At 36.2% G+C, this 72,089-nt stretch overlaps 6 protein-coding genes across 6 annotated transcripts; 3 read left to right on the top strand and 3 right to left on the bottom strand.

Moving 5' to 3' along the window:
* Positions 1-8,937: 8,937 nt before the first annotated feature.
* Positions 8,938-21,281, bottom strand: LOC144452931 (uncharacterized). Its single transcript, XM_078144146.1, has 3 exons — positions 20,908-21,281; positions 15,691-15,777; positions 8,938-14,611 (listed from the first exon to the last, which is right to left on the bottom strand). The coding sequence occupies exons 1-3, from the start codon at positions 21,197-21,199 to the stop codon at positions 11,637-11,639; spliced, it is 3,354 nt and encodes a 1,117-aa protein (XP_078000272.1). The 5' UTR covers positions 21,200-21,281; the 3' UTR covers positions 8,938-11,636.
* Positions 21,282-35,118: 13,837 nt separating this feature from the next.
* Positions 35,119-36,735, top strand: LOC144452774 (beta-1,4 N-acetylgalactosaminyltransferase 1-like). The gene has a single exon (XM_078143926.1). It carries the CDS (start codon positions 35,119-35,121, stop codon positions 36,733-36,735), a length of 1,617 nt encoding a protein of 538 aa, XP_078000052.1.
* A 2,474-nt stretch (positions 36,736-39,209) lies between these two features.
* Positions 39,210-40,577, top strand: LOC144452773 (beta-1,4 N-acetylgalactosaminyltransferase 1-like). Its single transcript, XM_078143925.1, has one exon. It carries the CDS (start codon positions 39,210-39,212, stop codon positions 40,575-40,577), a length of 1,368 nt encoding a protein of 455 aa, XP_078000051.1.
* A 9,750-nt stretch (positions 40,578-50,327) lies between these two features.
* LOC144452772 (uncharacterized) lies at positions 50,328-53,614 on the bottom strand. The gene is made up of 2 exons (XM_078143924.1): positions 52,078-53,614; positions 50,328-50,407 (listed from the first exon to the last, which is right to left on the bottom strand). Exons 1-2 carry the CDS (start codon positions 53,612-53,614, stop codon positions 50,328-50,330), a joined length of 1,617 nt encoding a protein of 538 aa, XP_078000050.1.
* A 1,115-nt stretch (positions 53,615-54,729) lies between these two features.
* On the bottom strand, positions 54,730-61,982 carry LOC144452960 (uncharacterized). The gene is made up of 4 exons (XM_078144195.1): positions 61,743-61,982; positions 58,427-58,483; positions 57,722-57,901; positions 54,730-56,542 (listed from the first exon to the last, which is right to left on the bottom strand). The coding sequence occupies exons 1-4, from the start codon at positions 61,974-61,976 to the stop codon at positions 56,174-56,176; spliced, it is 840 nt and encodes a 279-aa protein (XP_078000321.1). The 5' UTR covers positions 61,977-61,982; the 3' UTR covers positions 54,730-56,173.
* A 3,172-nt stretch (positions 61,983-65,154) lies between these two features.
* Positions 65,155-69,809, top strand: LOC144452825 (uncharacterized). The gene is made up of 6 exons (XM_078143989.1): positions 65,155-65,179; positions 66,327-66,558; positions 66,892-66,948; positions 68,030-68,182; positions 68,472-68,706; positions 68,952-69,809. The coding sequence occupies exons 2-6, from the start codon at positions 66,334-66,336 to the stop codon at positions 69,344-69,346; spliced, it is 1,065 nt and encodes a 354-aa protein (XP_078000115.1). The 5' UTR covers positions 65,155-65,179; positions 66,327-66,333; the 3' UTR covers positions 69,347-69,809.
* Positions 69,810-72,089: the final 2,280 nt, after the last annotated feature.

Here is a 72,089-nt window from a genome sequence, read left to right as displayed (position 1 = left end):
TTTATAATTATTGTTATTATTATCAACATAACTTTCCTTCTGGAGACTTTCATAACATTTTTTCATTCATTTTTCTTGCAGCAGCAGTAAACAACAACGTAGGTATGAAAGAAAACGATCCCAACCAAACCAAACTGTTAAATCGATACAAACAACGTCCGTTTCAAAGACACGCCTCCTTCCAGTCAATGTGTGAAGTTGTAGAAAGAGAACATAGCAAGTTATGTTCATCAGCTCCAAGTACACCTACTAAAGAGAACAATGAATTCAGTAAGTATATAAGTAAAGTATTATTCTTGATACCCACAATAGGATTTTATCTCATGCTAGGGGGTCAAAATAGAACAAGAAGGTTGGCTTATTCTCAGTACCTGTAATAGCATTTTACTTCATGCTAGAGGGTCAAAATAGAACAAGAAGGTTGACTTATTCTCAGTACCTGTAATAGCATTTTATCTAATGCTAGGAGGTCAAAATAGAACAAGAAGGTTGACTTATTCTCAGTACCTGCAATAGCATTTTACTTCATGCTAGGGGGTCGAAATAGGACAAGAAGGTTGGCTTATTCTCAGTACCTGCAATAACATTTTACTTCATGCTAGCAGGTCAAAATAGAACAAGAAGGTTGACTTATTCTCAGTACCTGTAATAGCATTTTATGTCATGCTAGAGGGTCAAAATAGAACAAGAAGGTTGACTTATTCTCAGTACCTGTAATAGCATTTTACTTCATGCTGGGGGGTCAAAATAGGACAAGAAGGTTGGCTTATTCGCAGTACCTGTAATAGCATTTTACCTCATGCTAGGGGGTCAAATAGAACAAGAAGGTTGGCTTATTCTCAGTACCTGTAATAGCATTTTATCTCATGCTAGAGAGTCAAAATAGAACAAGAAGGTTGACTTATTCTCAGTACCTGTAATAGCATTTTACTTCATGCTAGAGGGTCAAAATAGAACAAGAAGGGTGACTTATTCTCAGTACCTGTAATAGCATTTTACCTCATGCTAGAGGGTCAAAATAGAACAAGAAGGTTGACTTATTCTCAGTACCTGTAATAGCATTTTACCTCATGCTAGGGGGTAAAAATAGAACAAGAAGGGTTGACTTATTCGCAGTACCTGTAATAGCATTTTACTTCATGCTAGGGGGTCAAAATAGGACAAGAAGGTTGGCTTATTCTCAGTACCTGTAATAGCATTTTACCTCATGCTAGAGGGTCGAAATAGAACAAGAAGGTTAACTTATTCTCAGTACCTGTAATAGCATTTTATCTCATGCTAGGTGGTCAAAATAGAACAAGAAGGTCAAGTACTTCTTACACATGTCTATAGTAATGCATGTAGAGCAGAAGTTATGGTGTCGACCAAGAAACCAATGTTTGTTATTTTTATGATATGCCTAGGCAGTAATATTCTGTTTCAGGTATCGAGAATTAGTCAGAAAATTTATTCGTAATTGCTCTTTTAGAATAAATTTATTTGCACTTAAAATTAACCAAACTCCAATGAACAGTTAAAGATTCACAAAAATGCCAAATTAGTAAATACTTTGATGTTCTTCCCCAATATTTTTCTTCCTTTAGCTAAGGAAATTGATATTCACTGTTACTTATTTTACAGATGTGAAGCTTAGAACAGAGTTTGAAACTTTGAAGAAATCTTATCCTGTCCGTACTTCACAGTTGTTTGCCATTTGTAAAGTAGAACAGGAACGTCAAGAACAAGAAGCTAAACAGTCACAGCAGAAGGATACGTCATTGTTGAAAAATGAGGGAAGTGTGCAATCTATGCAGCAGGCAATTGTCCAACCGATCTACTTACAAGGTTTAGCACCTAATCACTTTGTTGGAAATATCGTAAACACCAACGTTGGTACACTACAGACCGTTACTGTACCAGTGACAGGAGTTACTTCCAGTGTTAGTCTTCCAAAACAACAAACAATTGTAACTGTCAACGGACTGCAAGGTCTACAACAACAACAACAACAACAGCAAAGTTCTCTAATGAACACTTTGAACATGACAGTAGATTCATTGCATGTTGCTCTTCGAGACGGAAACATGCCAATGAGACGAAGTAAACGTACAGTTAAACAGATCCTAGACGAAGAGTTTGAGTATCAACCAGTCGTTAAACGGAGTAAAATTGAAATGCAAGCGCTAGCAGCGTTACAAGGTGCTGCTGGAAATGTTACGTCTGATGTTGATCTTGAATGTAATGAAGAAGGTGTCCATGATGAAATCGACGGATGTGTTCAAATGAATGAAACATTTGAAAAGAATGTACCAATAAGTGAGCCTAAAACCAAGAGTGATGATTCAATAGATATGATACAACCTCCATCAGCAATACAGAACATCAGACGCAAATCTCTGTCCTGTTTCAACAAGCCATCACCATCACGAGCTTTGCATCATGAGCCAGAATTCAGAAGCTCACCGGTTAGTGAGATTTCATCAACGAACGAGAGCAAGACACCATCACCTGTGGATGGCAAATTTGATGCCAATGATTTGGAGCTAGCTTTTCCTCTACAAGATGAGGACAGCAAGGAACGAAAGAAGACAAAACCAGAGGCAGCTAAAGAGAAAAATGAACGTGTTCCAAGTGAGGTAAATAAGACAAGGGAATCAACCGTTCTTCGGGAGAATTGTTCAACCGAACAGGTCAATCCTTCGAAACTAATTGTGACAGAAGAAGCCAAGAAAGAAAACCAAACATCAGCAGAAAGCTCACAAAGCTTTACTCAATCTCAATCCCCTTTCCAGCTACTCTTAAATAATCGTAGTTCCACTAACTCACCAGCAAGATTCAAAAGTCGCCCAAGCTCTCTAAGTAGCATTGCAGAGTTGGAGCGTGTGTTTGGCAACAGTGCATCGCCTGTCCCTCCTATAATATCACCTAATGTCCTTTATCAGGGAAAGATCCGCAGTAAAAGTATATCACCCAGTCATTTTCAGTCACTCTCTACTGGCCGTATCCAACAGGTCCCGTCACCTTTGGTTACTTCACAACAACAAAGCAGTTATGTACAGCAAGTAGCATCACCATTGATGGTGTCACCACAGCAGTTACTTCAATCACAGCAGTCATCATTAGGTCTCGGCAGCCCCGCTGTCCTTTCCCCACTTGGCTCCAACTTACCAACTCCAACTTTACTTAGCAACAGTAGCAGTCCAGTGAGTATGTCATCTAGTTTGAACAGTAGTGGGAACTCAGTATTCACCTTTAACCTGAATCAACTTCTAAGTAATGCAAGCAGCATGTCACAAACTTCAGGAGTTTCAACCCATTCACCAATCGACAGCAATCCATCACTGACCATGTCACAACCTGGTGTCCAATTACAAATGCAGACATCCATAGCACAGACGCAGTCACAATCCAGTATTCAAATGCAGACACAAACATCGATGGCTCAGATACCAATACATACAGCCCCAATTGCCATGACGCAAACACAAATGCCAGGTGTAACATTTGCATCACTACCACCAACTTCGATGTTCCTACAAACAAGTTCAGCTTTCCTGCAGTCACCATTTACACAATGGTCAACCCCGATTATGAATCGTACTGGGTCTGCTCTCCTACCTGGAATGAGTCCCATTATTCCATCAGAGACATTTAGTCCAAAGACATTAACACCAGGCAATACATCGTACCAAAACATAGCATCAGTGCTTACACCAGGCACTACATCTTCATTCTCAAGTCCAAATATCGTCACACCAGGAACAAACTCTGAAATGAACAACAGTAGCTTCTTTCACACTCCTAATGTCTTTCCCATAATGAACACTGGCAACTTGGTACAGCCGTCACAACCAAATGCCCCGGTTGAGCCGTCAGCGTTTCAACAAGTACGTACCAATCTTCCACCTATGAATAGCGGGGCCATACGAAAACTAACGCTGCCAGAGAGTTTCAGCAACCAATCATAAGTATGTATATTTAGAAAGTTAGCAATATTAGAAATAGGTAGAAATATTTAAAAGTTGTCAGTTCTAAAGAGTAAAAAAAATAACTATCTGTACATCTTTATCAAAGATAAGAGACTGAAGTTTGTACAGTGAATAATATTAATGAACGTTGTGTTTTTTGTCAGTGCCAAGATTTCAGTGGAAAAATACTACTTAAACTTTTGATAGTTGCACTTGATGCGTTTTGATTGGTCGTTACCAGTGATCCAGATGTCTTTCATCATAACGATAGCCAATAGATTTGAATATCAGTACTGAAATATACATTATAACATAACTGAACATTGTTGCCATGGCGTTATCAAAACATAACTGAACATTGTTGCCATGGTGTTGTCAAAACATAGGTACATGTCATGCATTAATTTTGTTCCAAACCACCTGTAGTGTTACACCATCTGGTTAACTCTTATCCTGATTGGCCAATAACCCTAGCCAATTAACATATTATGTGGTTAAACCACCTAACACCTATCTTTTAATTTGCCTATAATTATCTACAAAGTAGCAGACACTCATTATATTAACTTGTCTACAAATTTAACCAATCAGAAACTTGTCTAACACACAGTATTATGACAATTAGTTTAAAACTACCCAATCAGCAAGAAGCATTATTTCACCTGTCTACAAATTTAACCAATCAGAAACTTGTTTTACTGTCTAACATGCAGTATTATGGTAATTAGTTTACAACTAACCAATCAGCACCGATTAATAACATAAACATTGAAATCTGATTGGTTGATACTCAGATAATTGATAAACTTGTTAATTATTCAAATTCCCGTTAGGTTTTTCTAGTTACATCAAAGTACATTTTGTCTGCAATAATGCTGCACTTCAACTTTTTTATGACGTAAAGTCTAAAAATACAGTGTCCTCATTTCACCAGTAATATGTCTGAAATATTTCATATTTTCAAAGAAATCGCAAGATTTCACCCAAAATCCATAACTTTAATAATTCATTTTACTTCATTCTAGAGTAGTGTGTTCATTTTGTATATATGGATTTGAATTTTTTTTTTGACAAAAAAAACCCACTGGTCCAAAGTTTCATTTTTAGTACATGCATCTAGTAAACTTTGTTGAGTTGCATGTATATTGTGTATAGTATGATCTGTACATACAATGTAAGTTAGGAATGAGATATTGTGAATGGAGGATGTTATCATAAAATTTAAGATTACGACTTTTGCATAAAGTTTACAGTTATATACACCGAGTATGATGGGGGGGGGGGTACATGGCATGGAAATGATTTTGACTAACACATACATACCAGGAATCTTGTCATTGTAGGGAGAGGGGGCAACATTTTTTTGGTAAGTGAGGGGGGGGGGGTCTGATAAAACTTACCTTGGTGCATTTGGATCATTCCTATATCTTACACTATAAATTTGGTGAGAAACCTCAAAAGAGGACCTGAAGAATTCTGGCAACTTTACCTCCATGCTTCCATGCAAGAACACTTAAAGTGGTGAGTAATTTAGATGAGTCAATAATTGGGGGGGGGGGGGGGGGGTCCATCCTTAGTGTACTAACTTAGTGTTTAACAATTTAAAGATTTATATTTTACTTGCTTTTGTACAAAGATCACAAAAAAGTGTGACCTTTGACCTATGGCCTGCATTGATTTGATGTATGTATGGATAGAGGTATCAAGTATTAGGGTTATCAACACATGTACACATCTGAAGCAATGTAATCAAAATATCTGTACCAAAAGTGAGGTGAAAGTCAAAAATCAGATTGTCGTAAACTATCTGATTGACAATAGGTGAACTGTATTTAGTAAATTAAGATGTATCTGCTTGTAGATGAGAATGTTTCTGAGTTGTTACAGTTCTTTCTAAATATTTACTGAATGTAGTATATTTTATGGTGCTATGTAACATAGACATGAAACTAGTCGGGTACAAGGTGCTAATGTCGTACTTAAGAGAAAAAGAAAAAAAAATATTACAAAGTTTATTTTTGTGAGATTTCACTTATGAGTTACCTAAGAGCCATTTTAGTTAGAATATTTGGAAGTAAAAAGTCATTGATTTGTGGTCTTGCAATTTCAGTATTTTTCTCATTTGGAAACTTTTTGTTGCATTTTTTCATTTTTCATAAGAATTATTGTATTCTGAGGATATTTCAAATCAGCATTTTTGTGTCATTTGTGTAAATTTTATTTTGAAGAGAAAAGGATTTTGAAAAAATTTAGTAAGAATGCATATGAAGGTTTCATCATTTGTCATTTTGCAAGTGTTATAGGGTTTATTTCAAAACGTTTTGAACAGATTTTCAGTTTCAGACATTTTTTCGAGAGAAACATTTCAGTAAAATCCACTCGTACAAGGCCAAAAAAAATAAAAAAATTGTTTCTGGTCAGGAGAGTTTGTCTAAAGTTATGGAAGACCTGTGAGGACAGCGACCACTAAAGTGGTGCAATGACATGAAATTTTTTTTTTTAATTCTCAACAAACCTGTCACTCAGTCTACTATTTATGGCAGTTACTGTTTTTTTATCTAGTACTTTAGAGCAAGTGTGTATGTGGTGCAGATGTCATTTGCTTGTTCACGATTGGCTCTACAGTTGTCTTCTGAAGTAGGGAGGGTTATTTTTGTGTTTTCCCATGGATATACATGGGCTGGACAAACAGGAAAAAAAGACTGGCAGAAGGGTAATTAAGTGATAAACACACTGACCAGAAACAATTCTTTTTTTCTTTCTTTTTTGCCTTAAGAGTGGTTTGAGTGCATTTTTATTTTTTTGATACATTTGATCAAATTTTGTTTGAGAATAGAATAAAAATAAGATTTCATTTTTCTCTATTTACCATTACAATTTTGTTGCCATGGTTTCATAATTTCAATATTATTTCAAAGAAGTCAGCAACAAAGTACAAATGCTACTTAAGAAATACTTTTTTAAGGAAATACTTCATAGTAAACTTTCAGACTAGTTTTTGTCACTTTTGTTATTTTTACTGACTTTAAAAGAAGTGGTTTCTTTTCAAAATGAACATTTCTTTATTGTTAACATTCTTTCAGTCACTTCATTTAAATATTTTTCAAATCAACAACTTTCTATTTACTAACAAATTTCTAAATTGTAAATTCTATATTTGTGATTGAAAATGTCAATTTTTAATATTTTCTAATCGATTGCTAATTAAAATACCAATTGTATTAATTCAAGAAGGTTATGTAAATAAGTCGGCTTTTTTTGAATTTTTTTTTTTTTGAAATTTCTTTTAATATTTGTTGAATTTTCTATTTGAAATATGAATATAGTAATTTGTATTTAAAAGTTATTTTCAATGTGTTGTTTTTTTTGTTACTGAGATAAGTACAGTAAAGATTTTAAAATTGTGTTTTCTTTAAAAGTTTTAGTAAGTTTTGAGTTAAAACTGAAATATGTCATTTGTAGATTTTTTTTTAAAAGGATCTTTCATATAATTTAAAGTGAATTCATTTTTTTTTCAAGGATTTGACGCCACCAAACAGAAGTAGATAAGGGTGACCCTATTTTCTTGGTGGCGTTGGTGGCGCTATTACATATCAGCCCCATACTTGGCAAGTTCAGGATACACAAAAAGAATCTATAGTGGTCTGAGAAGATACAAACCCTTTGTGGTCCGTTAGCTAGACTGTCTATGGCACTGAATCTGTGTCTGCATTAGCTTTGTTCTACTATGAGAGTTAGCATAGTTACAGCTTAGTGCCGTAAACAGGCTAGCGAAACGATCGCAAATATTTTTTATCCAGAACTCACCCATTGTTCCATTACAATTCTGGTCCCAGCACCTATGCTCACAAAACATAGTACTGGGCTGATATTGAAACAAAAGAAGTTACAGAATATAACAATGGTGGCGCTATTACACATAGCAAAATCACAGTCTGTACATTACACATCATCTCTCCCATCTTCAGTCTACTTGTACTTTCACTGTATGTGAATCTGTCCTCACTAAATTTATATAAATACTTCTGTACTTTCAAAACATCTCCACTATAATGACAACATTACTGCATTTTGTCACATAAATTGTACACTGTAATACAACTTGTATTGACAATGTAAACATTGTTTAGTTGATGCCAAGTCATATTTGTGGATACAAGTAGAACTTTATGAAATGTAACGTGGCAGTTTTTAGCCACTAGTTCTGTACTGGATTTTATTGACTATAAAAACAATAAATTTGTGAAATAAAAACTTGTGCCTGTTTCACTTTTTACAAGCTTTAGTAAGATATGCCTTGTTAGGGCGCCCTCACACACTGGTCAACACATCTCAATATGCAGTGTAGGATGTATATTGTGTGTGAAATCTAATCATATTTGTTTTGTCATTGAAATTACTTGTGTAACATCAGTGCTGCTATTGAAATGTGTGTCATCTATTATAATATGTTGAAAGGTATGTACAGGCACAGAAAGACTGATTATATGCATGTATGTATACATACGTACATAATATACACACATAAGTATGTATGGATGGACGTATGTATGTACACACATATATGCACACATACATACATACATACATACATACATGCATGCATACATACATACATACATACATACATACATACATACAAACAAACACATACATACATACACACACATACATACACACACACACATACATACATACATACATACATACACACATGCATACATACATACATACATACATACATCATACATACAAACACACACACATACATATACACATACATACATACATACATACATACATACATACATACATACATACAAACATACATACATACACACACACATACATATATATATACATATATACATACATACATACATACATATACATACACACACACATACATACATACATACATACATACATACATACACAGGTAGGCAAAGAATTAAATTTAAGATTACATAAACATACTTTATTGCTCTGAATAAAATGATAGCACAAAATCTAGTACTAAATCTCAGATCTTACATACTGAATATATTGTAAACACACATCAATATATACTAGTATAAAACCAAAGATTGTTATCACTTTCATGACTTCAAGTCAAAAGTTAATCTTATTTACATGATACTAGTAAACATCCAGTCTAAGGTAGTAGTAAAAAATGTTCCAGCTTACATTTTTTGTCTCTAAAACAACTCAAGTCAAATTACATCAAATCTCAACACTAATAAAAACTTCAGGTCACTTTCCTTGAAGAGGTGACAATTATTTTCACAAAGTTTGACACGGACAATAAAAATCATTATGGTAAAATATAAATGCCAGCTGATTGCATACACATCAAACATCCACAGATTAATTACATATATTTTCTCAATGAAACTTTTTTATGGAATCAAACCACAATACAGCTTCTACAAGTTATTAGTCAGTAAACATAGCCTAATTAATTGGCAGTAAAAACTCTGATAAAGTGAAAATCTCGCCATAATCTTCCAAACACTTTCACTTGTCAATGTGTCACCAGTGTTTAAGTGGCCTTATGGATGAGGAGTGGTTATTTATATAAAATAATTTTATCATGGCTTCCTACTTAAAAATCAATGTGAAACAACATTGATAAGGTCTGTGGCTGTAACTAAATAAATTGCAAAAAGCTAAAAAAAAAATATGTGTAAAATGTTTGCAATTATACATACTATAAGAAAGATTTTACATATTTATTAATGTTTTGCAATTTATTAAGTTACAAACAAGGACTTGGTCTATGTTGTTTCACAATAATTTAAGTAGGAAGCCATGATAAAATTGTTTTATAAATTAAAAATCCAAAATAAATACCCAATCCTCATTCATGTTAGCACACACTGTTTATGTGTTAACTTAAACTGCCCATTGATTAGCTTCACAATCTTAGTATCCTGTATGTTTACCATATAGGCTATCAGGAAGAATCATAACACTAAAAACAAAATAGAATTTGTGGTCTGTAAAAAAACCTGTTTAGTACTGATTACAAGTCAATGGGCAGTAAGTTGACACTGTGTAATAACATAGCACAAAATACTATAACATAAGTAAGTTGTAACTGTGTAAAAGCACTTCAAAATACTACAACATAAGTAAGTTGTAACTGTGTAAAAGCACTTCAAAATACTATAACATAAGTAAGTTGTAACTGTGTAAAAGCACTTCAAAATATTATAACATAAGTAATTTGTAACTGTGTAAAAGCACTTCAAAATACTACAACATAAGTAAGTTGTAACTGTGTAAAAGCACTTCAAAATACTACAACAGAAGTAAGTTTATTAAGTTTCCATTGGGGATTACTAACACAATGTTACTAATAAAAACTGTCTCTTTCCTTGAAGCACAAAAACAAAGTAATTTGTTGCAATACATGGCACAAAATCTGTCTTTCAAATATAGAAAGTGGAGTAAACATAGTCAAAATTTTGACTCTTTAGTCAGTGCTGTTATTATGTCTGTATACTATAAGTGTATAGAACAGAACTAATGTAATGTAATTGCAGTATCTGATATAACCACTGCTACAGTCAATGTGTCAGTCATGGGACTAAAAGACAGACCTTACTAGGCCTGTAATTGATATTAATATAACAACTGACAATAGAATGGACGTCTCTCCTTCTATTGTCTGTTATTAAAACGACATCTTCATCCACCGTCAGGTCAGCTCTGGTTTTTTGAGAATGATATACATCATAAAACCAAGGCTGAAAACTTTTAGTTTCATTTCAAGTTTGTATGTTATCTTATTTCCTTGCCTTGCCACTTTTATTGTCCCCTTCTTGCTTTGTTACTGTATATGACATTTTTAATCTAACAAGTCTTCTGTACTCAAAGACATACTCCCCAACACAATGTGTATCGTACTGTTAATTGATGTCTGATATATGGTCCTACAATCAGAAAATTTACCTCTTATATAATTAGTGTAGACCATTTAAATGGGTCCATATTAACTTTTAAAGTTAATGCGCAAATTCAAATTTGACCTTGAAGATGAAGGGTCAAGGTCAGAAGTCTAACAAAATATTAAGCTTTATGGCTATGTGTGGGTACACATTTTGAATTATGTCTCTCGAGACAAAAACTTCCAAAGTTCCAAGTTACTGAACAATTTGCGATTTAACCTCAAATGTCAAATGCCTATTGTTCAGGTTGATAAATGAAGGTGCTGACATCTGAATGGTGTCTCTAGATAGATATGTTCATAATGTATTGAATGAGTTGTCATGTGACCTTAAAGATGGAGGTCAAGGTTAAAGGTCATGGTATAAACTACAGTGTGCCTATAATAATTTGAGTGTAGACACTTGAATGAACCCTCTGCATATTCAATGTCTTGAGTTTTGGCTGGAAAACAAATTTCGGATATTTGACCTTGAAAATGTGGGTCAAAGTGAATGGTTAAAGTCCCATTAGAAAGCTTAGTACATATAATAATAATATGGGTTAGGTAATTGAATCACAATATGTATTTATATGACAAATACAGATGTCATTTGTCACTTAGGTCAAAGTCACAAAATTAAGTGACAGGCATATGCACTCTATGCTGTTTGATACATGTGCTAGGTTTTAATCAAATTGAGTCATGGATATCATAGGTAGGGCAGGCCAAGGACAGTCAGGTGGACGCACCATGGATCATTTCCATAAGTCATAACCAAAATTCACTTGGGTTATGCTGAGATATATATTTTTACCCCTAAAGTAATATTCAGAAACATTACAAATTGTTGTCACTACCTCTGGTACAAATGGGGTACGTAATGGTCTCATATCAATAACAGTTTTATCTTTATAGCAGTCAATCTTGATATCTAGCTGACTATTTCTGTCTTTGTCTGCATCACAAACACCTGCAATTATTTCACTCTTATTGGTGAGTTTCTTAGAAAATTTCACATAAACATCTTTTAGTGAAGACTTAGAAAATAAGGCCTTCCATGCTGCATAGTCTTGATTATCCCCTTTAATATGCAAATCATTTATTTTGACTCTTGTAAGTTTTGGAATCTGAATGATTTTGTTTATTGTCCGATTGAACAATTCTGAATCTATGCTCTTAGTAACATTAGTTGGATCATTAAATGTGAGATTAACATCACATGTTAGAGACTTCCACTCATTGATGTCTTGCTGACCACGAAAACCAACATTTGTTGAAATCTCTGAAGACAAATGCATCTTAAATTCACTATCGGTGTCACAACGATGGACTTCAAATGTGGTCTTTGCAAGATGTTTCTCTGACATGCCAAGTCTTTTAAAGTCACCCGTAAGCTTTTGACGCTTGTTTAAACATTCGCTAACCCCCTCTACGAATGCCCACACAGTTGACTCTCTCAAATGAATTGTTATTTTCTTTAAGGAGTGGTGAACTTTCAGTTTTGAAAGAACAGAATCTGTGAAATTGTCACTGACAACAGGAAAATTGTTGTAGGTAAAATCGACAATATTCACTGATGCTAGGGAGTCAATTATACTGATAATACGCGGACACAGACCTTGATTTGAGTCTTTGTTAATATCATTAATTTCCAATTTAATTATAATTGAAGAGTCTAGGTTCTTGAATATTTCCTCCTTGATTTCCTTGATATCAGGTAAAGATCCTGAATTATAATTGACAACTATGTTTACTTCTATGTTATCTTCTTCACTTGATTGCCTGCCTCTGACAATTCTGTAAAAATCAATCACACGAAATTTCAGGGTTTCAAGGGCAAGATTGTAGGTTACCCTTCCAAGTTTGGCTTTGATAGTGAGCCCTATAATGTTAGATGTTTGGTGTGTGTTTTCATGGTATTCATGAAATTTGAGTCGAAGACTTCCTTTACTTTCGTAACCTCGTAAAGCCTGACAAATGAGTTTTATGAATGACAAGCTATTGTCATTAAGAGATATATCAATGATGTCACCTGAAATTAATGACAATGCCTTCAGAACTTCGCCAACTTTATACCCATAATCTTCAGCAGATCCAGTGTAGTCAGATTTATCCCTAAATTCAATTTGGCCGAACTTAAACATCATTAAAGAGTCAATTAGGTCTTTACATCTATCATTTAACTTAAAGTCGTACTTAATAATCAATACTTTCTCTATATTTTTATTGTCCTCCACAGCTAATGTTATACGTTCAGCTAACTCTATTTCTCTATCGTCAAATGTGGAAATGACTAGCTTGACTGTAGTGGTATTCACATTGGGACACTTTAGTACTGTAGCAGTGGTTTCTAGCAACTGTCTGTCATAATCAGTGTTTTCCTCATCAATTGAAATTCGTAAGAATTCAGGCATAATACAAGCACAGTACCTGAGTGTGTCGTCGTCAGTTTCACAACCACTTTCAAGTAAACACTGTATCGGTAACAAAGGATGAGTTTGTGAGGGTTCCATTACTTCGAACATTCGACATACGTTGTCTTTCAAAAGCCCAGCAACAAATAACAATGTTTGAGTTTTAGTATATGTCTGTCCTAATGTTCTTATCAAAGACGGACTGCTACTAACATATACCGCTGCAAAAAACTCTAGAAATGTTAAATGGGTAAATTCAACCTTGGTTATCATGAATGATTTTTCTGTTGTGAAAAATCCAAGGTTTGACAAAGTATCACTGAGGGAAATCTTTGATTCTCCTTTCATAAGCATGCGGTAAGCTTTCTCCCCAATGGAAACCAAATCTTCATTTTCTAACATGTCACTCAAATTATCAATTTTCTTTCCTTTAGAACATCTACGGTAAATAGACTTAACAATTTCAAAATACAACTCTGTAATTGTACTAGGAAATTTGCCTTTTTGTTCTAACCAGATATACCATAACAGTAGAGTATTTAATGGACTCTCCATTAACTTAATCAAATTTTCTCGGTTAGACGAATCGTTTAGTTGTGTAAAGAATTCATCAGGTGACATTTCTGGGGATTTAAATTCTTTGATATGCTTGCAAATCAATTTTTTTGCTCTTTCTTCAGTGAACCCTTTCACTGAGAGTTGTGTATCATATTGCTGATTGGGGTTTTCCTCCCGAATTTTTCGAGATGTCACAATAACAACACTTTTCACCATTTTTCTTAATTCAATAATCTCTTTAAAGTAAGTTGGCAGATTATTAACAAACACCTCGTCTAAACCATCAAAAATAAAACATACTTTAGATTTATGATTATCAATGAAATCTTTCAAAGACTTTCTATCTATTTCATCTTCAAATAAGAAATGACAAATAACATCTACTAAATCAGAACTTTCTGGATGATCCTTATGATACTCTCTTAGCTTTCTTAATTCTAAAAGGAACAATAATTCAAACTGTTTGCTACATTCTCCTTTCCCATTTGCCCACTCATATGCTAGTTGTTTACAAAATGTAGATTTTCCATACCCAGGATCACCTTCAATTAAGATTCGCCGTCTCGTCTTCTTGCGTTCATCACATGTTGTAAAGATCTCATCTCGAGCGAATGGATTACCATCTTCCGTCTGTAACTCTAAATCAGTATAGATATCTTCAAGTAGCTTTGCTTTAGTACCATCCCACCATGGTAACGGATTGATTTGAAAACTGTCATACTTGTCTCTGAGCTGCTCTTGCCATTCAGAAATGGGATCTATGAAATGAACAAACAATTCCACGATAAATGCCCGAGTATTTAATTAAAACAATAAAAAAATAATAATATGAATTTGAATGTTAAGACAGGGAAATAGGTTGACGCTGAGTATAACTACTTTATATTAAGAAAATTTATGCCAAAAGAATCTCATTTATGGGTTCTGAGAAGGAAAAGCAAATGAAATAAACAGACAAGAATATTTGATAAGACTTCCACACAACAGATGTAATTTACAATGAATACTAAACAGTTATGAGTTTATTCTGCATATCAAGTTCATTGTGCAAGCATTAATAGTGATCGGAGCTAAAATGTAATTGTAGGTATTCATTAACTTGATAATCAGAGAGTGCATACGAACTGGGTACAAATTACAGGGAGAGGGGGAGGGGTGTTTATCAGAAGTTCAGTGCATAAAAGAGATTGACCCTCCCCCAATTGCAAGGCCTTGCACAAAAATTACAACCCCTCCCCTCCCCTCCCCCCCATATCATTGGAATAGCTATGATAAAAGATATCACTGCATAAAAAAATAGTTCCCCTCCCAAACACTTACATGAAAACTGGTGACCCTCTCTCAAAAAACACTGGCCCTCCCCACCCCTGTAATTTGTTTTGGTCGCTTAAAATATTTGTTGGTAAACTTTGTATAATATTATATGCACACATCTATTCTTAATCTATACCTCCATAGATATCTATGATACACCTTTATAGTGATGGCAATGCGCCAAATTCTCGGTACCTGCGATAGCATTATACCTCATGCTAGGGGGTCAAAATAGAACAAGGTCGACTTATTCTCATGCTCGCCTAAAACTACTACATGAGAAGTGCATGGAGTAGAAGTTATAGTGTCGACCAAGAATCGATTTGTTCATTATTTTTATGATGTGCTTAGACAGTAATATTCTATTTCAGGTGCCAAGAATTGGAAACTTTATAAATTAGGTTGAATCCATTCTATTATATAGGCCTGTTTAAATTCAAACTTGTTAAAAGAGTTTATTCATACATTTTACACTATATCATGGAATCAGATAGTACCTATAGAACATCAAAGAGAAACTTACAATTTGTTTTAGAGTCTGTAGAACTTGTTGAACCAGCTGCAGGTTTTACAGGACTATCAGTTCTACCATGACTGGCATCTGTGTGACCTACAAGAATAATTAAACATATTTTGTTTAGTGTACATTGACTTATTATGAAATATAGTTATTAAGGATAGTGCAATTAAAATAAGTCTTAATCATTTAATCATTTCTTTCCGATGAGACTAAACATCTCCAGCATGGCATGGAGAAATGGTAAAAGTTGATAAAATATAATCCAGACAACAGTAACAAATCTTTGGACAAGTAGAAAAAAATGAATGGCTAGCAAACTGTAAAGTCAAAAATGAAACTGAGAGATTGATATGAAGAGTTCAAAATCTAGACAGTGAACATTATTAATGGCCTATATAAAAACAATTATGTTGTTAAGGTGACTATATCAATGAGGCTTTGGTATTTAGGTTGGTCAGACATACAGAGTATACTCAACAATTCAAGAATTAAATATCTTGATAGGTTACAGAAAATGAATGGTGATAGATGGACCAAGTTGATTTTCACTGAACTCAACAAGTCTTATGATAGGAACGTAAAGCTAGTATGGAACTGGCCGAACTATGTACATAATATCCTTACGGAGAACGGGCTAGACCATATATATGGATCCACACAACCAACAAATACAAATTGGATAAATAGTTATGTCTATTAGTAACCTCAATGAGATGGTTTCATTTAAACGTAACGTAAACAATTTGAAGTCTCTAGAACACTTTTCTTGGGTGAAAAATGATAACATAAGAGAAAACTATGTAAGTGACTTGGAGGATCATCATGGAACCTCACTTTACTTTAAATTGGACAAATTATAAAGGGGCTGGTGATTGTAAGCTCTGCTCAAGAGGGAGAGAACATATTAATCACTTTCTTTTCATATGTCCTGCTTTTCTTGAAATTAGAAAAACATTTTTTCTGGCATTTAAATGAAGTATTTGTAAATTTTGGTGATGATAATGTATGTAGTAAATTTAATTCAGGGGGTCTTAACTTTAAATTCAATGTTCTTTTCAGTAGGGTTTTATGGGAGGTCAACCATGACCTTGGGGAAATAGTTACAAAGCTAACAAAAACATTTATAAGATTGTTATGGGATAAAAGAAACTGGAAGTTGAGACACTTATAGATATTGGCATATTAAGTAAGCTATTAATAAGACGGGCGTGCCATTTCTGTTTCATGTTGATTTTGTTTGATTTTGTATTGTCATGTCATACTTGTTCGCTGCCTGTATATTTTATTCTATTTAATAGTTCTTTTTGTACCGATGCAAAGGTGAAATAAATAAATTAAATTAAATTAAATTAAATTAAATTAAATTAAATTAAATTAATTTTGGATTTTTATTTGTAAAACAATTTCATCATAAATTCCTACTTGAAAAATCAATGTGAAACAACATCTGAGTTTGTAACACTATACATTGCAAAAAGCTAAATAACGTGTCAAAAGTTTGTTATATGTACAATAACAAAGATTTTACACATAATAAGTGAACCACCATGCCAGCAGTATTGCGCGCAATATTGGGTGGAAAATACTAATCTTGAACTCAAGATTGCTAAGTAATTTGCGGACCAAATAATTCTGGTCTCATATCGCAAAAATAGTGAGACGCTCCGCTATCAGTTCAAGTTGATAAACATAGTCTGGTACACACGTCAACTGAAATGACATTTGGATCACACATTCTCTTATCACAGTACGCTATACAGTTAGTGTGCAATATGTTGACAAAGTAAATTGAAATAAATAACATCACTAGTTCTTTAACACTCACTATTTTTCAATGTTAGTTAGAAATTCTAGAATGCAGATTGAGTGTAAATTGAATTCTGCAACATGACATTGAGATGTTCAATTGAACGCACGGTTTTCACCAATAATGATGTCGGTGACACAGAGAGAACAAGTTCAGACTTCATTCTCACGGTCTAAAATTAGAAATTAGCAGCTAACATAGAGTGTACATCGTGGACATGACGTCAGTCCGAGTTGAAACTTGCGACAAGTATGATTCAATTTCTTGTGAAATACACATACTGTGTCAATAGAAATGTGACGCTTTACACCAATGAAATAAACTACGACACTTTATACTACAATGTACAATCAAGTAAACTGAATCTTTGCAACAACAATAATAACGTTACAAATCGATATTATAGGACAACTGGTTTAGGTTGAAAAAAAAACCTGTCACGAGCCCGTTGTGCTGCTGACGAGGAGCACACAGGCGCCGGTCACGAGACACGCCGTTATTTATATGACATGCATTCCAAGTTTTTTTTTCAAACTAACAAACATCAACAACACTGTAAAAATGTATGTATGGAAAACGATGACCAGTTCAAAAAAGTTTGCACTGGACAGTAGTGTGTATAGTATAGTGCTACACGAAGTAGCCACGATGACGGAAAAAATGGAAAGACATGTACTCGTCGATATTGGCGATAGCTTCATGAATAGCCAGTTCCGTGTAACGTACAACAAATATGTTATCACGTAAGTACCCTTTGCCTTTCAACTGAAGGAAACACATTTCACAAGTGTTAAATTCAGGTGAGTATGGTGGTTGGACTATTAGGTTAACCTTACGATCAGCTAATATCTGACGAAGCACAGGAATGTGGACGAAGTAAGTCCTTCGCACACCTGTTGTGTTGAAATAATAATAATAATAATAATGTTGGTTTCTTATATAGCGCTTTCCCACACCGTGCTCAAAGCGCTTTACAATTATTACCCCTGGCTCAGATCAGAACGGCACAACGGCCCTTTAGTCTTCCTCAACTCCCTGGGGAGCATACTATCCATTGCAGCCATTTCAGCGCATATGATTAAAGCCTTCACATTGCAACCTACATCCTACCAGGTCCCCAATTATACAGCTGGGTTGACTGAAGCACAGTCGTGGTTCAAATCTTGCCCAAGGACTTTAGCCACTCAGAAACAAACAGCAGGCAGCGACAGGGCTCGAACCTGCAACCTGTAGATTCCAAGCCGGTCACGCCAACCATTCACCCATCATGACTCCACAAATCCACAATCATCCATAATAACTCCTGAAAATAAAAGCGGCTGAAAATAATTGTTGTTCAAATGCAGTACTTCCTAGAAATTGAGATTTTCGAGAGCATTTGATGGTCCATTCAGTATGTTGTAGTAGTCAATGCCGGTAACACTAATGGAGCATTTTAACGGTAAAGTGGCATCGCTGGCGGAGCGTTGGACCTCACACGTTCACTCGGTGCACCCCCTCACACTTTGTTCGTAATCTCGATTTACCAGTCGTCTTCTTTACCCCAGCTTCATCAAAGAAATGTAATGTCGCACCATTTAGGCTAGATATGGTATAGATATATTCATAGAGCAATACCATACTTTTTCCCCCCGTCAATTGTTCTTGTGGTATTTTCATGAGTTTCTTGTACGTGTAATTATTAAACATGTTAAAGATCGCGGCGAAATATATGGTAGACACTCCGTGTGAAAGGTAATGAGTTAACATCGCAAACTCCATCTCGAACCAGTGCCTTACCTCGACAGTAGTCACACTTAGTTTCTCCGTCTTCAGAAATTCGACCTACTCGAGCTCGGCCACTGGAGTACTAAATTGTCACTGAGCGTCTCCTCCCAGGCTTTTTGGCGGGACAGATGAAACCAGTACTTCTATACCATCTGACGATACGATGGACAGTCGCCTTTGGCGTGTTTGTGGAGGTTGAAATTTGAGATATACTAAAACCATCAAGCAACACTGACATTACGTCTCTCATCCCTTTAGCGGTAGACATCTTGAAATTTCGTTTTCCACGCAGTTTTCTCTTTGACAAACTTGACACGCGAGCATCTTCTCAGATGCATGAGATGACCGCTCTCGATACAGGCGGCTGTATTTTCCGTGGGGTTAAAGTGCGGGGGAGGCTATGTTAGTACATTACTATCTCTGTGCTAAGAAGTGAAAAATGAAATATTGTCCTGAGAAAAGTGAGGAATGAGACATATAAATTTAATATCAACAACAAGATATATCACATAGTTTAAGTTTGTTTTTATTTGTGTAATATTTTACACTGTAGAGTATATCATAAATAGAATGTCCCATAGCATGAGGACAACGCACATCTGTACTACTACTGTAGTAGTCTAGTGGATACAGTGTAACGACTGTAACACTGATAGCGGAGCGTCTCACTATTTTGGCGATTGGAGACAATTTCATCAGCAAATTCAGCAAGAAAACTTGATTTCAAGATTGGTATTTTCCGCACAATATTGCGCACAATACTGCTTGCTTGGTAGTTCACTTATTATGGCGGCAGCTGTAATACACATTGGATGAGGACATTCACAATAGTATTGAAGGGTACCCGTCACAAGCTGAATTTAAACATTTTGGGGCAAAATTTACCCTGCGTATTTAAAAGTCACTCCTAGTATTCTGAGCAAACGTAACTATCACTTGCAATTGACTATAAACTGAAACCATTAAGAAATAACATATATTAACGATCCGATGACGTAGCTTTTGATATATACCAAAAAATGTTGAGGAAACCATACTAAGCAATCAAGTATTTTCACTTGAGTAAAAAGTTTACAAATTCAGTTTGTGCCGCTTCAATGACCTAGGGCTTGGTGACTTGCATGTCCCAAAAGTGTGTTTTGTACAGGGTTTTGAATATGCTGATATATCACTGCCTTTTGTTATGTTATGTTGTATGGTCAGGGAGTTACAAAAGAATAATGTCACCTATGTGGGTGCGTTTTTCGTAGGGTATAATTATCTTTAGTTTGGGTAATAAATTTAGTGGAATGTCATCTGACTGTATGGTGTGATGTATTCACTGAAACTGCCTGACTTACTCTACATAGAAACTTGTCTGTTTAGGTGTAATCATGGATGTCTAAATATAAAACCCTGTGTACGTGTCGAGGGTTACAAGTAAGAGTTGTTTACGATATAGACCTCATACCATGGACGTATGTACGTGCATACTTTTAGTACGTGGTTCTCTTTGAATAAAATGTACAGCATGAGACGTGCAGTCATAACTACTACTAGTACTAAAACCATTTATAAGTAGTTCTTTAAATTCATGCATGCGTCAATTGGTCTCATCGCGGAAGTTTTCCAGAACTAAAATTGTCTTTTCGAAATTTCATCCTTACCTCGTGTTTTCTCAGTCTCCGGTTTGATCTGTTTCTCAAAGTCTTCGACTTTCTGTACAACACTTATCTGGCCGATTTCCTTTAGTGATTTTTTGAGATATGTGAAATCACCAAACGATATCAATCCCCTGGTTTCCATAGTTGAAAATAATTCCCTGGCGTTCTTCAACGTTTCCAGTGTTTGCTTATCTATCTCGCCCCCCACTATAAATTTAAGTGCGTCGAAGTCCTTATCACCTATATCATTTCCAATGTCAAAGAAGAACTTTCGTAGGTCAATTCCAGACGCCATGATCACAAATAGATGATTTGCTGATCAAGTGACACAAACTGTTGATACTTGACGAACTTTGGCAGGTCTCACTTTCACCCAATCGGCCGGGAACGAACTAGAAACTGATTATATGATGATCCTACTCGTATTAAGTCATCAAAGCCGAATAACCCAACAGTATCATTACGCCATCATGAATATTCATGACTCTAAAGTGCGCGAAATTGACAGGTTTTAACTTTTCAAAGTTCATTTTTAGGGAGCCTTCAGTAATTACAAGGGGGAGGGCTGGGGAATAAGGGTACTGGGATTCACTTTTTACAAATCGATTCTTGGGGAGGGTCATATCTAGAAAATGGTATTAGGGGAGGGTCACATTATACTTTGACTAACTGTATTGTCTAACTTGGCATCCCATCGCTGCCACCATGGGCCAGTTCTAGATTCCATTCCTGTGAAAATCCGTTAGGATCCATCGGGTATTATGTTACCTTGAATGGGCCTTATGTTTAGCATCCTTGTAACCATGGTATTGAATAGCCCAAATTTGCCTCAAATTGTGGCTCAATGCATACACTGCATGCAAACTCCATGCAATATAGCCGGTAGGTGAACACTTAGTGACACCTCAAAATAAATATTGTTTTGATCGTTGACACTGTACTTTGCATTGTTAATAGCTATTAATATGTGGTGCTCAAAACATGTTTCACTTTTACTATAGCACCCTTGTAACCATGGTAATAAACAGTCCAATGTTGCCTTAAAATTATGGCTTAGGGTTTGGGTTAGGTATCATAATATAAGACAATATCATCAAATCGCTGCTGACAACCATGGCATATTCTGAGGAGAGAAGTGGGTCTCACTGGAGTAAAACGGGAACAGTTGGGTAAGGTATTAGGGATAATGTTGTAGAAATGTTGACCTCAGTCGCAACATTGTTGAGAGTGTGCCCATCTAATGTTTGGGAGTTAACGGTCTGGCCTGCAGCTCAGCCGATGAGATCCAAACACATTATACAGATACTTATTAATGCAGTGCCTTCACACAAAATTTTAATAATAATTTACTGTGGTGGTAGTAGTTGGGGAAATAACCAATGCCTAAACGTTCAACGTGGAGGCAGCAGTGCAGTGGGATTAACTCCTGTAAACCACTGATACTTGGACTAGGGTCCTTTTACATGTCTGATAGCATCTAACCCGCGTTTTTTTTAATATTTCAAAAGGGGAGGGTCATATTTTAGAGAAAGGAAATTGAGGGAGGGCCACTCTATAGCACGACGGAATAGGGGAGGGCCACATTGTACACAACAGCCCTGGCATGATTCCCCCAGCCCTCCCCCTTGTAATTACTGCATGCTCCCTTTCTGATGATGGCGTGGTAGTGTGTATGTGTGTGTGTGTAGGGAGGGAGTGGCATTTATAATTATTAGGAAACCGATTTTATTATTTGCTAAATACAAGAGTGTCCTCGATTCATATCGTTATATCATTGCGCGAAGTAAACAGTAGCTGGGTGTCACACCTTTTTTGCGACTTTAAAACATACCACGTGACCAAAACTAATAAACATAGTTGTTTCATGCGTCATAATAGACCAATAAGAACACTTCGTTTGGTTTTCAATTAAGGTAAAAAAAATCAGACCTGGAGATGTCGCATTATGAATATTCATTACATACTTGCTATATGTAGTAAACAGCTAAACATTGAGAAAAGTCGATTTTTTTTCTTCAAAAGTTGGCTCTGAGCCATATAGTATCACGATGACATATATCATCTACTCTACTTCCTAAACCATACACCTAGAGGTCCTGCACTCTAAAAATCATAGATATAATAATGACAGCGAACGCTCAAAACAGCATGTGCCATGTCCAAGCTTAGTCCTGCATGTTGACAGCGCACGCGTTTCACTCAACTTTCAATTATAAATAGTCGATATATCGCTAATATTTGACCACAGGGTGCGTTAATTCTTTAGTTACCAGCATTTGTGGTAAGCCCAGGTTTCATGGCTGTCTCTTTGCAGGACGGAGAAGGAAGGGACGACTTACTTCGTATGGCAAGCTTAGCAGGACTAATACAAGCTGGCTCTAGCTCTAGGTACACTCGGAGGGGGGGGGGGCATGTTCCTCGTCTAATATATTATTATTTTAGTAACCTTTGAAATGCATTTAAATACTTCCCCATTTATACACATATATCGATAAACTGCACTGAGTAAAACGTTGTGTGACCGGCCTTCCATGCAGTTTATCAATATATCATGTAGAAATGGGGAAGTACTGCTGTTTCAATCCATCAGTCTGTTCCATTCAAGACTATAACGTTGAATTAGCCGACCAACTAGTTTCTTCTCAAACCATCTTTTCTACGAGGTACCGTACCGACTTGGATTGTGTTGAGTAGAACTCACAACGAAACATACGTATCTGGTTCAACGAACACCAAGCTAACCACTTGGTTGATTTTATTACATGACCAATCTCCGTCTCTGTCTTTTCCCTTCAGATGTGCTAAAAACCCATTTCAAAGTTTAAATAATTAAAATTATTCATAGAGTTTGATATATTCGTGAGATTCAATATCCAATCACCTTCTCTAGATTAGTAATAAAAGTTCATAATCCCAAAGACCATAAAATAGTTGCACAATATTATATTCATACTTTTACAGAACAATGAAATCATACGATGAAGTTCTAAAATTAACACATCACATCACATCATATTGAACTTGCTGACGCAGCATTCATACCTGGTACAAACAATTCTGAATTATGTTGTTACATTAAAACAGAATATCATTGTATTGTACAAAGTTTAAATGTATTTTGACTTCATTTCAGAGATCATAATGAAAATTACCAAAAATCCTGACATGGAATGAATTTAGCTCAGAGACTCGTAAGAATAGTAAGGGGTATCATGACACCGACCTCTCACTCATGTTTTCTGGCTGATGTCGCCGTACTAATCGTTTCAAAAATTTTGCGGTTCATTGTTGACCGGCTTCGAGTACTTTTGAACATTTATCATTGGTTCATGAGGGGTCGGTCTATAATTAATGTTGAAGTTAGAAAATGACCATTTTTGGAAGGTAAGAAAAATCCGCCTACCTGCTATAACTAGCCCCGTCTAGTTTGTATGAATAGGTAGCGTTTAAAGTTCTTAGTGGAAACCGGGAACGATAAAAAACCCGACTAAAAACAAATAAAAAATCAACTTAAAGCTCAAATTGAAAAAAAAACTAACTAACGCTGCAGTTATTGTAGCTAAACCATGCCCAGTTTGTACAATCAGGTAGACGGGGTTTATTTGTTTGAAGTTGCTGTTTACCTGGGATAAACATCTGTGTTTCCGAGTCGCTTTACTCGCACATGCGCATTGGAAGATCGTTGAACGTTATCCATGTCCATCATATACAAACTTTATAACGTCTGAGCTATGAAAAAATAGTTCTGTAGTCTAAAAATCCAAAAGGAATAACATTTAAATAGCTTTCTCTCTTGCTGCTCTATGTATTTAAATGTATGTCCTACGAGGGAGAATTAGGTACGGTGTGTACATAAAGTCACTCCTACGACACGTGTCACAACCTCGTATACTGATTGGTCGATAGTTGGAAAAGTACAACACATAAACATCGAAGGGAGACGTATTTGAACAGTTTTTTAGGACATGTATATGATTTTTATATTTCAAGTTGGGAAGAATATAAAGAATAAATACATGTGCAATGAGACATACGGGAATTTTGTAGAAACATACATTTGAAATTGATATCTTACGAATTGTCAATGTCATGTTGTAACTGATCATTTGTTATGACAACTTTAGTGTTAGCGTACGAAAACATCACATCAGAAGGCCCAACTTGTCAAGTATTCAAATACTAAATCATTCTTGTCTCTGTAAACAAAAGACGTACATAAAGTAAGGTTATTCAGAGATCTATTTTTAAAACGTCATCGCCGTGCATGACGACCTGTTTTTGTTCATTTCGTTGAAATGTGACCTATACTATAGAACATCATATCACGTGACTAGGTCCCTTTATGACTTGGACATAGTACGCATCGCAGACAAGTAAGAAACTAACTTGTCTGTGTACGCATTGAAAACCTACATGTACATAATAAGTCATACTGATACTCTCACCGAGGATAATTTTTAGCGTTTTAGTGTTGGTGTAAGTGTTTGGGTTGGGTAAGTTTTGTGAGTAGGGGGTGGGGGGGGGGGGCATTTCCTCTCAAAAAATATAAGCTATGACATTTAGTGAAGTGACAAATCTTTAACAATTGTATGAGTTGAAGAAAAAGTAGACTGATCACGTGATCGATAATATTTATTGAGTGACAGGTGACCAATAGGATTGTAACCAAACAAGTTAAAACTCACAGAGAGTGTGCACCATGAATATTAATGAGATATTGACAATAGTAAAACTCGTAAGATCAAAGAAGGTGAAAACTTGATAGATCTTTGAAGGTCACATTCCTTGACCTACACCTGGACCGACTGTTTATCAAGAACCGTACGGGGACTGGTTGTATATCAGAACCCTGGATGGACAATTGTCCACCATCACCACCCCCACCACGATCACCACCATCATCATCATCACTGCAATCATCATCATCATCATCATCATCATCATCATCATCATCATCATCATCATCATCATGATCATCACCACCACCACCACCACCATCATCATGATCATGATCATGATCATCATCATCATCATCATCATCATCATCATCATCATCACCATCATCATCATCAACAACATAAAAAAAATAGCAGAGAGACAACAACAGCAATTACATCAACTACAAGAACTACTACGACAACCTTATAGTGCTCAACACTAGCATTTATAATATGTGATGGCATCCGTGATGTGTTAGTTTACGTAAATTATAATTTGTTTTTCCAGTTCTGGACAAATTATGAATATTTTTAAAACAAAGATATTTACAAGCTATGGGTGACTAAATACTTTTTTATGAATTTCATGATGTGGCTTCACTAGTCAGTCTACCTTCAATTCATATACCACCCTCTCTCGTTTATTTCAAGTTTTAGAAGAAACAAAACGAGCACATGCCAAACGTTTAACGATTATTTTTAGTATATAGATATCAGAGTAAAGTTTATTCAAATAAATTTGGTCTCAGTTTGATAAGTGAGAAATGTGGACGTTTTATCACATCTTTTAAGCAATAAAAATGATGCGTTGTTTTTATGTATGTAATAGATTTTTTTTACATTAAACCAAGAATGTCCTCGATTCACATCGTTATATCATTGCGCCAAGTGAACAGTAGCTAGGTGTCACACCTTTTTTGCGACTTTAAAACATACCACGTGATCAAAACCAATAAACATAGTTGTTTCATGCGTCATAATAGACCAATAAGAACACTTCGTTTGGTTTCCAATTAAGGTAAAAAATTCAGACCTGGAGATGTCGCAATATGAATATTCATTATATATACTTGCTATATGAAGTAAACAGCTAAACATCGAGAAAAGTCGATTTTTTTTCTTCAAAAGTTGGCTCTGTGCCATATGGTATCACGATGACATATATCATCTAGTCTACTTCCTAAACCATGCACCTAGAGGTCCTACACTCTAAGAAACATAGATATAATAGTGACAACGGACGCTCAAAACAGCATGTCCAAGCTTAGTCCTGCATGTTAACAGCGCACGCGTTTCACTCAACTTTCAATTATAAATAGTCGATATATCGCTAATATTTGACCAACGGGTGCGTTAATTCTTTAGTTACCAGCATTTGTGGTAAGCCCAGGTTTCATGGCTGTCTCTTTGCAGGACGGAGAAGGAAGGGACGACTTGCTCCGTATGCAAGCAGGACTAGACCAAGCTGCACGCGCACATCGATGGCTCTAGCTCTAGGTACACTCGGAGGGGGGGGGGGGGGGGAAGAAGACATGTTTCTTTTTAGTAAACTTTGAAATGCATTTATATGCTTCCTCATTTATACACATGTATCGATAAACTACACTGATTAAAACGTTGTGTGACCGGCCTTCCATGCAGTTTATTAATATATCGTGTAGAAATGGGGAAGTACTCAGACACTGCTGTTCCAATCGTCAGTCTGTTCCATTCAAAGACTATATAAATTATAACGTTGAATTAGCCGGCCAACTAGTTTCTTCCCAGTCCATCTCTTCTACGAGGTACCGTACCTTCTTGGACTCTATTGTTACGGTAGAATTAAACTCACAGCGAAACATTCATATCTGGTTTCAACGAATGCCAGGCCAACAACTTGGTTGATTTTATTACATGACCAATCTCCGTCTCCGTACAAAGTTTAAATTTATTTTGACTTCATTTCAGAGATCATAATGAAAATTACCAAAAATCCTGACATGGAATGAATTTAGCTCAGAGACTCGTAAGAATAGTAAGGGGTATCATGACACCGACCTCTCACTCATGTTTTCTGGCTGATGTCGCCGTACTAATCGTTTCAAAAATTTTGCGGTTCATTGTTGACCGGCTTCGAGTACTTTTGAACATTTATCATTGGTTCATGAGGGGTCGGTCTATAATTAATGTTGAAGTTAGAAAATGACCATTTTTGGAAGGTAAGAAAAATCCGCCTACCTGCTATAACTAGCCCCGTCTAGTTTGTATGAATAGGTAGCGTTTAAAGTTCTTAGTGGAAACCGGGAACGATAAAAAACCCGACTAAAAACAAATAAAAAATCAACTTAAAGCTCAAATTGAAAAAAAAACTAACTAACGCTGCAGTTATTGTAGCTAAACCATGCCCAGTTTGTACAATCAGGTAGACGGGGTTTATTTGTTTGAAGTTGCTGTTTACCTGGGATAAACATCTGTGTTTCCGAGTCGCTTTACTCGCACATGCGCATTGGAAGATCGTTGAACGTTATCCATGTCCATCATATACAACCTTTATAACGTCTGAGTTATGAAAAAAATAGTTCTGTAGTCTAAAAATCCAAAGGAATAACATTTAAATAGCTTTCTCTCTTGCTGCTATGTATTTAAATGTATGTCCTACGAGGGAGAATTAGGTACGGTGTGTACATAAAGTCACTCATACGTCACGTGTCACAACCTCGTATACTGATTGGTCGATAGTTGGAAAACTACAACACATAAACATCGATGGGAGACGTATTTGAACAGTTTTTTAGGACATGTATATGATTTTTATATTTCAAGTTGGGAAGAATATAAAGAATAAATACATGTGGAATGAGACATACGGGAATGTTGTAGAAGCATACATTTGAAATTGATATCTTACGAATTGTCAATGTCATGTTGTAACTGATCATTTTTTATGACAATTTTAGTGTTAGCGTACGAAAACATCACATCAGAAGGCCCAACCTGTCAAGTATTCAAATACTAAATCATTCTTGTCTCGGTAAACAAAAGACGTACATAAAGTAAGGTTATTCAGAGATCTATTTTTAAAACGTTATCGCCGTGCGTAACGACCTGTTTTTGTTCATTTCGTTGAAATGTAACCTATACTATTGTACATCATATCACGTGACTGAGTCCCTTTATGACTTGGACATGGTGATAGTACACATCACAGACAAGTAAGAAACTAAGTTGTCTGTGTACGCATTGAAAACCTACATGTACATAATAAGTCATACTGACACTCTCACCAAGGATAATTTTTAGCGTTTTAGTGTTGGTGTAAGTGTTTGGGTTGGGTAGGTTTTGTGAGTAGGGGTTGGGGGGGGGGGCATTTCCTCTCAAAAAATATAAGCTATGACATTTAGTGAAGTGACAAATCTTTAACAATTGTATGAGTTGCTACGAGTTATTAATTTGTCAGCTTTAAAGAAAAAGTAGACTGATCACGTGATCGATAATATTTATTGAGTGACAGGTGACCAATAGGATTGTAACCAAACAAGTTAAAACTCACAGAGAGTGTGCACCATGAATATTAATGAGATATTGACAATAGTAAAACTCGTAAGATCAAAGAAGGTGAAAACTTGATAGATCTTTGAAGGTCACATTCCTTGACCTACACCTGGACCGACTGTTTATCAAGAACCGTACGGGGACTGGTTGTATATCAGAACCCTGGATGGACAATTGTCCACCATCACCACCCCCACCACGATCACCACCATCATCATCATCACTGCAATCATCATCATCATCATCATCATCATCATCATCATCATCATCATCATCATGATCATCACCACCACCACCACCACCATCATCATGATCATGATCATGATCATGATCATCATCATCATCATCATCATCATCATCATCACCATCATCATCATCAACAACATAAAAAAAATAGCAGAGAGACAACAACAGCAATTACATCAACTACAAGAACTACTACGACAACCTTATAGTGCTCAACACTAGCATTTATAATATGTGATGGCATCCGTGATGTGTTAGTTTACGTAAATTATAATTTGTTTTTCCAGTTCTGGACAAATTATGAATATTTTTAAAACAAAGATATTTACAAGCTATGGGTGACTAAATACTTTTTTATGAATTTCATGATGTGGCTTCACTAGTCAGTCTACCTTCAATTCATATACCACCCTCTCTCGTTTATTTCAAGTTTTAGAAGAAACAAAACGAGCACATGCCAAACGTTTAACGATTATTTTTAGTATATAGATATCAGAGTAAAGTTTATTCAAATAAATTTGGTCTCAGTTTGATAAGTGAGAAATGTGGACGTTTTATCACATCTTTTAAGCAATAAAAATGATGCGTTGTTTTTATGTATGTAATAGATTTTTTTTACATTAAACCAAGAATGTCCTCGATTCATATCGTTATATCATTGCGCCAAGTGAACAGTAGCTAGGTGTCACACCTTTTTTGCGACTTTAAAACATACCACGTGATCAAAACTAATAAACATAGTTGTTTCATGCGTCATAATAGACCAATAAGAACACTTCGTTTGGTTTCCAATTAAGGTAAAAAATTCAGACCTGGAGATGTCGCAATATGAATATTCATTATATATACTTGCTATATGTAGTAAACAGCTAAACATCGAGAAAAGTCGATTTTTTTTCTTCAAAAGTTGGCTCTGTGCCATATGGTATCACGATGACATATATCATCTAGTCTACTTCCTAAACCATGCACCTAGAGGTCCTACACTCTAAGAAACATAGATATAATAGTGACAACGGACGCTCAAAACAGCATGTCCAAGCTTAGTCCTGCATGTTAACAGCGCACGCGTTTCACTCAACTTTCAATTATAAATAGTCGATATATCGCTAATATTTGACCAACGGGTGCGTTAATTCTTTAGTTACCAGCATTTGTGGTAAGCCCAGGTTTCATGGCTGTCTCTTTGCAGGACGGAGAAGGAAGGGACGACTTGCTCCGTATGCAAGCAGGACTAGACCAAGCTGCACGCGCACATCGATGGCTCTAGCTCTAGGTACACTCGGAGGGGGGGGGGGGGAAGAAGACATGTTTCTTTTTAGTAAACTTTGAAATGCATTTATATGCTTCCTCATTTATACACATGTATCGATAAACTACACTGATTAAAACGTTGTGTGACCGGCCTTCCATGCAGTTTATTAATATATCGTGTAGAAATGGGGAAGTACTCAGACACTGCTGTTCCAATCGTCAGTCTGTTCCATTCAAAGACTATATAAATTATAACGTTGAATTAGCCGGCCAACTAGTTTCTTCCCAGTCCATCTCTTCTACGAGGTACCGTACCTTCTTGGACTCTACTGTTACGGTAGAATTAAACTCACAGCGAAACATTCATATCTGGTTTCAACGAATGCCAGGCCAACAACTTGGTTGATTTTATTACATGACCAATCTCCGTCTCCGTACAAAGTTTAAATTTATTTTGACTTCATTTCAGAGATCATAATGAAAATTACCAAAAATCCTGACATGGAATGAATTTAGCTCAGAGACTCGTAAGAATAGTAAGGGGTATCATGACACAGACCTCTCACTCATGTTTTCTGGCTGATGTCGCCGTACTAATCGTTTCAAAAATTTTGCGGTTCATTGTTGACCGGCTTCGAGTACTTTTGAACATTTATCATTGGTTCATGAGGGGTCGGTCTATAATTAATGTTGAAGTTAGAAAATGACCATTTTTGGAAGGTAAGAAAAATCCGCCTACCTGCTATAACTAGCCCCGTCTAGTTTGTATGAATAGGTAGCGTTTAAAGTTCTTAGTGGAAACCGGGAACGATAAAAAACCCGACTAAAAACTGGATGGTCAAACTGCATCATGTCACATGTATTATCAAAGTATTGTTTACTTGATACCAACAGTGGTGGCGCTATTACACATCATAGCAATATCATACTCACTGTACAGTCTGTATATTATGCATCATCTCTCCCATCTTCAGTCTACTTGTAATCTCACTGTAGGTGAATCTGTCTTCACTAAATTTATATAAATACTTCTGTACTTTCAAAATATCTCTTAGCAACTATAATTATAACATTAGTGATGGTCAAACTGCATCATGTCACATGTATTATCAAAGTATTGTTTACTTGATACCAAGTCCTATTTGTGGATAAGTAGAACTTTATAAAATGTAATGTGGCAGTTTTGAGCCACTAGTTCTGTACTGGATTTTATTGACAATAAAAACAATACATTTGTGAATGAAAAACACTGTCACTCATTATTTTGATACTTTTCCACACTGTCATAAATTGGTGTTAAAATAAAACATGCCATAGTTTGTCTCTATAATTTATTCATAGAATGGTGTTAAAATAAAACATGCCATAGTTTGTCTCTATAATTTATTCATAGATCGGTGTTGAAAGTTGAAAAAAGTTATTTGTCTCTATAATTTATTCATAGATTGGTGTTAAAATAAAACATGCCATAGTTTGTCTCTATAATTTATTCATAGATCGGTGTTGAAAGTTGAAAAAAGTTATCTCTCTCTGTAGTTTATTCTCAGTTATTCGAAGTGTGGATTGAACAAAAGTGTCAAATAAATTTGTGATATTTGTATGGTGTCTGTCTTTGTACAATTAAACCATATTTAGGTTGTTTACATATTTAGATGACACCATTTCACAGAATAGTTATACTTGGAATCGCTACAAAACATCGACTTCTTACTACAATACATACCAGTCATGCATACAAGTAAACATCCACTGATCCGACTAATGGAGGTAACACGGATCAGTGGATGTTTACACTCACGGCATAATGTGTTAATTTGGGTAAATATGGAGTTTGTTCTAGCAAGCTACTAATTAATGCAAAGCTGATAAACTCAGATAAGACATTGATATCAGGTAGGAAATAGAAAGAAAAAAAACAGTAAGAGGAAATAGTATTTAAAACTTTATTTGAAATATACAGAAAATAATATTAGAAATCCGGAAAATCGCGAGAACAAAATTGATAATTTGTCTTTTCCCTATGGGTATGCACTGATATTGACTGCATAATTGTACTCGAATATCCCTGTACTGTACGCCCTGTACTAACCTTTCGTTGACGTGGTAGTGTGACGCTCCGTGTTTAGGCGAAGCTCGGAATCATATTTTCCAAATATTTATTTGCGTCTACACTATACAAAGATCCCAACAAAGCATCACAGTATATTGTTATCACACAAGAGCGATATTTGTTAATGAACAGCGCCCTCAAGTGTACAGTGAGTGCAAACAGGTCACGCAATATATAACGATGACAAAACATTTCCAGTTGAGTTTACATAGTACTTATTCAGTCATTTTGATTTTATCTCCTGCAATTTGTCTGTAAGGCAAGCGATTTCTTATCAATTCTACAGTTAGGAAATATACACAATTTACGGTTAAACAATTTTGTAACTCCCCTCACCCCGCACCCCACCCCAAGAAAACTTTTTGAAGGCCTGCCAAACGAAACTTCCCCTATGTCACCCAAACTACACAGGTGACGTAAAATTATACGGTACAATGATGCATTAAAAAGAAAGTGATAACCAACTGCAATAATAGTCCAAGCGAGATTACAAAGGCATCGTCGCAAACCACATACAGCCTGTTTTACGGCAACGTCTAATAACGTGCCTTCGAAGTGTAGTGGTAGCCATAGTAACTCTGGTTTGCGAGAATGTTCAATGGATGTGGGTTTCACATGCATAATGAGATGTCTCATAATGAGCTCTAACATACATGGAGGTACTTAGCCAGCCACCTCCCAACTTCATTTGGGAGAAATTATCACCGTACCTTGCTAGTGATTGGGAGGAGACATCTCTGAAGGTGAAAAGCGTTTTGAAAATAAGACCATGTAGGAGGCCATTTAGAGGCATAAAATATCAAACCATAGACATAAGTTACATTTCAAGTCCCCCTTTCAAGTTTCAGACTATCAGAATTTTTTATGCCCCCCCCCCCCAGTGATTTATCCGATTTCTCCTCTGTCCCTTCCCGTATGCGTTCAGTGTCGTAAATTCGGCTCGTTCCTCTAGATCACTCTTGTACATGCATCATCAGAACCAAGTAAACCACTATCTATATACTTTGGAATTGACTCAAATGTATATGGGCACATGTACTGTTCAGAAAATATAAACGTAATCTCCTTAAATAATTTTGAAACAAAACGTGCATAGTAGTCCATCAGCCATTTTAGTGACATGTGCAGCCCCGCATGAGGGCTATGTTGCCAATCACCCCCCAAAATGAAATGAATTTGTGTAGGTTGGATCCGTTGAACAGGTTTTTTATCTTCCATGGCCTTATTTTTGGCTTTGACTTTTACACCTAACATATAGTTTATTGCTCGATCACTTCCCTGTAGGGTGTCGTGTGCAACACCAAATATTGCCTCTCACTTCTCAGAACACATTTTTAGACATTTTTATTTCGAATACGGCGTATGCCGGTTAACGAACTTCCAGTAGTTTCGCAGGAAAGTATCGGGCCAGGGTGCACCATATCTGACAAAGTGAGGGCCAGAATTTTCGTCATTCAACGGTTTGTTGATGTTTGTTGATATTCAATGCGTACATGTATGCCCATGACAAGTAAGACGCAACCTGATTGGATATGTGTCTCACTGAGCAGAAATTCGTTTGCATGTGCGCCAGTTCAGATGTAGAGGAGGCGATCAGGCTAAAAAATGTAAACATGTACAAAGAAGGTCAATTCAGGCAAAATAACGAAGGTAAAATAGCAATGAACGATTAGCCGACATCTACATCGGATTTTAATCAGATTGTAGAGGCGGCGATCAGGCTAAAAACTGTAAACATGTACCAAGAAGGTCAATTCAGGCAAAGTAACGAAGGTAAAATAACAATGAACGATTAGCCGACATCTACATCGGATGTTAATCAGATTGGTCTTATACTAGCTGCAATAACTTTAGCGTATACAGTGATTTTGAGGGTTCTTTCCTCTGTTTTTGTACCGTTTTCCCTTCCGATGTTTGACTGGAAGCAATCGCTACAATTTCTCCAACGGTAACGCAAATGGACGAGGTCACACTGAAAACGTACTGAAAACGTGAGTGACGGATGTCAGCGTACTACCCGTTTCAAAATGTTGCTACTTTTTGGGTTTTCCTCACGGTCGAATTGCAGAGCCAAACTTACGCGAAATATTAGGAGAACGAGAGGTAATTTGCTATTTCGTTATTTGATGGGCGATAATGTATATATTATAGCGTAACGTTAGGGGGAATGACAGAAAATCTTAAGTAAGTGGTTACGATGCCTATAGACTACTAGTATGCTTTGCCACAATGCTCTACAATTCTGGCCCCTCACTGCCGGTTCTAAAACAGCGCCCCTAGTGGCCAAACAATCATATCTTTTATCTTTTCGGGGCTTCTTCGATAACCGGCATACGGACTTCATTGCTTAACAACATGACGTGTACGTGTAGAACATCGAAAACGGTATTTTTACTCTTCCTCATTGTTGCTATCACTGGCATAATTCTTCGAGTGACATATACGAATTTAACAAAAACGCCCTCGAAGATTTTGGAAAACTGGCCCTTGTTGAGTGTATGTACACCAACAACACCTCTATCGTTCATATGCCTGGACTCAGGGTTAGCCGTTACCAGCAGCTCGTCAGTACATAGAAAGGGACCAGCTAAATGGACCGGAAATAGTAACAAGAGCGACCAACATTATGGAATCGAGTACAAATCATCATGCAGTTGTGACGGATATTCGGCATCGGTTGATTTAGACAGCTCTGCTAAAAAGCGGCGACAAATCGAACTGAAAGATTGGATACGTCAAGGTGAAAGCTCTCGTCCGCCATTAATGATGTGCGAATCTTTTTCACCATTTCGGTATCCAGCAGGAGGTATTACAATACCGCCATTGAGTTCAACTTATTTACACGGTCTAGCTCTCAACAACGCGGCAGCGGGCTTTCTACCAGACGATAAATTAGTCAAGATTGAAATACGATGTCGACACTCACGGGGTGTGTTAACCACGGACAGTATGAATAGTAAAACTGAAGTTATCGTCAGTGGTAAGGAGACGTCGGTAATGACAGTTGAAGGTAACAAGGCGCAATTACAGACGATTAATTCAGCATTAGCGAATATAGAATATAAAAGTATTGTTTATGATACGGAAGAAAGAGACGTGGTTGATATTAAAATGTTTAATTTTAATATTTCTATACATATCCACATCAAAAGACCAGTTTTACCTATCCTATATGATCCTGGTCCATCAGCTGATATCAATTCTAAAGTCACCATTATCACCAAGACATTTGAACGGTACGATGCACTCAACAGACTTATTTCAAGTATTCATAAGTTTTACCCAGACATGACAATCATTGTTGCTGACGATTCCGAGTTTCCGGTGAAAATCAACCTTCCCAATGTAAAACAATACGCCATGCCTTACGGAGAAGGATATTTTGCAGGAAGAAATTTAGCACTCAGTCAAGTGAGAACCAAATATTTTGTTTCAGTAGATGACGACTATATCTTCACAGTTAAAACACGTCTAGAAAATTTCATTGAAAAATTTGAACACCCTGATGTTAAGGTCGATCTCATTGGAGGTGCTTTTAGTGATGATAAGAACGGAAAAGAAAGTGTGTCTTTTGAGACGGAGTGTTATGGCTGTCATGTAGCTACTATGTATTACAAGGATGAAAACAGCGTCAATAACGGTGATTGCTATAGTCAGTCGTTGGAGAATAAGTACAGTCCATCAAACGTATTTCCAAACTGTTTCATCGCAGATAGCGTAGATAATTTCTTCATGGCCAGAACGAGTACAGTAAGAAGTGTTGGATTTGACCCCATTTACGTCGGAAAATTTGGCCATTCAAACTTTTTTATGGACGGCTTGGGGAAACTGCGTGTGATGGAATGTACAGACGTAGTCGTGCAACGCAAACAAGACAATACCAACGTCAACGGTGGTGATAAAGATAAGAGGAGTGCATCCCTACGTCACACTATGTTCAAGTATAATCTTAAATGTGTTGAGAGAAAATGAAAATTTAAGTTCTTCCAACAGGAGCGCTACAGGTGTGTAATGACTACCAACGGTGACTGTAGTGTTAACGTTCTACTTTACAGTACAAGTTTGACTATGAGATATTAGGATGCTGTGGTATAGGAACAGAATCACCACAAGCGTGTTACAGGTTACTGCTCAGCGGTTCTGTTTGATACAACCACGCATCAACCAATAAGCAACTGTACGTGTGTTCTACACTAAGATACCAGTTTGTTGCTACATTTTGTCTATATGAAATCGGTCGGTACAAAATTTAGGCCACGCCCAGGCCGGGCCGGGCCGGGCCAGACGAGAATTTTATTTTTCGGATTCAGATTCAGAGCCGATTTAACCCATTGATCAGATTGAGCCTCTTCTTTAGATTCGCGTTTCTATCCTTTGTACGTTTTCAATAAACTTCATCAAATATCAGTTTAAAATTGTCACTTGAATGCGGATTGAAAGGGAATGATTGTGTGTTGTGTTGTGTTGTGTTGTGTTGTGTTGTGTTGTGTTGTGTTGTGTTGCAAAAAGAAATATAACAGTCATTATCAACCAGACTATTAATATTATCTATCAAAAGTGAAACTAGTCGATTAATATTTCTTTCTGCTTAGGTTTTGGTATTTCCACGTAATCTGCATCGCGTGACCCTTTAAAATCTGGAAAACGTTAGAAGAGGTCATTTTCAATCAAAGTTAAGAGTTCAAAATCCCATGAAAGAATATCTTCATCATTGTTCTGGCAAGGATTAAATTGATTTGGAGCGCCAAATTTTGTTTGTTTGTTTGTTTGTTTGTTTGTTTGTTTGTTTGTTTGTTTCTCAGAATACCTCGCTTCATTGTACAGAATGCATCTTCTGAGCCAAATTTGCCAATTTTTATAACTCTATTTTTGAGATATCGCACGATGCAGAATTAGTGAAAATGTCTGTAATCTGGACATATTCAATTAATTTTAAAGACAAAATGAATTAATTTACATTCAAAATGATAACTGTGAGGTGACTGGTATAAATATAAAAGGAAGATGTAATAGAGGAAGGGCTCATAAAAGAAAGTGAACTGTTAATTGTATGTATATGTCATGCATCACCTAAAAATGATTTATGTCTGGAGCAGTACTAGTGCTAGTAATACACAACAGTTGACTTACACTTCTTTTCATGTCATTTCAAAGATGATATCTATACTTATGTAACATTGAAAAAAAATAGAAACTGAATTGAAACAAAATCTACAAATGTTTGAATCCTCATATGAATACTTGTCGATAGGAGTAATATGTATATGTGTTACATCTTAATGGCATAACATTCGAAAGAATCAAGTATAAACCACCAATAATACCATATATAAGGTATGATTGGATCGAAAAGCAAATCAATTAGTGCCGCCTTAAAAGACAAAGATGCCACAGTCACTTGGGAGTTAATATTCTATTCCAGAATGATAATGTTTTGGTCTAGTATGATCAAATACAAAATAATATGTGTCTGTGTTACACCTTTATTACGCAAACGTAAAGTAGGATCTAAAATCAAACCAATCAGTGCTGCCTTAAAAGACAAAGGGCAGCACTGGTAAACCAACCCAATGAAGACGTATTTATAGACATGCGCATACAATCCTATGTAATGATCACCAACAGTGACGATAGGAATGGTTGGACGATTTATTTATCTGTCTGTCTGTCTGTCTGTCTGTCTGTCTGTCTGTCTGTCTGTCTGTCTGTCTGTCTGTCTGTCTGTCTGTCTGTCTGTCTGTCTGTCTGCCTGCCTGCCTGCCTGCCTGCCTGCCTGCCTGCCTGCCTGCCTGCCTGCCTGTCTGTCTGTCTGTCTGTCTGTCTGTCTGTCTGTCTGTCTGTTTGTTTGTAACACGTTCCTGCGCTCTCTGTGCTGGGCCATTATATATAATACATTGGGAAACTCGACAGACAGCTACAGCTAAAAAAAACTAGGTTTACCAATTCAGCAACATGGGTGCTCCCCTAATTTATCTATGGTAACACCAAGATGAGTAGCACCTTTATTACACCGTAGTTCATGCAGAGTTTCGCTCTTGGGGAATTTGCTTGTGCAGAAGTGTAAAACTTATCTATTGCTTGTTTGTCTATACACAGTGTTAGTGCCGTGTGCAGAGCTTGTCAAGTACCTGTAATAGTAAACTCTTATGAACTCTGACAACACACCTGTATAGAACGAAAACTATACCACCATGGCATATAAGGTTAAGAAAACATGGTTTGTACTGATTCTCTCTGTTGCTATAACTGGAATAATTATTACAACAAAATATTTGCAGAAAATATCACCGAACAAGATTATAGCGGGTAGTTGGTCCACGTCAAGTGTGTGTATACCATCAACAATGCAGTCGTTCTCGTGCCAGGAATCGAAGTCATTTATCGTTACCAACTCGTCAGTACATGTAAGTAGACAGAGATCACAAAAGTCGACAGAATACAGCAAAATGAGGGGTGTGAAAAAGACAATCGAGTTCAAATCACCATGTAATTGTAAATATTCGTCATCGGTTGATTTAGACAGCTCTGCTAAAAAGCGGCGACAAATCGAACTAAAAGATTGGATACGTCAAGGTGAAAGCTCTCGTCCTCCATTAATGATGTGCGAATCTTTTTCACCATTTCGGTATCCAGCAGGAGGTATTACAATACCGCCATTGAGTTCAACTTATTTACATGGTCTAGCTCTCAACAACGCTGCAGCGGATTTTCTACCAGACGATAAACTAGTCAAGATTGAAATACGATGTCGACACTCACGGGGTGTATTAACCACGGACAGTATGAATAGTAAAACTGAAGTTATCGTCAGTGGAAAGGAGACGTCGGTATTGACAGTTGAAGGTAACAAGGCGCAATTACAGGCGATTAATTCAGCTTTGGCGAATATAGAATATAAAAGTATTGTTTATGATACGGGAGAAAGAGACGTGGTTGATATTAAAATGTTTAATTTTAATATTTCTATACATATCCACATCAAAAGACCAGTTTTACCTATCCTATATGATCCTGGTCCATCAGCTGATATCAATTCTAAAGTCACCATTATCACCAAGACATTTGAACGGTACGATGCACTCAACAGACTTATTTCAAGTATTCATAAGTTTTACCCAGACATGACAATCATTGTTGCTGACGATTCCGAGTTTCCGGAGAAAATCAACCTTCCCAATGTAAAACAATACGTCATGCCGTACGGAGAAGGATTTTTTGCTGGTCGCAATTTAGCACTCAGTCAAGTGAGAACCAAATATTTTGTTTCGGTAGATGACGACTTTGTTTTCACAGTACGAACGCGTCTAGAAAATTTCTTAGAAAAATTTGAACATCCTCAGGCAAAGATCGATCTCATCGGAGGTGCTTTTGGTGACCAGAACGGAAAGGAACGTGAGACTCTGCTTTTCAAATCAATTCGCTGTTACGGCTGTCGTGTAGCTGTATACTTGTACAATGATGGCGGCGAAGACGGTGACTGCTATATACAGTCTAGAGAGAATAAGCACCGTCCCTCAGACATGTTTCCGAATTGCTTCATAGCAGACGGCGTAGATAATTTCTTCATGGCCAGAACGACTGCAGTAAAAACAATCGGATTCGACCCATTCTATGAAAGAGTTGGCCATTCAGAATTCTTTTTCGATGGTTTGGGGAAGCTGCGTGTGATGGGGTGTACAGATGTGGTCGTGCATCACAAACCAGACAGGGGCATCAAGAAATACAACGTCTTTCGTCGGACTAAACATAATGCAACAGCTTCTCTACTCCATACCATGTTTAAGAATAATCTAAAATGTGTAACAATTCGCTAAACATTTATAGGCAAAGTGGCATGTATTCGTCTGAACTCCATGGAAATAAAAAGCCGCATTCTTTGTAATGAAATTATGGCTAATGTTATAGCTCTGTCTCTCTCTGTATTTGTGTTTGTCAAACTATAAGAATTGCTGTCATTCCACTTAAATTATGGAGTGACTGCTGTCACTTTTTTAAATATAATAGTAGATGATGTCATTCAACATACTAAACATAGTAAAGAGCGTCATTCCACATATATAATACAATGAATCAAATATAATCAAATCAAATTGATTTTTGGGTCTGAAACCAAAAATCAATTCCCCAATGCCATGCATCACGATTTCAGTCTGTTTCTGTACTTGTCCTTGATACAATTGACCCCTACTTTACAAATACTGTGTCCAAATGTTGGTATTTTAAACAAAGTTCAAGGAATATTGTGATTGTCTAGTTACAGCTAGTACAAGAAGAACAGTTTATTGAATGTAGAAATTCTTCATATTCGTCATGTTCATATCACACCACTTCTACAGGAATTACATTGGTTGCCAGTACGTCAACGCATTATTTATAAAATCTCAGTCATCACTTTTAAATGTCTTCATGGTTCAGGTCCTCCATATCTTAGTGAGTTAGTCAGTCTCTATGTCCCGGGGCGTAGTCTACATGCTGACCATTTTAAACTTAGTACCGTTACAGCCCGGACAAAAAAACATGGTGACAGGGCTTTCAGTGTTGCTTCACCAGTTTTATGGAATGCTCTACCTCTCCAAATCCGTCATTGTAATAATTTCAATGGTTTTAAACGTATGCTGAAAACACATCTTTTTAATCTTGCCTTCTTTTAGATGTCACCGTTTTAGATTTTGTACTTTTTATGAGTGTTTTGTATTATAAGCGGTTCTGATCACTGGCTCTGGATTTTAGCCGCGTTGTTGTTGTTGTTGTTGTTGTTGTTGTTGTTATTATTATTTATTACTAAATGTAGAAAAGGTGACAGTCCACTATTTACACATTGTCATTTGTTTTCCTTTTAATTTATGTTGTCAGTAGTTTTAAGGTCACCCACATGGATGCATTGTGTGTTTGTCAGTTGGTGTGTGTACGTTCATGCTTGCATTTGTTCCCGTCTTTTGCAAAACAGACCAAAAGGAATTGTTGTAGAAACAGTCGTGTTTAATATTTTCAGCTTTTTCCAATGTGATATTAATCTTCTTTCTCCAAAGGGGGTATTATTTGTAAACAAGTAACTACTAGTTGGGAGAAAGAAGAATAAAATAACACTGAGGCTGTCCATTTCTTGTCCACTGGAAACTCAAAGGAAAACATGCCATACACTGTAAGAAAATACAGCATGTTTCATCAAGGCTAGTTCAAGCCTAGGACAAAGCAGAAGTTTTTGTAGTAATTGTACATTTAGTGTAAATACCACGAAAGGATTTTCAGAAGAATATGTATATATGATAATTTAGGGATAAGATAAATTATAGTTCATCGTCGGATAAAATACTAAATTCTTTTACTTAGGCCTCAGACTCCACCCCACTTCTATTGACCAAAATTCAAATGAGTAGATGTAGTATGTAGTGCTATGAATATAAAGCCAGTATGTAGTAGTATGTAGTGCTATGAATATAAAGCCAGTATGTAGTAGTATGTAGTGCTATGAATACCAAGCCAGTATGTAGTAGTATGTAGTGCTATGAATAAAATGTCAGTATGTAGTAGTATGTAGTGCTATGAATACAAAGCCAGTATGTAGTAGTATGTAGTGCTATGAATACAAAGCCAGTATGTAGTAGTATGTAGTGCTATGAATACAAAGCCAGTATGTAGTAGTATGTAGTGCTATGAATACAAAGCCAGTATGTAGTAGTATGTAGTGCTATGAATACAAAGCCAGTATGTAGTAGTATGTAGTGCTATGAATACAAAGCCAGTATGTAGTAGTATGTAGTGGTGTGAATACAAAGCCAGTATGTAGTAGTATGTAGTGCTATGAATACAAAGCCAGTATGTAGTAGTATGTAGTGGTGTGAATACAAAGCCAGTATGTAGTAGTATGTAGTGGTATGGATATAAAGCCAGTATGTAGTGAGTAAAGAAGTGTTCTTTTGTTGACTTTATTTTATTTTAGCGCCATGCATTTAATACAAGGAAAATTATTCCATTTCTGAGATTTTTTTTAGAATTATCTGTATTTAAAGGTACAAAACATGCAATAATTTTAAGCAAAATCGTTTTGTAGGATGAGAAATAAAATGGCGCGAATTTAGTTCTTTATTTTACATTGAAATATTGATCTCGCTCCCTTTCAAGGACAACCAAACTTTATGTCATATCTCTTTCATCATACTCTCAATACTAAAATGTAACATATTCATTATGCTTACGTTTTAGCATTAGTTCGTTTTCAAACAAGAGTTTGCCAAGAAAATAAAGAATTTTGGGGAGACAAAAAAAATGTTAAAAATTGCTGCAGCTACCACCCCTACATGCTTTCGAAGTATACATAAACTACACAAAGTTCATTCAGAGAGATAAAAACATGGGTCGCAGTATCACTGACACACCTTTCAAGGTTTAATATATAGATCATTGATTGTATCCGACCTAGCACTAATCTTGCTGCTAGACGTTCGAAGTTCGCAGTGAGAACGAAGTTCGCAGTGAGGGCTTGTTGTTCCATCCTCGATAGCGATGTTCGGGCGTGTGTCGTATTCTATCGGAAGAACATCCGAGGTCTAGCAGATAGACTAACCTAGCACTAGACTGTCGACAGTCGCTAGCGCCTTTATCTATTTTATCTATTTATTTGTGGCGCTCCGATCCAGCGCAATACTACTATAATCGCATACTGATATCGAGGACCGAAACTGAGTATGCGATTATAGTAGTGTTCGGCCGGATCGGAGCGCGGCGACGACTTAAGTTTAGATAAAACGTAGGGAAAAAAGGCGTGAGCGACTGTCGACAGTCTAACCTAGCACCTGAATTTGACAAACTTACAACAAATTCCGGTACTCGCGGTTCATTGCTCGTAACTTATATATAAAATGTCATTCACCCCTTCTGCATTATTTTTCATTATTTCTGAATGCAGTCTGAATTCATGTACAACTTTGCAAGTAGAAACGCCGAGATACTGTCGCGAAAGCCGAGATTTTTAAGTACAGCCAATCTGGCGATCAGGATAAAAACGTAAACATGCACCACGAAGGTCAATTCAGGCAAAATATTAAACTAAGTCAAAATAGCAATAAACGATTAGCCGACATCTACATCGGATTTTAATCAGATTGAAGTACAGCATGCATGAGATTGGATAACAAGCATTGGAGAAAAGAAGAAAGAACACACACAAGACTCAAATCACACAGGACATCGATGACTCGTCCAGACACACATTCTATTCCACGCAATTTATGTCACAGTGCAGCTACGATGTTGGCTTGCAATTAGGGACACAATTCAGTAATTACAGGTGGGGGGGGGGAATTAGGTGAGGATCATATTTTATTTTGTCTCAATGTATTGTCTAACTTTGCATCATTTTGTGATTTACATATCCCACTGCTGCCACATCGGTTAGAGTTAGGGTTAGGGTTAAGGTCCGTAATATCAGAACACACTTTTTTGAAATCATTGCTGACAACGTAACAATGTAGTGAATTGCCAGTTGTGATGTGAGGAGAGGAGAGGAGTGGATCTTACAGGAGTAAAATGTGAACAGTTGGATAAGATATCAAATGTACACCTACTTGTAGTTAATATTTTACCTGTACATGTCAAACACTATAGAATACGTGTAGGGCAAGGTAAGAAGTGATTTCATATTATCAATACTCACTAAGTCAACAGTATAGTTTGGCAAGGTGATAACGTGTGGTACACACATCTAGTGTGCATCCCAAAAACCTGAGACTGGAGCAGACACTCTTAAAATGTCATCGAACTTTCTCAATTATGAAGCTCACAGAACCCATGCACCCACATACGAACACAATCGCACATAGAGACTACTGAAGGACACACAGGGTGAATTTTGTATTACCACAAATTCTCTTAACTGATACCAAAGTAACCTGTTATGCAAAGAACGTCACTTTTTGTGTAAAAAATAGGCAACGATTTATCTAGATATCAATATATTGTATACACATGGAACCTTGTACATCCTAGTGGTAAGAAGAGGAGCACAACTATGTACCCCATATCCCCGTTACAGGGTATATTTTTCACAGCTCTGCTACATTCCTGTGAAAAATATACCTGTTCCATGGATGTGCATACAACCTCTGTGCCATGATTGTTTTGTTCACCTCAGTACCATAGCTGTGCACAGCACACCTACACATCCATGTACCAACTTTGTTGAAATCGTACTCTTATCCCCGTTCCAGCTATGCTCATAGTTATGTGCCATAGCTGTACTGCATACCGCCCGTTGCAATCCTTTTGTTCACATCCCCGTTAAAGCTATTCTCACAGCCATACTGTACCATAGCTGTGTACAGCATACACTGTAGCAGTCCTTTTGTTCACATCCCCGTTACAGCTATTCTCACATCTATGTGCCATATAGCTATCCGCAGCACACACTCTAGGAGCCCATCTGTTCACATCCCTGTTACTGGTGTTCTCAGTCATGTACCATAGCTGGCATGTACATATTCCAAGTACCAGCTTCGTTGGCCTATACCCTAATGGTGTTATATTCACCATATTTACAGCCTTTTAATACTCATCTATGCAAAGTTACACCATAGAAAAAAGTTACACTTACTTAGCCAATCGTCCAGCGCCATATAATTGCTTTTAATACACAACTTTCTGAGTGATCGGATTTCTCAGAAGAAAAACAAGAAACAAGTATGTATAATTTCAATGTAAGGTCATAAAATAAAATGATACACCTTGATTGTAATCATTTATCTGACCGCAAACTAAACCTCTATAGTCACAGTCGCAGTACCAGGTGTATTGTGTCACCAGAAGAAATTTAAAGAAACACTCAAGATGGCCATTTCAATTAAAAGTGCTCATAGGTAGGAGAAAAGATTATCTTTATTAGGTTTTTGCATGACAATGTCAATAACCACATTTTCATAATAAAAAAACACAGAAAAAATAGCGACCAGTGATTAAGTAATTGAAAAAAATGTATTTACTACAATTTATTATTATTATAGACTTTAATTCGGACAACGACGTCCATATAAATATATGTTACAGAAAAGCTACATGACTGATGTTCTTAAATCTAAGAATCTTAACATATAAATTAAACAAAAAGTAACTTGTCCCATAATTCCACCATATGGGATCTGAAATACAGTAAATCACATGTACATCTAATTATGCTGTTACAACTTACTGAAAGTCGTCTTCTCAAACTAAACACTTGCTTTCTCATCAGGGCATTAATTATAATTGGAAAACTACCAATAATCATTATCCTGTCTAGACTGTCACTACATGTGCCTTGTCACTTTCTAACATGTTGAGACATCACATCAATCCTCAATAGCATGATTTCCATATATACTTTTTAGTTTAGCGATAAACTATCTACAGACCTACTGCAGTAGACGGGCAATCTCACCCACCAAATACCAAGGCAATCACTCCAGCGGTTTTTGGGTTTAAATTGTTTACACTTACACACACACACACACACACACACACACACACACACACACATTTTTCCATGCCTATAGCACTACTGAACCTAAAAGTTCAGTTGCGCTAAAAACGACCACCACACTAGTCATACGTTTAACGATTAATTTTAGCATGTAGATACCAGATTAAAGTTTATTCAAATAAAGTTAGTCTCATTTTGATAAGTGAGAAATGTGGACGTTTTTATCACACCTTTTAAGCAATACAAGTTGTTGTATACGTTGTTTTAGGTATGTAATAGTTTTTTTTTTGACATTACAATATCTACCATTTTATGTGCAGAATTTCAGATTTAAACATTATTCTTTCCCACGTAGGGAACATCTGTGTCAGTTTTGTTAGACAATGTTGGTCAGGTCACATTTCATATTAAGATAGTGTGCCAGGACACGGTACGGAGTGGTACATGTAAAATATCAGCGATTAAACAAACAAAGTTGGAATCTGTTATTTTAGCTGATGTTGACATGGAAATGATCGATGGACACATCATCCGATACTGTTAGTGTTGGCAGATCTGGTCTTCGACTCAGCTGCCAGAATTTGTGTCGTCACTGCCTGTAAGGTACACGAATTGGACCCGGCGACGTCTGCCTGCATCTGGCAGCGAGACGGTTGGATGCCGTAGACCTAGCATGGTGAAAAGTTCATTCCCTTGTGTTCTAGAAGTGCTTTTTTCGTTTAAAAGTTATGGTTTAAAATATTTTTCTTCCATTGAAGCTTGGATTTTATGAGAACCATTAATGTTTTCTTTCGTTTGTAACTCACAGTTTCGATATTTGTTGTAAACGTTAAAAGTTTTGGTTCCTAATAATTTACTGTTTCTCTTAGTCTAGTTCCTGACGAATGTGTGAAGATAACGTTGTGTAAAGATAACGTTATGTAAAATCGGTACACGGTCGTCAGGAACTACACTATCTATGGGAAGTTGAGCTGTGTTTTGTAGTGAAGTTTTTTGTATTTCTTAGTTATGCTTATTTTACTGGAAGTAAAATGTGGATGTTGAGTAATCGTGTGTGGCTTCATCAAAACTTCACTTTCTTCATGTATGTCTTAGTACCTGACTATTGTGTGCTGCTATTGTATCACTCGGCGTAGACTCTGTTAGTACAGACCTTGCATCGCTAAAATATGGGTTGTTTTGTATGTACTGATATCTACTCAATAATTGTACTTCAATATCCTTGTACTGTGCGCCCTTATCTATCACCGTCCATAGGGTTAACCTTTCGTTAACGTGTTAGGGGAAGCTCGAGCGTCGCACTAACACATCAATGAAAGGTTAGCCATGTGTGATCGATGAGGGCGCACAGTACAAAACAAACCACATTTTAGTGATGCGAAGCTCTGAGGACTGTAAGAGAGTCTACACTCGGTGGAGATGACTGGTCAGCATTGATAAGGGTCTCATATCCAATTACTTCTAATATTGTATCGCTCGTAAAAATCGTATGTGTATCCATTAAATTGTATTATGTATTTCGCCTTTGGTAGTATCTCCGCGACTACAGAGTCATGAAATAGTGTGTAAATAGGGAACTTGCAAACCCGTCATGTTGAATGTTGCATCATGGGAAATGTGATAATAAATACTATTGTAAACAATATACTGTTACATTGTTCGCAACCACGAATAATCAATTCATAGTTACCCTGACCATTGTGGGAGTTTATTTTTTATCGGTAGCTCCAGATTAGGTATTACGATAACCACAGAAAATCCCATAGTCCTTTGCGTCTGAGCATGCTCAGTCTGGATTGCAAGTTCCCCATTGGATGGTTAACGTCAACTCAAATCAGAAAATGTTAATAAAGCCACTTTTTGTCTTTTTTAATACGAAAACGAACGATGAATGTAAAGACATAACTCGAATTATAACTTATTTCACTATACAACAATATAATGGAAGATTTGTCCAGGTAAATTAAAGTTGAAAATTAAAGTATTGTGACACGAAAAACTCTGTTATTTAACACCTAAAACACTAGAGTAGAACATAGACCCTCCATGCAGGTGGAGGGTCTATGGGTAGAATGCCTGGGAAAGCTAATAAGTGGTAGCGTTAGCAAGCCTTTGATAAGCGTGAAAAACCCTCTACGTTACATCACACAGTATGCTGAATATATGATAATCACAATCCTCTGATTTGGATTGGCTCTTTCAATTTGAAACAATTCTCACCAGTGTACAGGGTATTGTGGAAATATCTCTGAAATTTCCAAACCGTAGAATCGTTACTGATGAGTTTCTGACTACCCATTTACATTGGTTCTGATTTCAGTGATTTTATGTGGCCGGGAAGGAAAAAGTAATTTTAGGAAATTAGATCGAACAAGGATGCTTAAAAATTAGAAGGAAAGTTACAAATTTTGCAAACAGATATCCAACAGCTAAATTTTACACGTGCTGTAAATTAAATACTTCACAACGTCAAATAATCATCAACTTAGATAGTTGATCTGTAAAGAGTTTTAACATGTAAATTTCTTTTGTTGCACACTTTAAAAAAAATCAATATCCTCATTGGAGTCATAACAGGTGCAACTTTTTCCCTTAGTTCCACTGTCAATATTCTGTACGCTTTCGATACAGTCGGTTATTTCAGAAATAGCTTTCTCCTTCCATCAAAAGTCACTGATATCTGTATTGGTAAAAATCGGTATTCAGAAACTCACGCCAGTAATAATTGTGTGGTTTGAAAATGTGGAAAATGTTTTCACAAACCGTGTACACTAGTGAGATTTGCTTGAAAATGAAGTGGTCAATGTCCGAGTGTACAAATCAGAGAATTGTGGGATATTCAGCTTATACTGTGCACCAAGCTGTTTCAATGACTTTGTGTATGACAGAACATACACTATAAAACTGGGTAGAGACATGTTCGCCATTGCCAGCGCCTCTAGACCACGATACAAGCCAACCCAAGAAATTGGAAATATCACGACCAATTCGTGAAACCAACAACCCAACCTTGCAGAAAGGCGCACAAGAAAACGTTTCCCTAAAGGAAGAAGTAGGTTTTAACAGAAAAGAAGTGAAAATGACGGTAAACCAAGAGATTATGTCAAGAGTATGTTGGACACGATGTTGACTACACGGTGTCCAGCGAGAGAGAGCATTATGGGAGAAAAGTGTTGCTATAGCTACCTGACCATGTGACCAAGACTGCTCCGCCCCTCAGCAACAGACTGCCATGTGAAAAACGTGCTTCCAATAATAAACGGGATATCTGGACCTGAAAAGCAGGGAAAAATCCGACTTTCTCAAGTCATGAGGTACGCTGAGTCCAGCCTAGCCAACTACAGGCACCCGGGGACGCGACGCCAGTAAGCTTTCGGCGACATTATGGGTTGTCGGTGGCCGAGCGCTTAGCTCGTACGGGTACTCGGGTTTCTTCCTGCGTCTTCAACACTAGGGCGCTGTTCTTGTGGCGACCATTCAACAAATTTCCGAATTTATTTGGACGAATAAAGATTATTGATAAAAAAAAAATTAAACATGGCATTCGTGAATTTACTAGTTGAAATGCTTAAGATTAACGTTTGGCATAAAAAATTCAACTTTTTGCTACGTCAACTCAACGTCACCTGGACATTCACAAACTCCGTAAACTTTAAAATTGCATATCATGTTAATATTTTGACGTTAATTTAAATAAGATGGCTATATACAAACTATCGACCACTACAGTACTAACCCTTTGTCCCATAGCTATCCGACCAGAGCTACAATCAATGATAACCTGTCGATTCCAAAAGCAAACACAATTAACCAACGCAATTTTAAACATGCAGGTATCCAAATCTGGAATTCTGTGCCCACAACACTGAATAAGAAAGACCAACAATAGACAAATATTTAAGGTGAAACTTAAACAGTGTTTTTTTAGGGAATAACTACATCTTCCTGACCCTTTAACTTGCCTCAATAACTTCCTTTCTGGATGCATATGCTGTTTATTTATTTATTTATTTATTTATTTATTTTTGCTACATCGAGAGAGTTTCTGTACAGTCTATTTCTATCATTTTACCACCAACATAATCTTCATCACTATTCACAGATGTATTTTTGTTCATGAACGTTTTGGTACACGGTCTTTGATTGGTTCCTCTGGAACTATTTCCATGACCCTCGCTAGAATTCTGTGATTATCTGGTGAAATACATTTCCATTTTCAATTCAATTCAATACAATACGTACATCTATTTTACTCTACTCTTAGATTGTCAAATTGTAGGAGAATTTTGCTCCCAAAATATAAAATAATATAAAATTCACGAACAGTTGATCTTAAAAAATCTTGCTTCCTTGGACGGTAAGAAGGTTAACTTGTCTGCGGTATGGTATAGGGCAAATTCAGGATACAAATAGTTTGGGATCCATTAGCTAAAATGTATACGTTGGTGCCGTGACTCTAACTCAGTGCTAAGCACAGTCACTTGTGAGCTAATATTCTATTCCAGAATGGTAATATTCTAGTTTAGGATGACCACAATACTAAATAATGACGTCATTAGGTATATACAATATTTCAAAAGAAAAAATACCGTTACCGGTTACTGTTCCGATTTTAATGACGTCATTATTTAGTATTATGGTCATCCTAGACTAGAATAATACCATTCTGGAATAGAATATTAGTTCACAGGTGACTGTGGTGCTAAGTCTCGTCTACTACAAGAACTAACACAGTAATGGATCGCAAACCGTTTTCATCCTGAACTCGTCGTCTTTTCAAACTTTTTGTTGAAATCTGTGAAGTCCTGTGGTGTGTTGCACTGATAATGTTTTGTATGTTTTGTAATCTGACGAGTCTGTAGGCTATTCCAATTAGAATATGAGAACACAATTCCATTACGAATTAGCCTTACTTACTTTTCTGTTTCTCGTAACCTGACCGACCCTTTATTTCTTCACGCTGGCAAATTGACGCCCTCTATGGTAGGATTAGTACGATTGCCACTCAATGAGCGCGTATCTTAGCTAACATTCTCGTTTATTGCTAACATTCAGGAAATTTAATAAAACACGAGTGGTTAAAAGTTTCGTTTTGACTGTCATTACTATGTTATTCAGACTATTAAAGCACAATTATGAATTGAAAGTATCACCAACATGTACTCATACACTTATTACCTTTTTTTTTTACTTTTGAAAAAAAAATGTTAACTGACCAACCAACTCATCATTGTTGTGGTGTTACGATTTAGGCAACTTGCAATCTAGAATGAGCATGCTCAGATGCAAAGGACTACGGGATTACTGTAGTTATCGTAATACCTGATCTGGAACTATGGATAGAATAAACCTCCTACACTGTTCAAGCTAACCTATGAATCAACAGTCCACACCACGTGATACGATCTAAGCCAATCACTGAAGGTTATATGATAATGATGTCTTATAAATGATTATAGTCTATAACAATAACAGCATGGACACTTCTTGTTTCCATCATTCTAGTGTCCATGGTCATACCCTAGTAACACTAACAAAAGGGCACTATACACAATATCAAATTTAAAAAAAAATCAAAATGGCGATTTGTTTTCATTTATATGGCCTAAAAGTAGTATACTGTTATCGTTAGTAGAATTGCAATGACATTTTAATGCAATATAACAGTTCACTACCAAGTTTATCTATACCTCTGTCAGAAAACGACATTTTACACCTCTGTTTGATTTCAAATCTAACTAACGTTATCTAGATTCAACAAAATATGGAACTAGAAATCTACCAGCAGAAACAAGTTAACCACGTGATCAAAACAAACGAAAGTACATGACTACTTTGGACGTTGGGGGCGCCTGCAAACTTACAAGAACCGTCATCGATGGACGCATTCACACGATAGTTGTTCGCTTTCGAGTAAGTGCATCCTTCGATATTGTTTTTCGGTTTATAAGGAAGTGGACAGGTCAGACCACCGGTATCATTGACAACGGATGTAGCACGTTTCTTTTTAGAAGGTTCACGACCACCAAGACAGGCAATGATTTCAGAAGCTCGATCTCTTCCAGTAAGATATGCTCCTTGTAGATAGCCATTGTATTTCTCATGGGTAGCCTCACCAGCGAAGTAAAGTCGACCGCCAACTGCTGCTTTGAGTCTCTCGAAACATTCAGGTGTAACTTCTGACGGCCAGTTGCTGTAGCTACCCAACTGAAGATGATCTATACCCCACTTTGTGACGTAGATGTCGTCAGGGTCTGGGATCAGGTCACCATAAAGAGTTCGTAACATTTGCATAACCTCTAACTTTGTATCATCAACAGGCTGATTTTCAATTCGGCGGGACTCGTCACCTGTGACTAACAAAAGTAAGATTTTTTTCTCAGCAAGCGCCGTCGCAATCACGGGATAGTATCCCCGCCGTGCACTAGCAATCAAAACCCATTCTGTACCATCCCAAAATGGAATCACATCATCAGCAAACTTCAGGTAGATTTTCGTAAACCATGCCATTCGAAATTTGAAAATTTCATACATTTTCCAGTCAGGTAATGGCGGGAAAAACTCAACCTCGTTGCTCTCAAGAACTCCTATACTAAATGTACATAAGGCAAAGTCTGCAGTGTATACTGCACCGTCCTGTGTAGTAACGGTTATCTCATCATTGCTGGTCTCCCAGTTAACTAGTTTGACCTTTTTATTGGTCAGTATCTTATCCTGAAACTGTTCTGCTGAATCACGAAGGAAAAGGTCAAAACCTCTGGTGTCAGTCACGAAAAAGTCTGCTTGCGGGACTGCATCTAGAAGTTCTAAGACACTGTCTAATGACGTCAAGTCTGGCGGGTCGGCAAATTCGGCATCATATTGAAAGTATTCAATCACGTGTTCTACAGCTGTTGTTGGATTCCAGCCTGCATATTGGAGACCGGAACGAACTGACATGGTTCTGAGACAGTCATCTGCGCAAATTTTTTTGTAAAGCCTATCCAACGTATCAGTGGTTAAAGAGAGTCTTTTAGCTGCTTCCTTTGCTTCACCCGTCACATCTTCACCCCTTTCTGACCTTGTTGCAAAGTTTTCAAAATCTGACAATACACCAACCAAGTCATATTCATTTCTCAAAGTCCATATCATGTTGTCGTTAGCGCCTGCAAAATGGACCCAGTTAGCCCCCGGATGTATCGTTGTGCCATGGAAATCCATAGATTTCAGTCGACCTCCTATCTGGGCGTCTCCCTCGAGGACTAGAAAGTCAGAAACGCCATTTTCAAGTAACGTTTCAGCAGCTTTGATACCACTTACACCACCTCCAAGAATCAGCACTCTAGTTTGGTCCCCATCAGTAAAATAGGAATTGAACAAAATCATCAGGAAAATCATAGGAGGTATCGACAAAACACCCATTTTATGGCTTCGGGTATGAAACTGAGTCCAGGCACTATTATAAAATTGCCAGTCAACTACGTTCCTCGACCCAGCTTCTAACACCTTACCTGACAGGTGACATGGTACTCCAGGCCCCTTAATGTATATTCAACGTTTCCTGGAACAAAGTATAATATGACGTCAGGCTCCTCAACGACTAAGAAGTGAACTGAGGTGTAACAGTAAACAGGGTAAGTAATATAGGGCTAGTCATTTAGAGTGTTGTAAACGGAGCTCGTCAGGAGCAGAATTGGGATACCAATCATATTATGAGTGGCAACGTTAATGTACAAACTATAACTCAAATAATCTATGACTGGTAGTACTCTGGGATTAATTGAATATATTAAGTAAGCTTTAGGGGGGCAATACAAGGGAAGTGGTAGCTGTGAGATATGAGCCATCCTTTAGGCACAGTTTTAGTTCAAGACTTTTGTAAAACGTGTCAACATACATACATACATACATACATACATACATACATACATACATACATACATACATACATATACATACACACACACACACACACACACACACGTACGTGCGTGCATACATACATACATACATACATACATACATACATAAACACACATACATAGACACACACACACACACACACGTACGTGCGTACATACATACATACATACATACATACATACATACATACATACATACAATGATACATACATATATATATACACACACGTACGTGCGTGCATACATACATACATACATACATACATACATACATACATACATACATACATACATACATACACATAACATTCTCGGCATTTCTGGTAGTAAACTCAAAAACTATATTTGGTGACATCTGGGAATTTGTTAAGCAAGGTAATTTAATAATTGTGACTAATTAATATTTTATATATTGAATCAGCAGAATTCGAAGTGCAGAACAAAAGGGATCGGTTCAGAAGTATAAACCAGTGATGTCATTATCTTCCACAACAGTCTGACCACAAGCAGTCAATGTATGTGCAAACACACTCGTAAATCAATTACCAATTACCAAACCAAGCCGGATCAATATAACTGATGTATTTACAAAATCTCAAAGTTACTGATGATAAGTTACCGATATACACATTTATCACCAAGAATAATATATATATATTGATAGTAGTAATCAATACCAGTGTTCAAAAAGCTGAAATAAGTCTGACTGGACTTTTCCTTTAAGTTGATATCAGTAATCAATACAAGTGTGCTAAAATCAGAAATAAGTCTGACTGGACTTTTCCTTTAAGTTGGTAGCAGTAAACAGTACAAGTGTACTAAAGGTAGAAATAAGTCTGACTGGACTTTTCCTTTAAGTTGATAGCAGTAATCAATACATGTGTGCTAAAGGCAGAAATAAGTCTGACTGGACTCTTCCTTTAAGTTGATAGCAGCAACTGTATTGCAAGTTAAACACTAAAGGCAGAAGTCCGTGGTTACGTTAGTTATCATCAACCAACTTACAGCTTTGTTTTTGAAAAAATGGAAGCTGTTTTTAGAGCTAAAAATGAGCATGGTAAATGCTAGCTAACAATTTACACATCTAAGTAAGATATACATGCTGTGGCTAGGCAGACGATACAGGCCGCCAGCCTCGTTTTCAGATATGATTTGGTGTCCATTTTGCATCTTTCCAAGTGACAAGGAAATTCGACGTAGCCCCAGGAAAGAACGGGTTTAAATTTATATTTATGAATAAAAAAACAAGGTGATTCTGTTTCCCGAACTTGCATCTAACCATTTGTAATGCCAAGCACGTATGATGATTTACACGATAGAACTAATACCTCCCCTTTGCGATGACTTTCCAGTCACAAATAGCGAGGGCTCTGGTCTGCATATTCTTTCTGTATGAAGACGTATCTTGCTGTCACACTACCACATTTGTTAACAAGGTACGTAGAGCTTAGACCCTTATATTACTTTTTACCAAGTGGCATTCCTATAAAGAACTCCAAATATTTTGTTATAGCAATAATAATACTAACAACAGTAATACTACTAATGATGATAATAAAATAAAACAAAATAAAATAAAATACAAACGTTATGCACTTTCAACTCCTTTATCTCATTTGCATGGAAAGAAGAGAAATTAAGGTAGTTTTCATGTGCAGGATAGAAGTCTTAGCTTCTATGCAGCTTTGTCTGATAATTATATATATATCTCTATCTGTTGCTTCCTGCCAAAGGTTTCAAGCAATCAGTAAGGGGCCATATTGGATTTTTCAAATTGAAAAACAAAAGCATTTTACTTAATATGCACCTCATTGATATGAAACTGTTTATGGTTCAGCCACCACCCATGATGACAGTAACGTCTAAGTTCATAGCAAAAATAAGTATCACATATATTTACACTGTAAAGTGAGACATGGCTGGAGGCCGCCATTTTGTTTACAATTCGGAAAGGAAGGAATCAAAATATGGCCGCCATTGATGGCAGCGATAGATTACAGGATATTGCTGCATAGGAGCATGGATATAAGTCTATATGTCAAATAGAATGACATTTGTTTAAGCCTGTACTTCGTTATCAACCAGAGAGGCTTCCATGCTTTCTGGAATAGTAATAATTGCATCTGAATAGGTTGATTGTGACGAGTTTTGCTGGCCTTCTGAGTCACCATTTCCTGCTTGTACTTGGCCAGAGTTTTGAGCTGATTGCCCTCCATGTGATGGCATTTGTGGATTTGCTGGGATCAGTTGGTCAGTTGCCAAGGGAATCTCTTGTTGCTGTTGTTGACTTTTAGTATAGCATAAAGAAATAATTCCTTTCCGTCTACTGCAGACTACTCTATAGCAGAATACTGCTGTGACGCTAGCAATAATGGCCTCAGCAAAGGCAGTTATGGCGAGTAAAGAGTTTACTGCAATTCTGCCATCCTAAAGATGAAATCAAAATGAAAAGTTACTATCCCTCCAATCTGGCCAATCTAGACTTGATTATGTAGACAGACTCTCCTTAAGTGAGCCTCCATAATCCATGATTCCTAGGCTGACGAATAAGTTGTTCTTATTATTTGACCCTGTAAAGCTTTTGAGAATATAAATTTGGAACGAAAGGCCATTGGAGAAATTCATCCAAATAAATTTGAATTGATTTTGAATTCTAATGAAAATATTACTACTATTGAAACAATTGAAATACATATTAAAATAGTCACTATTTGCATTTCCCATCTTATCTAACTTACACAAGACATAAAAACTGATTATAGTTAGATTCTACCACATCTGTTATGTTCAAGTTAATTTTAACTTGATCTTGGCCAGAAGATCAAAATGTAATTTCAAAATCTGTGTTTGTAACTCAATACATATTGCAAAAAGCATACTAATTGTGTAAAATATTTTTTATTGTATATACAAAACATATTTTGAGCTTTTTGCACTGTGTATTGAGTTACAAACACATATTTGGTCTATGTTGTTTCATATTAATTTTTCAAGTAGGAAGCCATAATAAAACTATTTTATAATTAAAAATCCAAAATAAATATCTAATTCTCATTTCTATAACCACTTTAAGTAGTTTAACTAGAAATTGGTAATTCCACTAGGTACAGAACAACTATAAATACATATATAAATACAGTGAACATTAAATCATGGATGGAACCCAAAAGACCTTTGTTCATTTTCTGGTCAGGGTTTTAAAATAGGTAAGATATTTCGTGTACGATAAAAATGGCAGTAAACATTGACATTGTTTGCGCAATTCATACTAAACAATTATTTCTTAGTTGCGACGAATGAATATAGGGTAAGCGACGGGGTCACGTCGCAGTTGCTACCAAAATTGCTACATGCCATGCACGAGATTTCAATCTACACGAGACCACGAGACTTATAAAACTACATTTTTTCGTCAAAACCTATCGTTTTTATTACCCATTTTGTGCACCAGCATGTGTTTAAGACCTGTAACGCCAGCTGGTGGCCGAAAACGTCGTGAATCTACGATCTGTAATTTGAGCGCGAGGCAAAATCAATTTTGGTGTCAAATATGTGCAGGGTCAAAAGATTTATATATATATATATGAAACTAGCATATATCCTTACCATATTTGAACATATGTATTCAGTGCTATTGCCTATCTGGTAACAATCAAATTCAGGAGGATAAATGTTGAATGAAAAAACGGGTTGTGAATTGATAATTGCAGCACCAATTCCCATACCTAACAGTACAGTTCCACTTAATGATGCAGATATGATTGATAGTACCATACACGTTATAATCTGTATAAAAAAGCAATCGATATTTTAGCACTATCCGAACCAGAAATTACAATACAAAGAAGTATAATATCATATATACACTTATATATTACTTTCAAACATGTTTTTTGCTCAATTGAGAAAACAACAGGTGAGAGAAGATGACTTGCCGCAACGAGTCAAAGACACGTGTTTTGGTGACAAAGACCAGCACATTATTTCTGTACATTATGTTTGAACTCGGTTACTTTGGTTTACACAACAGAATTAACCTCCAGAAAATACATGTACATTACCATTTTCATTATAATAAATATGTCAAATTTTTTATAATAAGAGTAATTTGTATGCACGACAATCGACAAAAATAACTTAAAGTCAGATATAGTTTGACAAAAATAGAATGCACATAATCTTATTATGCACATAATCTTTATCATATACTGGGTATATGATAAATTCTTTCTCAGGAACACAATCACTTATCGAGGTGCACAATAAACTGCGAAATGATATATCGGTAAGAATTAACAAATAAGTACTCACGTAGCAATTAGCTCTCTTTATCGATGACACAATTCCAAAGGACCCGGTCACAATAAACTACAATTGTAAAATAATACACATATAAGATATATAGTAAATAAAGATAAATATAATATGCAGTCATCGGACAAATATTTACTGTTTGAACCCAATTATAGACTTAATTCCTTTGGTGGATATGTTGTCACACATGCCAAAACAAGTCTTTACAACAAATTATGACAATGATGTCTGTGCTGTCTCACATACCACAACAGGTCTCTACAACAAATTGTAACAATGATGGCCATGCTGCCTCACATACCACAAGTCTTTACAACAAATTGTAACAATGATGGCCGTGCTGTCTCACATACCACAAGTCTTTACAACAAATTGTAACAATGATGGCAGTGCTGTCTCACATACCACAAGTCTTTACAACAAATTGTAACAATGATGGCCAAGCTGTCTCACATGCCACAACACAACAAGTGTTGTAAAACACAAATTGTAACAATGATGGCCGTGCTGTCTCACATGCCACAACAAGTCTTTACAACAAATTGTAACAATGATGGCCATGCTGTCTCACATACCACCACAAGTGTTTACAACAAATTATAACAATGATGGCCATGCTGTCTCACATTCCACAACAAGTCTTTACAACAAATTATAACAATGATGGCCGTGCTGTCTCATATACCATAACAAGTCTTTACAACAAATTGTAACAATGATGGCGGTGCTGTCTCACATACCACAACAAGTCTTTACAACAAATTGTAACAATGATGGCAGTGCTGTCTCACATACCACAACAAGTGTTTACAACAAATTGTAACAATGATGGCCATGCTGTCTCACATACCACAGCAAGTCTTTACAACAAATTATAACAATGATGGCCATGCTGTCTCACATACCATAACAAGTCTTTACAACAAATTGTAACAATGATGGCGGTGCTGTCTCACATACCACAACAAGTCTTTACAACAAATTGTAACAATGATGGCAGTGCTGTCTCACATACCACGGCAAGTCTCTACAACAAATTATAACTATGATGGCAGTGCTCTCTCACATACCACAACAAGTCTTTACAACAAATTATAACAATGATGGCCATGCTATCTCACATACCACGGCAAGTCTCTACAACAAATTGTAACAATGATGGCCATGCTGTCTCACATGTCACAACAAGTCTCTACAACAAATTGTAACAATGATCGCTGTGCTGTCTCACATACCACCACAAGTCTCTACAACAAATTGTAACAATGATGGCCATGCTGTCTCACATACCACAACAAGTCTTTACAACAAATTGTAACAATGATGGCCATGCTGTCTCACATACCACAACAAGTCTTTACAACAAATTGTAACAATGATGGCCATGCTGTCTCATATACCACAACAAGTCTTTACAACAAATTGTAACAATGATGGCCATGCTGTCTCACATACCACAACAAGTCTTTACAACAAATTGTAACAATGATGGTCGTGCTGTCTCACATGCCACAACAAGTCTTTACAACAAATTGTAACAATGATGGTCGTGCTGTCTCACATGCCACAACAAGTCTTTACAACAAATTGTAACAATGATGGCCATGCTGTCTCATATACCATAACAAGTCTTTACAACAAATTGTAACAATGATGGCCATGCTGTCTCACATACCACAACAAGTCTTTACAACAAAGTGTAACAATGATGGCCGTGCTGTCTCACATACCATAACAAGTCTTTACAACAAATTGTAACAATGATGGCCGTGCTGTCTCATATACCACAACAAGTCTTTACAACAAATTATAACAATGATGGCCATGCTGTCTCACATGTCACAACAAGTCTTTACAACAAATTATAACAATGATGGCCATGCTATTTCACATACCACAACAAGTCTTTACAACAAATTGTAACAATGATGGCCGTGCTGTCTCACATGCCACAACAAGTCTTTACAACAGATTGATTGATTAATTGATTGATTGATTGATTGATTGATTGATTGACTGACTGACTGACTGACTGATGCTTGATAGTAAACAATACAACTATGTACATATATCATTTTGAAATGCTCGGCTGAAAAAAACAATACGTAAAAATTAAATGAGACAAATGCGAATAATCCAAGAGTTTACCAAAATAGACTAAATGAGTAGTTAAAACCATTAGAGTAAAGCATTACAGACACATTACAAGCACCACAGAACTTTCCGAAAAGAATTACCCATATTTTGATCAAGATCTAGACACTGTCAAAACAAACGGTGTGCCATCTGTTCCTACATGGAGACTGCAAACTGGAGATACACTATACACAAGAATGCAGAATCACTATATATATTATCACAAATCATAAAAAACAACAAATACGCACGAACCAGTACCAATTCACTTCAACGGACTATCTCACTCAATCAAACACTTCAGGATTATAAGAATAGAAAAATATACACACCAGATAAAACTTCCGGCAATTACATGAGTCAATGGGGATGAAAACCCTAGATAGAGATATCAATGGTATCAATCGAAAACAGTAACATACCAACCAGTAATCACCAGTATTCAACAGCTGACCGAACTTAACAATTATGCAAAATGATTATTATTCCAAAATAATAACATCAGCTGTGTGACAGAACTTGATTTCTTTGACAGAATTGGAGACCCACCGATGAAGAGGAACTCAGTCTCTTCGAAATATTTTTCTAGATATATATGTTCACGATGATGGTACTTACAGGCAGAAGCTCAGTGGTATAAATATATATATACTCGGTGAGTATTAATCTGCTAAGACAGTGCTCTATACCGCAGTGGCAGAGCGTAATAGTTTATATATATATAGTTTATAATAGTTTATAATAGTTTATATATATATATATATATATATATATATATATATATATATATATATATATATATATATATATATGAAAGGACTGCATTATTACTTTTGCACTCATGTATATATAATATATATAATACACACACTGATATATATATGTGATTCACGATTATAGTACTTATATATACATGTATTATATATAAATAAATATCATACATGTATTATATATATACTAATATACATGAGTGGAAAAGTAACAATGCAGTCCTTATCAATCAGTGTAATCTTATATATATATATATATATAAATATATATATATATATATATATATATAAATATATATATATATATATATATATATATATATATATATATATATATATATATATATATATATATATATAATACTCTGTATGGAATCGATTTAAGAAATTATAAATTACTTTCTCACCAACACTCCACACCACTGTCCCGTCTCACCAAAAGATAGTGCTGATCTTAATCCAAGTCCTGCTGATCCAAGAACTATAGCGATTACACCAAAGGTAATTTGACCAATGCCGAATGTAAATGCTGCCTTCTTGGGGAACCCCTGTTTTAAAACAGCTTTCCTATGAAGAGCAGTGTCAGTTGGTGATGTCGTTTGTTGCATGGATGTTTGCAGCATGGCATCCAGTTGTTCCATTGTGTACACCTATAACAATGTGCTTGATATTAAAATATTGTATTATGACAAGTCAAAATATATAATACGTGAATTTACTAATTTATGGATAGAACTACGTTATGTTGAATATCTAAGTTTGACCATTATTGTGCAATTATTTCTTACCAAGCAATTGTCAAACCGAATTAAACTTCTTGGTGGATAAATTTGCTGCATATTAATACACTGGTGTTATTCTGCTTAGTTACATTTACTAAATTATATTTTGGTGATTCCCATTTCTTATGATATCATATAATATGATAGGTCTAGCATATGATAATATTAAGGGGTGTGGAGCTTTCCAAAAGAGGGCGCTCGATATTTCTGCGCCGCCTTATAATGAGTATATTGTACTCTTTCACAAAGTAATACAAAATCATTTCATTTCAATCTCTTCAGAGGAGTTATATTCACTGTAGAATGTCCAATTTGTTGCTGTATTGAATATTGCATTTAATACCAGCTAACCTGGCTCAATCTCAGCCCACTTTATGATTCCCCACCCCCATGAGCAATTTCAATTTTGTTTATAATTACGTCAACACGTTCCTTGAAACATTTTTTCTTATGGCGTCTGTCTAAAATATACTAGAAGGATTCCTGGAGCCCAAGTCGGTAATAGGGAACTTGCAATCCAGACTGAGCATGCTCAGACGCAAAGGACAATGGGATTATCTGTGGTTATCGTAATACCTAATCTGGAGCTACCAATAAAAAAACCTCCCACAATAGTCGGGGTAAAATATGAATTGACCATTCGTGGTTGCAAACAATGTAAACGTATTGTTTACAGTACCAATTTATTAGTATTTATTATCACATTTCCCATGATGCAACATTCAATATGGCGGGTTTGTAAGTAAGAGAATTCACAACAAGCGGACAATAGGCAAACTACGAAGAGTTCAACACAATAGGTTGAAGTTATTGGGACCGTGGTCTGAGGTAGGACACTGTGAGCGTCGAATCAGGCAATCACCAACTTCTAATCGTGCGATTCACACTTACAAACAATAGGCTTTGCACATCTGTTTTCTATCATGGTGGTCTGAGCTTCAATCTAAGTCATGTACTAGTACTTGATTAGGGTAGATATATAATAGTACATGTACTTCTAGCCATGAGTTGGCTACCTCATGGAATGCATCAGTTTACGTCTGATTGCATTATGTTTAAAGGAGAATACATTTTCATGATAATATTTGATAAATGTGTGCTACGTGTATTAAGCACTAAGTGATACAATTGATGAATACAGCTAACGATATTATTACATTTATTTCCCAATTTAGTAATGCAAACTAACATACATGAAAGGGGGGGGGGCAATTTCAGTTTATATCTGGGTTATTTGATGTAATTAGAGCCCATACGTATGAATGGGCCAAAACATCGAAAATGACGCACGTTATAATAATTTTAAAAAAAATTATGTGCCTGTTTTGCCTTTGTTAGTTCTCTACAAGTGTCCAATGAAAAGTAGACATAAATTATAACCATATATAATATGCTTTCACTGATAATGTCACATGTAATATATTAACACTCAGTCAATCTGACAGGGTCAAGAGAGGTCATGTAATACTAACGTTAAAGTCTGCCAGTGCTATATTTGAAAGGTGTTTAGACGTTAGGTTATCCTAAACCCAACCCAAACGCAAACCACACAAACACACAGACGCGCACAGACACACAGACACACACAGACACACACACACACACACACACACACACACCAACTAATTCAGTCGTACGCTTCGGTTACTTCCTGGTATGTTATTTCTAAACAAAAACGTGACATACACTAACGGTTTTTTAACAACTTGGATAACCCTTTGGAAATGTGGTATGCTCTACACGGTTTGAAATTATACAAACCAAATCAATATATTTTGATTATATAAAATATGTACATGCTTGATACATAGGTGATCGATGCATTAACACTAGCCATCGCATATTCAATGTTGATTACATCTGTGACCTGATTCTAATTGTGCTTCCTGGTACGCCACATTAAAACGTTACACAGACACCGACACAGACACAAACACAAAGTAAAAGTGTTTGAAACATTATCCTCGACATTACATTAGATGAGATAAATCAAGCTATGTGTCGGTTTTGCTATATCAAAGCAGTCAGGACGTATGAGGTAAATGGGGTGTGTGTGTGGTGAGGAATTGCGAAAAATGAAATCCTGAATTACTTACCTACACGTGTGCATACGGAACTGCGCATGCGTTGAGAAAGAAGTGCTAGTGAAATGTTATTGAGCTACGTCATACCAATAGATGATGACAGTCATCACCACCACTGCCATTAAACTAGTCACAAGTCATTATAGATGTACCAGAAAATATGGAAGCATCTCTAATTGATAATGAAATATAGAAATATATAAAATATACAAACTAGGTTTTGTCTTGATATTATGGAAATCTAACCAGTGGAAATCAATGAATGCTGCATGTACACAGAGAATGGGAAAGCACAGAATGGAAAAACACAGAACGGAAAAACACGCAGAATGGGAAAACACGTGCAGAAAGGGAAAACACAGAGAATCAGAACAAATCAGAGAAACAGGATAAATATGTTACCTGTATGTCTATGACCTCAGGATTTTATAGTTCACTTACAACATACTTGTGACATCGTACAAGTGCAGGATGTGTGCATAAATTAAATAAACAAATAAGGAAACGAGCGGCAAGTACTTAATGCAAAATTTTAGATAAAGCGCTGCTAATCCATTTACTGTAGTTTTAAAAAGGAAAGCAGTTGAAGTTCCAGATAGATTAGTTTTATACGTTGTCGTTAGTTGACTATTCTCTCGCATTCCATTATACAAACGTACATGTACCCTTTAGACACACAGCGCATTTCTTAAGACGTTTAGTAAATACTATCAACAAAACCAGGCCCCCTAAGTTACAAGTGAAACTGTGATTCCTAGAATCGAATTTAACGATGACGTGTATGCTTTACTAATTAAAGGACGATTACAATTTGTGTTACTTTTACTTTGTATTGATTAAAAATCTTGTATATTTCATAAGATCTTGATACCTGTATCACGTGACTGTGAAATAGTTGAATATATGTGTTAAGCTAAGTGGTCCTATGATGACATACTTTCTTTGTACTCAAACACAACTGAGTGTGGGTAAATTCAGGTAGGAAAATTTCCCGATTTGTTCACATATACCCTTCCCCGATCACCATATAGTCAACTGTATCTTTGTTTCTATAATATGTATTGCAATGTTTGATATAACATGTCTTCAAAGGTCTCAATCGGTATATAATTCATGTTGACTTGCTTGACGTTTGAATGTGACGTGCGTTTGTTTAACGAATGATTTATTTTATCAAAAACACAAAGTTGACGGGGTCAGACGTATTGTGGGCATGCTCAATAGAGAGGTTTAGACACCACAGAACGTGTACGCGTACGGAAGCAGTATCGTGCAGGCGTACACCCTTTGCTATGCATTCAGAACACAAACGTGAAAGACACTGTACTGTGCAAGCGCACGTTGGCATCTTCTGTCGTGAAGGCAAAGCGCATTTTCGGTATTTTTGCAATATTTCCCGCATCGATGCAAACGGAAAACAGAGCAATTAGTTCAAAGTAGATGCAGTACTGTAGCAGTTTCACTACATCGCTCTCGGTCATTGTTTTTATTTGCAAACCTTGTGTTCCGAATGCATAAAAAAAATAAACGTAAAATGTTTTCACACAACATAGGAAAGAATACAAAGAAGTATTGGAAATAAAAACGAGGCTACAATTATGCTAGCTAAGCTTAAAGTTATGTTTCCGATTGATATAAAAATACGACATTTAAAAGAAGAAATGATAGAAACAGTTACATGTAGCCCGCCATTTTCACGCATCGTCTTGTGTCTGATACAGAATGTATGTGTGGGTTGGTTCAAATCATGTGACTATGGCGCTATGCATATAGAACACACGTAAATACGCGCATTGAAACCTCTCTACTAGCTCAAAGTGTGTGTGTGTGTGTGTGTGTGTGTGTGTGTGTGTGTGTCTGTTTGTCTGTCTGTCTGTCTGTCTGTGCGTTTCTGTGTGTATTAAACCAAAGGCCTCAGCACAAAAGAATCACTCATATGCATGTAACACCATTTACAAAAGTATACAGATATGACACTCTTTACTTGGAATGTCCTTAATGTCTAAAGTTGTGATTCTTAAGAGCTAATTTTATATTTGCGGAACCGTTTGATAAATAACAATATAACTGATATACAACAGCAGAAATATGTCCATGTTAACGTACATATGTCTTCCTCAAACAGCTTCAACATGCAACACCAGCAAGTCATTCCGCAACCCGTTGTGCAACAACCAGTTGTCAACCAGGTTTATGGCAAACCTACTGTACGACAGGGATTTGCTCACAAAACAGCACTTGCCTTTGGTATTTGTCAAATGATATGTGGTGGTATTGCCATAATTCTTGGATCAGTTGGGATTGGGCTTAGATCATATTTAGCATATCCAGGGACTGGACAATGGTGTGGAGTCTTGGTAAGAATTGCATTTGTGTATATGTGTCCTTACTGAAAATCGATTAGGTTTGAAATGGGGCAATGACTCATTGGCATAATAATTCTTTTACAAAGCAGAGGCTACAAACCCATGCTTAAATTTCTATAATGATCTAGTGATCACTTGTCCCAATTCTGCTAAATCATTTTGCCAAGGCTCTTATTATCGTAGAGAAATCTCTCATTTATTTTGATATGATGTAAGTTATCAATATCATCAATTTCGCAATTACAGTTTTTAAAAAAAACAATACGTTTACATAGCTATATTGTGTAGTTATCAAACATTTACCCATTTGTATTTTTGTAACAGTTCATTGTGACTGGATGCTTTGGAGTTGTGTCATCTGTTAAGAAAACCAATTGCTATGTAAGTCCTTTTCATTCATTTACTGCAATCACTAGGAAGTATATAATAAAACAGTCTTCAGTAATTACAAGGAGAAAATCAGGCCCGGGCAGTTATGACCCTTCGCGATTCTGTCCTGCTCAAAATGTGACCCGTTCTCAATGTAATTTCTCTAAAACGTGACCCTTGCCCGTTACATTTCGAAAAACGAAGATTTAAATACATGTAAATGCTGCCAGATGTGATAGGGACACTAGTCCCCGAATCAATGTTTTAAAGACTTAATCTCACCGCTGCCACCATGTTCCGAGTTTTAAAGGTATTGGTTATTTCCCAACTTCAACCTGGTTCACTGGAATGATAATGGCATTAATCAATATCTGTGTTTGGATCTCATTGACTGAGCTGGAGGACAGCAAATTAACTCACAAACACTGGATGGGCACTCTGGATATTGTCAGAACCAAGGCTTCCTAATGAAGGTTTTTTACTGGGTTTTTGTGTAGCTATTATACAGAGGATGAATGTATTCCCATGTTCTGACTGACAGAATATTCTTAAATTACAATGTCAGATTACATTAATTCTACAACTGAGACAGTGTGCATATGAAGACGGTAGATATCCAGAAAAGGTGCAATTTGAAAATATATTTGTATTTGACGGTCTCAATTTGAAGATTACTGTATTGATATTGCTGTGTCAGACATGTACAATTATATATTATTTCCCAATAATCTTCTTCCTTGCAAAGGAAAATATGAGTTACCTAAGGGGCCCTTGTCACTACGAGTCACAAGACGAGTAGTGACAACCCTTGGTTTAAGAGTATTATCCAGCTGAGTGAAGAAAAATATTGGGGAACAATATAATTATATCATCGCCAGTAATGTTTTTTAAAACTTAGGGAAAGTAAAATCAATATTAAGCGGTTTGACACATGTGTATTTCGAACACTACACAACAAATGATATAAACATGTGTTGTCGTCACATAACGAGCGTTTAGTGTGATGTAAAACTACCAGAGTATATTTTGTTGATTCTGGCTCATACATGGTATAATACGATATATGTCACAGTCATAATTTCTATTTTTTCAGATCATCACGTCTATGGTTTTATCAATTACATCTGCATCATTAAGTGGAACCGTACTGTTAGGTATGGCAATTCGTGCTGCAATTTATGACTCCAACTCCAACCATTATGATGATTGTTTCTATGACGCCTATGATTACATATGCCCAAAAATGGTAAGATATTGATATTTATGACGTTAATTTTGATTCTACGCTGTGATGTGTTGATGAAGAAGTGCTCAATTGAACTTGACAAGACCTTGAAGTCGGGATCAGTGAAACCCAGGAAGGTTAAAATATGGCAATCAATGACAATATGTGTACGTTTTAGGGGAATATGAAATGAAGTGGCTTTAGACAAGCAGTTATACAAATACATGAATTAACTTTAGAGGACTTCTAATTAATGGTACACACACCACTTTGTGGTCAATTAAAAATCTGATTTTTATTCTGTCTTCAGAATGGACGAATCTCAGAGAACTCGCTACTTGCAATAACTGCATGCGGTGAGACTGTTATCGCTATCATCACGTCGGCATTCTGTTGTCGAGCAGTTTGTTGTGGACAAAGACGAGACATCAACTTATATTATGTGCCAAATCAACAACAGCAGATCCCCATGGCAACTGTTGAAATGGTTCCAACAAGCATGCCAATGCCACCACCAGGAGTAGCTTTAGGAACTCAAGGACAAAGTATGTCTTCATGTCATTTATCACCAATTAATATGTGATAAAAACTATGAACTATAAAAATGTTTTATCGTTCATAGATTTTATCACATACTTATTACATCTAAACACCCCAAATTATAATATAAATGTGATAAATGTTACATGATTTGCTTAAAAGTAATTATTTCAATATCATGTTGAAGAGAGAACTATTTCTTGCTTTGATATAATTTGATCTTTTACCACGTTCGATCTATTTTGCACAGGTGGTCTAACATCCCCACAGCAACAAGTCGTCACCAATCAGTTACATGGCCAGATGCAGCCAATTGCATGTGCTCAGATGTATCCACAGCAACAGATGTATCCACAGCAACAGATGTTTCCACAGCAACAGATGTTTCCACAACAACAGCCAATCATAGTGGCACCAGTAACTCAGCCACCACCATCACAACCACAACCGATATCGATGCAACCACAAACTCGGCCACAATCTGGTCAAGGGAACAGATCCCAAGACCAGTCCACTATCCAAGGACAACCAGGAGCCAGTGGTTCCGAAGACAAACAAATATCCCCACCGCCAAGTTATTCGGATACTACGGTTACCGAAAATATGGAAGCATCTCTGGTTGATAACGAAGACGTGCAGGCTTAAACAAAGCTTATCCTATAACACGTGTAGAATGATGCTGTGATACTACGTAAATAGCTTCTTTTTCAACTACAAATTCAACAGGGAATTAAGGTGTCCTCCAGTAACCATCCCATTCTAATTAAACTTAATTACTATGCTTAAAATGTTGAAAAGTATGGATTATTGAAAAAGTTGTAAAATAAGGAACCTCCAAGCATACCAATCAGAGAGCGTTGTGGGTAAGATATTGTACAGTGCCGGTGGGCTGGGTGTTGGATGGGTTCGGGACTCTTGGAATATAATTCTTGAACATGTACTTGCTTGCTTGTAACAAAGGTCGAATAACAAGTGATCGGATTTCAAGTATCGTATGGTTTTTAATTAGTGAAAATTAAAACATTATAAAAGATAATCTGTGGTATCTGAAGAAAAACAAGAACAATGACTGACAAAAGGCTAAGCTAGTATCAAAAGTCTCCTTGAATAATTAAATCATTGCATGAACTGTCTTGAAATGTTATCATCTTTACATACAACAATCTCTGTATCTTAATTACAGTGTTTATCCAGAGAGAGAAACGTACTGGTTCATCATCGGCATTGACACTTAACACGTAGCTTATTTTAGTGAATTCATTTGTTGATACATTTACATTTAACAGTTTCTTAGCTGTATTCTATATATTTGGTATCATTGAGATACATTTAGATTTAACAGTTTCTTAACCATATATGGTATTTGGTGCATTCAGAAACAGTATAAAAGGTATTCCATATATGGTAGGTATTTGGTGCACTTAGATTTAACAGTTTCTTAGCAATATTCCATGTATGGCATTTGGTATACATATACACTTAGTTGTAACAATTTCTTAGCGGTATTCCATTATATGGTGTTTGGTATCACTTAGATGTAACAGTTTCTTAGCGATATTCCATGTATGGTGTTTGGCATCATTAAGATACATTTAGATGTAAAAGTTTCTTAGCGGTATTCCATATATGATATTTGGTATCATTTAATATTCAGTGTTGACCAGTATTTTATAATTTAGAATTGGCAAAGAGTTGAAACACTTAATGCATCAACTGTGATACAATCCAAAAATAGTGAAATATTCTGACAACATACACATCAACGGTTTTGCGTTTGAAAAATCAAAACCATTAGCCGTCAAACACTATATTTCATTTCGCTGTTACTTGCACCAATCCAGTGGTCAGTTTGTTTCAAAACTATGGCCATTTTATGCCCGAGAAATTGTTCAGTAATTTCGCTCCTTGTTGTGTTATATCGTTAGAATTAAGCAAACTGTTTTCTAACGTCCAGTCCTTCAAATCAGTGATCTGCACTGAAACGAATTCAGTATATGAATTATGAGTAAATAAACTAAAATAACCAAATGTACAATACTATTAACACATTTGGTAATAAATTAATGTACATTGAATGTCTAGTACTATACTACTGTAAGGATATATCTCTCATAAAGCCATGTATAATATATTTGAGTACACAGAATATTTGCCTAACTTGAAAATGTGATTTCAGAAATTAGTTTTAAATGTATGGAAATTATAATTTAACGTCTATTGCTTCATTGTACGGTACACCGCATGGTAGTGATGAATGGAGGTGAATTCTCTTCAGAGATGTCATAAACCCTGAATAATAATCAATGTGTGGTGGAAAGAGGGGTACTAAGGAAGGTCAAAGAGAAAGGAGAAAGTAACAACAAAAAGAAGAGAAAGATTAGGTCATAGGTCAAGTTCAAAAGTTGATGTTTTTTATAGCCACACAGCGAAAACTATCCAGGTCATAGTATCATTTCGATTAAAGGAAAGATAAAAAGTCATTACAGTAAATATCACAAGCATAAAATGTAAAGGATGGCAATGATGGAATATTATCTAATTAATAGGGTACACTTAAGATGATAGATCTAACGAGAAGTACTCCCGCACTTTATCTGCGCATAATAAAACTCGGCAGTTGCTTAAAAAACTAGTAAATTTGCATTTTTTGGTGCAAGTGTAGTTAATGTATAAAGTTGAATAATAATGACAAACTTAGGGTGTCTCTTTATGTCGACAAAAACTATGGGTAGGTCATTCAACTGTTATGTTATGTTATGTTATGTTATGTTATGTTATGTTATAATAAACATATTTTATATCTTGTCAGAAAGTTTTTGACAAGTTGATAAAACACGCCATAACTCATTTAGTAATGTTTTCTACAGCTTGGTTGTCTGTAACGCTGACGATAATAACATGGTGTGGATAATTATAACTGCAAAATTTGGAAGTTTTATCAGCTGTGTAATTATCAAGTGAATATAATGTTGCTGTCAGTGGTAATTATACTACTGTAACAAAAGCGTTGTGGTATATTCGATACGTCGCTGGCTTTAACACAACGAATAGAATAGAAAATTTTACATATATAAATACGTCATTTTACATACACTAGCAACAATGTCATGCCCCAGTATTTAAAATACTAAAAAATATCTTCTAAATATTGTAAGGAAATCTACATATATCAGATGAACACTAAGCATTGTGAACTTAACATTTCTGACCTCCTGCTCACCAGTACAGTATTACCTAATCGGTATAAGACTTCCTGTCCATTGCTGACTTTCTTGGAAATTGTGTCAAAGTAGTGTACCACTGATCGTAAAAAGAGTTACGATTTTCACTAGAATCTAATACTTTTCACCTGATATGCCTCAAGAGACAAAACTAGTACTGTGTGTAT

Source organism: Glandiceps talaboti, chromosome 23, assembly GCF_964340395.1.
Source record: "Glandiceps talaboti chromosome 23, keGlaTala1.1, whole genome shotgun sequence".
NCBI classification, from domain to species: Eukaryota; Metazoa; Hemichordata; class Enteropneusta; family Spengelidae; genus Glandiceps; species Glandiceps talaboti.
Note: the sequence above shows the minus strand (reverse complement) of the source record. Positions and strands in the feature narration are given on the sequence as shown.

Bases quoted from the DNA above. Each gene is read 5' to 3' on its own strand.
- LOC144452774 (XM_078143926.1), top strand. From the start codon at position 35,119: ATGACGTGTACGTGTAGAACATCGAAAACGGTATTTTTACTCTTCCTC.
- LOC144452931 (XM_078144146.1), bottom strand. From the start codon at position 21,199: ATGGCGTCTGGAATTGACCTACGAAAGTTCTTCTTTGACATTGGAAAT. The intron at 15,778-20,907 runs GTAAGGATGAAA...TTATTCTTGTAG, and splicing joins GGAGACTGAGAAAACACGAG to GTCACACAGATGCCAGTCAT. The intron at 14,612-15,690 runs GTAAGTTTCTCT...TTCATTTCATAG, and splicing joins TACAGACTCTAAAACAAATT to ATCCCATTTCTGAATGGCAA.
- LOC144452825 (XM_078143989.1), top strand. From the start codon at position 66,334: ATGCAACACCAGCAAGTCATTCCGCAACCCGTTGTGCAACAACCAGTT. The intron at 66,559-66,891 runs GTAAGAATTGCA...TTTTTGTAACAG, and splicing joins GACAATGGTGTGGAGTCTTG to TTCATTGTGACTGGATGCTT. The intron at 66,949-68,029 runs GTAAGTCCTTTT...CTATTTTTTCAG, and splicing joins TTAAGAAAACCAATTGCTAT to ATCATCACGTCTATGGTTTT.
- LOC144452960 (XM_078144195.1), bottom strand. From the start codon at position 61,976: ATGGAACAACTGGATGCCATGCTGCAAACATCCATGCAACAAACGACA. The intron at 57,902-58,426 runs GTGAGTACTTAT...TTTTTTATACAG, and splicing joins TAAAGAGAGCTAATTGCTAC to ATTATAACGTGTATGGTACT. The intron at 56,543-57,721 runs GTAAGGATATAT...TTTCATCTTTAG, and splicing joins AATACATATGTTCAAATATG to GATGGCAGAATTGCAGTAAA.
- LOC144452773 (XM_078143925.1), top strand. From the start codon at position 39,210: ATGAGGGGTGTGAAAAAGACAATCGAGTTCAAATCACCATGTAATTGT.
- LOC144452772 (XM_078143924.1), bottom strand. From the start codon at position 53,614: ATGGGTGTTTTGTCGATACCTCCTATGATTTTCCTGATGATTTTGTTC. The intron at 50,408-52,077 runs GTAAGTTTGCAG...GTATTTCACCAG, and splicing joins GTCCATCGATGACGGTTCTT to ATAATCACAGAATTCTAGCG.